This window comes from Heteronotia binoei, chromosome 8 (assembly GCF_032191835.1).
Source record: "Heteronotia binoei isolate CCM8104 ecotype False Entrance Well chromosome 8, APGP_CSIRO_Hbin_v1, whole genome shotgun sequence".
NCBI classification, from domain to species: Eukaryota; Metazoa; Chordata; class Lepidosauria; order Squamata; family Gekkonidae; genus Heteronotia; species Heteronotia binoei.
Genome location: NC_083230.1, coordinates 17,536,870 through 17,608,958, shown reverse-complemented (window position 1 = coordinate 17,608,958; position 72,089 = coordinate 17,536,870).

Sequence of the window (72,089 nt, the reverse complement as noted above, 5' to 3'; positions counted from 1 at the left end):
AACTAGACCTCCTGTGTGGCATACATCATGAGCCGATATCTGAGGCATCTGTAGTAATTCCAACAAATATATCATAAACTATTGGAGGGCAAAAACTAAGTGCAGTTGCGGCAAAATGGGATTGTTAGAACATCCATAACTATGTGAGGACTGATAAGTGGGATTTAAACTTGAGAATGTAATGAGAGTTGACACCTATTTGTGACATGACTGTATCACAGATTGCTTGGGGCATGATAGCATCATCGTTCCTACCAGGCAAAGATGTATTTGCTGAAGGTGAAAATGTCATTTAAACAGTTGATACCTTTCAAATAGATGTCATATACAGCTCATACCTTCCTGAAATAAATATACACTATTTAATACCCTGGCTAGGAATCGGCTTTATGATGGTTAAGTCAGGGTTGATTCCATATCTTCAGTTATATCCAGGCTAGAAGAATTTGAACTTTGACAGAATAAATCCTGCTGCATACAGCATGCCATATGCCCTTATTATAAATATTTAGTGCACATGAACGTACACATATTCATTTACAAGCCTGCATAAAACAATGACAAGGAAATGAAATGAAATGAAAGGCAAATTATTGTTTTAAAAATCCCTACTAGTCATTCATGTCAATGACATCTACCTCAATTGAATAAAATAAAAATTGCTATCTGTCCCTTTATGGAATCCACAGAATGATTAATTGACAGCTGTCAATAACAGATTTTTTCAGAGTGTGGATTAAAATGTAATAGATTTGGAAGGGTGGTCAAGGCTGATGGTCATCATTTTTAGAATAACCCGGAAGCTTCAACTAGTGCAGAACGCAGCAGCCAGGTTGTTAATGGGCCTTCCTTTACAGGAACACATTCAACCTGAGCTGAAAGCACTGCTCTGGTTGCCTGTTGCATACCGGGTGTGTTTCAAGGTATTGGTTCTCACCTTTAAGGCCCTATATGGCCAGGGGCCTACATACCTTAGGGACCACCTTTCCCCATATGTTCCCCAGAGAGTACTTCAGTCTGGACCACAAAATCTACTTACAATTCCCGGCACTAAGGAGGCCAGGCTCATGACAACTAGAGCCAGAGCCTTCTCTGTAGTGGCTCCACGCCGGTGGAACAAGTTGCCGGAAGAGGTCAGGGCCCTGCGAGAGCTCATATAGTTCTGCAGGGCCTGTAAATATCTCTTCCGCTCTTCCACCAGGCATTTGTAAACTAGACTGCTGGCCACTACAGTCCTAGGTAACATATGAACCATCCCTTGAAATCCGCTGTACAGCAGCTGCGGAGAAGACAATTTAAGATTGGTTTACAGAGAATCGAAAACGAAGATTATAGCGCCGAAATATTTTTATGTATTTTATGTTTTTATATTATTCTATGGTTTATGGTTTTAATGTATTATTGTATTTACTCATGCACATGCATGTCTCTGTGAGCCGCCCTGAGCCTGCTTTGGCAAGGAGGGCGGAATACAAATGGAATAAAATAAATAAATAAAATAAAAGCCCTTTTGTGGTGGCAAAATGGCGCATTCTGATTGATTGAGACTGTGCTGTATCAATCTTTGGCCCATCAAACCATCAATCAGAGTACTTGCATGTCATTGGTTGAGTCCACTCCTCTCTTCCACCCGAGTGCCTGCCAAGCTAATTCTGTCAGTAAGCAGAATGTTGCCTGCCTGCCAAGCTAATTCTATCAGAAAATGGCAACCAACCTTGGTTCTGGCAATTTCTGGCTCTCCCTACTCTCCTATTGGCTTTGCAGAGGACAGAAACAAAGCCTTCTCTCAATTGTCTGAAGGAGGGAGGAGGAGGGAAAAAGCAAGAGAAAGTCTTCTCTTGATTGACTTAGGGCTCTTCCCTTTCATCCTCTGGAAGGGAAACAGCCAGAGAAAGGGGGGGGGGGAATGGCATCCTGTAGCAGCAGACCAGATACAGAGAAGAGATAGGGAGGGGAAATGAGAGGCAGAGAGAGATTGAAGTCCTGTGCTTAAAACTGACAATGTTATCGGAGAGAGTGTTGGTCTGAAAGCTATCACTAAAGGCCTCTGAGGAAGAACTCATTGCGGTCAGTCCTGACTAGGGCTGCCAGGTCCAGGTTGGTAGAAAATCCCTGGGTATTTTATTGTAGGCTTTGAGGAGGGCATAGGAGTTAGGGCTTCAGCGCGAGATCTGCCAGACTCTTGCTGTGGACGTTGACTGGGTGATTTTGGACCAGTCACACACTTTCCTCCTAATCTATCTCACAAGGTTGTTGTGCAGATCAAAGGGTAGAGAGAGAAGGATGATGTAATCTGCTTTGGTTCCCCCCATACGCTGTGGAGAAAGACTGTTCTTTTCCTATGTAGAGGCTGCAGAGTGGGGGGCGGCAATGGAAAGCTGAAGTCAGAGGGGCAGATAAAGGGAAGGAGATAGGGTTGCCACCTCCTGGTTAGGAAATTCCTGGAGATTTAAGGGGTGGAGGCTGGAGAGGGTGGGGTTTGAGGAGCAGTGGGACCTCAGATAGGTACAATGCCATACATTGCACTCTCCAAACCTGCCATTTCCTCTTGGGGAACCACTGCTGCTAATCTCCACATGAGGACTGGATTTCACTCAGAATTACAACTGCTTTCTGGATCACTGAGATCAGCTCTTCTTGAGGTGGAGGGAGAGTGAATGTCTTCACTTGTGTGGGTGGGGAAACAACAAGGGGGGGGGCAGTCGTTCAGAGCCTCTTTCTAAAGCCCATTTTATTTTTCTTCACAATGTCCCTCATTCATAGTTTAAATATAAATGGCCTTGTAGACCAGATGAAATTTGGAGTCCTCACTTTACCAAACTAGTTCCAGAGGTTGAAAGTTATCTGCTATAAAGAATTATTTTGTATTTCGCGCCTTTCACAAATGTGGGCGTGTATAAATTAGTTACTGTTTGTTGTTCAGCCATATCAAGAGAAAGTACTAAAGGATAGTGAATTTCATCAGTCTAACTTTGTTTCCACCCAGAGACTCAACATGTTGCTTTCATTGTATCATAACAAATAGCAAAGTCTGTGGTTTGTTTTCAAACTAGTTTTATAAAAATTATATTAAAAGGGGGAGGGAAGGGGAAAATAAAAAGGGAAGGGGATAGAAATAATTATAGAGATAAAGAAAAGTTACATTCTGCATATCATAATACCAATAATTCCAAAAGATTCCATATACATTAAAATAAATGAAAAGTAAGTATTGCAAGTCTTAGTTTACATATATCTGGATCAGTCATAACACAAATAGAAAGAAGAAAATGGTAGTAATTTTCATTGGATAACTGTAGTCTGAGATTTAAGTAGAAGGGTCCAGCCAAGCATACAATGGTTCCCAATATTTTTTGGCATCCTCCATAGTCTTACCTCTCAATAAAGAAGACAAATAGTCCAGCTCAGCTGTCTCTAATATTTTTCCAATCATTTCTTGCTTAGTAGGCAATTCCTGGTGTTTGCATTTTTGCTCAATCAAGATTCTTGCTGCCGTATTAATATGTGCCATCAGATGCTTTGCCTCTTTTGGATAGTCATTAGGATAAATGTTCAATAAAAAAATAACTTTGGATTAAATTTGATTTGCATTTTCAATATTTTCTGCAATCACTCATGTACCATCTCCCAATAACTATTAACAACATTACAAGATTATCACATACGATTAAAAAGACCCAATGTGAGAAGTATATTTCCAGCATTTGTTCGCTACATTAACATACATTTTAGGCAGTTTTTCAGGCGTTGCATACCGTCTATAGAGCATTTTATATACATTCTATTTAAAAGCAACTGCTTTAGTCAATTTAATGTTATACTATCAAAGATTAAATAGCTTCTTGCCGTGAAAGTGGGATTGCCACCTCGGTGTGAATCGTTATCTAAAAGATGTTTAAATGGAAGTAACAAAGAATCCTCAAAAATTTTATAAATCTCTGCTGGGAGGCCATCTGGTCCCAGAGACTCTTGTCTTTTAAATTTCTCTATATTATCTTCATCAGAGCATTAATAGTCCTTTTAGCATTTTCTTTTTGAAGTCTATAGGCCAGCCATCTTTTTGCATCGTTATTGCTTCCCCCAGATCTTTCACAGTTATAGGATCATTTAAGACCTTCCATTGTTCTTCTGTAAAATTAAGTTTATATTGTTTGAGATAATCACTTTGAGCCTCATTAAACGTCTGTTTAGTTTGATAGAGCTTTTTATAAAACTATTTCACTATTTGTTATATCTTTTGTCTTTTAAATTTCTCTATATTATCTTCATCTCTAAGAGCATTAATAGTCCTTTTAGCATTTTCTTCTTGAAGTCTATAGGCCAACCATCTTCCTGGTTTATTAGCATATTCAAAACAATTCTATCTGGCAAACTTAAGTTTCTTCTCTACTTCCTCCACCAACAGCAAATTCAGTTGATGTTGCAGATTTTTTTATTCTGTTCTGAAAATCCACCTTTGAGGGCTGTAATTTAAGATTGGTTTCTACTATTTTTAATTGCATAGTAAGGTCTTGAAAGTTTTTCTTTCTTTATTGCTTCCCCCAGATCTTTCACAGTTATAGGATCATTTAAGACCTTCCATTGTTCTTCTGTAAAATTAAGTTTATATTGTTTGAGATAATCACTTTGAGCCTCATTAAACGTCTGTTTAGTTTGATAGAGCTTTTTATAAAACTATTCCACTATTTGTTATATCTTTTGTCTTTTAAATTTCTCTATATTATCTTGATCTCTAAGAGCATTAATAGTCCTTTTAGCATTTTCTTCTTGAAGTCTATAGGCCAACCATCTTCCTGGTTTATTAGCATATTCAAAATAATTCTATCTGGCAAACTTAAGTTTCTTCTCCACTTCCTCCACCAACAGCAAATTCAGTTGATGTTGCAGATTTTTTATTCTGTTCTGAAAATCCACCTTTGAGGGCTGTAATTTAAGATTAGTTTCTGCTATTTTTAATTGCATAGTAAGGTCTTGAAAGTTTTTCTTTCTTTTTTTTCTCTTTGCATTAAATCTGATTGCCAGTCTGAAAAATGCTTTAGCCACATGCCATACTGTTTGTATTTTCACATCTTGAGTTATATGTTGCTTATAAACAGTTCCAGTTCTTTTTTCAATTCTTGAATGAAGTCCTTGTCTCTCAGAATTTGAATATTCAAACACCATCTTTTTTTTTTTCTCAAGTTCCTTCAAATTTATGGTTAGAGTGCTATAGTCTGAAATAATTCCTGGGTGTATCTCAGTTTCTGACGAGTCTTTCATCAGACATCCAACACAGCTATTCTTGACCATGATTGGTGTCTGGATGAGTGAAACATAAAATTTCTTGAATTCAGGAATCTTATCTTCCAGGCATCCAATAAGTTTAATTCTTCAGCCAGTTTGAGAAAACTTATCCGTAGGAGTAAGCCTTTTGATTTGGTTTGTTTAGATGCCTTTCTATCCATTTGTTTATCAAAAATTGCATTGAAATCTCCTATTATACAATATTCAGAATAATCTAAGCTGGTTAGTTTATGACATAAATTTCTAAAAAAAATCGTCTTGATGTTCATTGGGAGCATAAATATTAGCCAATAAGATTTTCCTACCTTCAATGTTAATCTCAACCAATAGGATTCTTCCATCATCAGATGCAAACAAAAGTTGTGGTTAAATTTATCTTTCACATATGATGCCAGGCCTCTTTTCTTCTTATTCAAATTTGAAGCCAAAAATAAGTTACCAAATTTCTTATTTCTCAATAAATGTTGGTCTTTTGGTAACATATGCATTTCTTGCAAACAGATTATATCTGCCTTAAATTTAGATCAATGAGCAAAGGTCTTTCTCCGTTTTACAGGAGAGTTAAGCCATTAACATTAATTGAAAGAATGGAAGCCATCATGGATTTTTCTTATTGTTATCCTTTTTATCTTTTTTTTGTTATGAGATCGTGTTGGGTAGGTATTTGTTTCTTCAGCTTGGTCCTCTTCTGAAGATTCTTCACCCCTTCCATTATTTTTTTTCTTATTTTCTTTGTCCTCAAACGTCTTAAAAAAGTTCTCAGCCTTAAAAATCAAATTGATCCTATATATTTTGCCTTCATACCTGAATAATAACCCTTCTGGTGTTAGCCAAGTATAAGCAATCTCCTTTTCCCTCAGGAAAGATATTAATGCTTGATATTCTCTTCTCTTCTGTCTAACTGGCCAAGGCACCTCTTTCAAAATTCTCACATTTGATCCTGCTATTGTTACTGGTTAGTCTTTTGTTTGTTTAAGAATAGAATCCCTCACTTTTTTCCTTGTAAACTTGACATGTATCTCCCTTGGCAGTGCATTCGTACGGGCAAAAGTTGAGGAAACACAGTAGGTTTGATCAATATCTTCTTCTATTTTTGATGGCTCAACCTGAAGGGTTTCTGCAAGTCCCTCGCTTACTATTTTATACAAATCTTCAGATTTGTCTTCTAGTACATTTTGAAATCTTAGTATGTACTCCACTTTGTCCATCTCCAGTTGAAGAAATCTACTGTCATAAGATTTTTGGTTTCACTCAACCTTTTCCACTCTTTGAGTATTAGCCGACACTTTAGAGTCCAAGGCTTTCAAAGTTTTATTAGTCTCTGCAGCTTGTTGTCTGCTCTCCTGAAGCTCTTGTTTAACTTCAGACATTTGATTACTTAAATTTTCCACCTTATCAGTCAATTTCAAAATAGCAGTCATAAGAGCATTTTGCATTTCTTTTATATCCTCCTGCAAACCTGAGGAGCTGAGTTTAGCAGGGCCAGATAGTAAACTAGGTGATGGGGTAGTGGTCCATTTGTCCCTTTTCTTGTTCAGTTCTATAAATTTCTTATTAACCTCTATAAAGAATTTCCAATACTAGTATCCTGCTTTACACTTCCTTCACTTTTGATGCTTTAGGTATTCACCATAATATTTAGGAACAAGATGTTCTTACTTCTGTCAAGAAACCCAGCAAAATCAAAATAAAGACAGTGTATAAAGTAAACAGTATAAATTTACAAGGACATGAGTTTAAAATCAAATATAAATGATAACACTCTCATTCACAAAGACTCATATTACTGTTGCCAAAATAGCTCTTATCAAATTAAGAATTCAAATGTTCCAACAGCATGACCAGAAAAAGTTAGTGATAACTTGCATTAAAGCTGATCTTCTTCCAGAAGATACTTCAAACAGTCAAGTCACTTCCAAAGCCATAAGATCTTCTTTGTGCAGTACTCTGTAATCCAAAACCCATTGGAACAGGAGAGGACAAATAATCCACCAGATTTTAACACAGAACACTTGTAATCCACCACCCAAGGTTAGGTAAAACAATTCATAGACACTGACACTCTACTGAGATGCAGTTATAAGCCACAGATCAAAACAATCCAAATATAGGTAAAAGGAAAAAAGCCACCATGCTTTGTAATCCACCCCCTTGGATGGGTAGAAGAGCATCAACCAACAGGAATCAGATGAAGTCCAACAAAGTCTTCAAACACAAAGCCTTTTATAGTCCATTACCCTGATTTAAACAGGAAAAATCCAGAGCACATCTCACAACTTAAAGTTTATTTATTTTTATTATGTATTCAATTTATATCCCACCCTCCCCACCAATATCCAACCTTCACACATATGGCAAATCACTCACACTACTTATTTGGGTAGCTAGATGTAATCCACACAGTAAATTACTGTAACTCAATCCAGGTTCAATATTACAAGTCACAGTACTCAGCAGTAAACTCCAAAAAAAAACAAAAAACCAAGCCATAACAGCAAAAGAAAGAGGGGGGTGGGGGGTGGGATGAAGCTTATAGTGTGAAGTTCTGTTAAAGAAAATATTTAGCTTGGCTTTCCAGCTTCAACCAATTAAGATCAATAAAAAGGTGAAAGAAAAAAAAGATGAAAAAGCAGAGTCAAGAAGACTTTGCTTTTTCATCGTTTTTTTTTACCTTTTTATTGATCTTAATTGGTTGAAGCCGGAAAGCCAAGCTAAATATTTTATTTAACAGAACTTCACACTATAGTTTTAAAAGAAAATAGTTTTGAAAGAACCTTGCAAGCAGGAAATCTGGAAGAAGCCCTGAAAGTTAGGAATAGTGGGGGTCTGGTCAGTTTCACACTCTCTTCCTTTTATACTCCAGTCTGGTTTTGCCCAGGAAGTTCAGCCACAAACACCAAGTCCAGACCATTAATTTTTTAAAAAAGACTTATATCAGAAGTATTAAGAGGAGAATCCAGTTCAGTTGCAGCAGAAACGCTTGTATGGGGAAGATAAGTGCCAGCAGTCACCTCTTAAGTCATTTAAAAATGGTGATCGACACAGCTGGGCTCCACCGCAACAGGGGCTCGAAGACTTGACCACCGCCAAGCTCCTGTGACCCCCATCAGAGGCGTCACTAGGGTGGTTTGCACCCTGGGGTGTAACTGATTCAAGTCACCCCCCCGCATTGGGCATCACCCCTTTTGGAGGGCTGCGTCACCCCCTCCGCACACAACCCCGCCCACTTCACATGGCCCCTCCCTCATCCACCCTCTGGTCACATGACCAGCCCCCCGTAATCCAAGTTACCAGTTTTGCAGCATTTAAGTTTCCCCCACTCACCCACACGCTTTTAGCTGAGCCGGCGGCAGCGCGGCCCCGGTTTCAGAATCCCGGCCAGCCCACACACAGCAGCAGAGTTCTAGTCCCAGGGCCAGCCCCTTCCTGTTGGGGGGGATCATGGGTCAGTGCCTGGGGCCAATGAGAATGCTCTGGGGGAGGACTGATGGCCCCCTTGGCCCCGCCCTAGTGACGCCGCTGACCCCCATCAAGCCACTTGCTTCCCGAGACCCTTCTCGGGTCTTCAGTTCAAGTCTCCCCTTGTCAGTGCAGGGTTCATCGAAATTCCAGAATAATAGAACTCTTTCTTTATGAAATAAGTTTCTTTATTAGAAATACAATGTCTCTGCAGTTGAAGAGCTTTGAGAGTGATAACATACATTGAATAGCTTGGGGCATATATGGGAGTACATCAAAGGGGGCTTTAAATCATTCTCAAAACAAAGTTACTTTTCTCTCACTGAGGTACGAGCTTCACACGTCTGTTATCTATCTTCCTGAACCATTCGTACTCCTCCCTTTGGCCAGTGGCCTTGGGGGGCCTGGGAAACGGCATCGTTGTCTCTCTCTGTTCTGCCAGCCGTTTATTGCTCTTGGCGCCCAGGGCTCCCCTCCCTTCCTCCTTCGCCCCCCCCTCAACATGTCTAACATTCTACAGAGGTGCAGTGGGGTTAGTCTTTAAACAAACAAACACTATAGGCAGCATGGTTAGTATCAATAGCAGGCAATTGAACACAAGCTGACACCCCTCTGAGGAGACCCCCCCCCCTGCAGCTGAAAGATTTGAGGGCAGTCATCAGGACAATGTCCACGTCTGCTGCTCACCACAAGGCACCAAAACCAGAAGTCCCAGAGTGTGTGGTTTTATAGACAGAGTTCAAATAAGATTCGATACTTACTGGTAACCTTGCATCTCTCTCTCTCTCTCTCTCTCGCAGCCAATTTCACAATTTTTTTTGAAGCCCGAATAGGAAGAGAATCATGCATGCTACTTTAAACTCCTTGAAAGAAAGACAGGGCAAAAATGAGATCATAACATGCATATTTATAGACATTTTGAGTGCCTCCTAACGATACCAGACGCCTACAACTGGGCAATGGCCAGTCTTATTACTAAATATGGCCACCACATTTGCAGACAGGGCTTTAAAGAAATAAACGGAACGTCATTGATGTCCTCATAATTACAGAAACTCTGTAGTCTTGTCTCCAAGCCACAAATTATGTATAATTACTATTCATTAAATATTAGTGAAGGAACATATAAAAAGGATAAAACGGGTGTTTTCAGTTCAGAAGCATTACCTATTTGCAATAAATACTTTCCAGGGGTGGGGGAGAATTTCCTTAAGTTATCTCTTACAACCCTGAAACACCTTGCCATATTTACCATCACAAAGGGTCACAATCACTTAAACATGGTGATAGCAATTCTGAAAAATCCAGCTGAAGCTAGGGTAATCTTGGGTTGATATACCCAGAATGCATACTGGGAAGGGTTTTTAAAGAATGCTACCTCTTTGGAGAAAGGAACATCAACCACTTCTTAAGAATGTCATCATAAGGTGTTTTTTCTGTTTTAAAAACAAAGTTTCAGTCTTTTTATGTGTGATGGAGAGGCTAGAGTGCCAGTCTAACACTTGGGGGACGAATTCCAATCCTCACTGAAACTTATAGTGTGATGGGGGGGGGCAGTCACCTTCTCTCTCTTTCAGTACAACCTACCTCGCAGGGCTTTTCTTAAGGATACAATAAAGGAACAGAGAACTTTGTATGCTGCCATGAGCTCCTTGGAGGAAGAGTAAGACAGAAAATGCAGCAAAACAGAAATACAAGCTACCATGTCACAGGCAAAGCAAACTGTTGGGGTTTTAAAAAATCATTTCAGGGGAATTCACTGCTCTTGAGCAGTGTACCTACCAGTTCCACCAAGGTTTGGAATGAGAAACTGAATTATGAAGGTACAGATCTCTGGATAATAGACTTTTCAGATAAAGGAAATGTCTCTTTGCTGTAATTTATATCATCCTCAGTGTATTTATCAAGCATTATTTATGAGAACAAATACTTTGATGTCTTTCCCACAGACTTACTACTGAATTCTGAAACTTAAGGGAAAGTTCTTGAACCTTTGAGAACCAATTCATTATTTTTCTTCTCATTTTCCTTCATGATATCTAAAATTGGGGTTGTTTTCTTTACGAAACTCTTTGTAGACCAAGTCCATATGAGAAGTCCCACAGAAAGATGTTGCGGTTTTACACTGGAACCCCGTATTCAGAATGCTTTGTGGCTATAATCTGCAATTGATGAAAAGGGAGGGAAATTCAGAACATTCCTTCTTTTGTTACACTTGATCAGGGCTTTTTGTTGTTGTTGTTGTTGTGTGGTCAGTTCTTCCCTGCGTGATGCGAAGGCCCTGAATTCTGTGGCCTGTTTGCCCTCGGGCCATCCCCTTCCCACCCAGTCTAAGACACGGGCGAGGATGTGGTCTCTACCCATGGCCTTGAAGGTCACACCTCTGGATGCCAAGCCAGCTAGAACTGTGTTCCTGTGCATTCGTGCTCAAAAAAAGCCCTGCCCTTGGTGCATTTCAGGGCTGAGATGGATCCACATACAAATACTTCTGACGTGATGGTAGCATGCTGAATCTTATCAGAGTATCTCTTTTTGATATAGTGACCGGCTGTGTAAATGCTCTGATCTGTCAAGGTTTGCTATTCACCCTAATTTGACACTTTAATTAAAAGTGTATCCAGAACCCAACGAATGAAATTGTATGGGAACATTTAAAAAAAAAAAAGAAAGAAAGAAAGAAAGAAGAAGATCAGTCACCAAATCAAACTGGAAACTATTGGATTCACTATGCCGTCACATTAGAAAACTGCCCGTTTGAATCAGCTCTAACGTGAGCCAAAGAACCGTGAGGTTGTATGGTACATGAAAAAAAATAATCACAGAACACTTCGATATATATTTGCAAATGGAGCTGAGAAGGTGTCCTAAGGAAGATTCCATTTGGAAGGTTCCATTTTGAATAACTCACTGGTCATGGGATAACATTGTTTCTAAGTTAGGATAGCACCTAGGCCTGATTGTTTAAAAAAAATTAGTAAATCTATGTCTCGGCCATAGAATTTAAGAATGGAAGAACAGGTATACTGTATAACAACAACAACAACTTTTATTTGTATCCCGCCCTCCCCGCCGGAGGAGGCTCAGGGCGGCTAACAACATTTCATACATTAATTATACAATCATTAAAACTACTACATTAACAGTGTAATTAAAATTCTAGTTAAAATTCTAAAATTAATAAAAATTAATAACATATATACTGGTGCTATGATTTCATTTACGTTTATGATGGCGAGTTCTTAGCAGTTTCCCTCTTATTCGGTGAAGGCCAACCGGAAGAGGGTAGTCTTGCAGGCCCTGTGGAACTGTTCAAGGTCCCGCAGGGCCCGCATTTCCTCTGGAAGTTGGTTCCACAGGCGTGGAGCCATAGTAGAGAAAGCTCGGTTGCAGGTGCTTTGCAACTTCACCTCTTTCGGCCCGGGGATGTTCAGCAGGTTTTTCCCAGCTGACCTCAGTGCTCTCTGGGGTTCATACGGGGAGAGACAGTCCCTAAGGTAGGCAGGTCCTCGACCATATAGGGCTTTAAAGTATAGGGCTTTAAAGTATGTTAAACTAATGGTCCATCTAGTCCAGGGATGGCCAAACTTGCTTAAGGTCGGAGCTGCATAGAATAAATGCCAGATGCTTGAGAGCCGCAGGAAGGAAGGAAGGAAATAGATGGGGGAAGGGAGGGAGAGGTGGAAAGAAAACAATGTTAACTTTCAGTGCATTCTCCAAGCCACTGGCTGGCTTGGAGAAGTGATTTAAAGAGAGAAATGCCTTCTCCAAGCTGGCTGACAGGGCAGTGAGTGCTTCAAGAGCCACACAATATGTGTGAAAGAGTCACGTGAGGCTCCCGAGCCACCGTTTTACCACTCCTGCTCTAGTCCATCATCCTGTTTCTCAGAGTGGTCAGTAGGGATGGGCACAAACTTGTGTCAATTTGTGTCAATTCAAGCCACAAACCAAACCGGGAGGTTCATTCACAAACCTAACGGCTTCTTGGTTTATGGCCCCGCTGAACCTGTTGAAAAGGACTGCAATCCTTTTAAATGGGATTTGCAGAAAGCCCAACAAGCAGCTGAGTGACAGGGAGCTGTCTGCTCCCCACTGCTCAGCTGTTTCAGGCAGTCTTGTGCATTCCCTTTAAAACCCTGCTCTCCACTCTATCCACACGCTGCCACAAACTACTTTAAAAGTTTGTGGAAGTTCCTGATGGTAGACCCATCACAAACTTCAATTTGCAAACCATGGTTCAGTTCATGCCCCTTCCTAGTGGTCAGCCAGATGCCCCTGGAAAGCCTACAAGCATGGTATGGAGACCCCTTGTGGTTGCCCCAACACTACTGTTCAGAGGAGTATTGCCTTCGACTATTCGGCCCCTTCCCAGCCGAGCGGTCCATCGACCGCTGAGGCTGGGGGCCGCACATTGCCTCCCCGTGCGGATACGAGGCAAATGGTTTTTCCCTAAGTGTGAGGGGGCGTGGTGCTGCCTTAAGAGGCCGCTCCCGCCCCCCTTCTATGCAGTAAGAAATCCGTTCTCGGCCCGCCCACCCGCCCGCCCGTCAAGCAGTTCAGGCAGAGGCTGGTCGCCTGTTTCGGGGGCCGGGTAGGAATTTTTCGCCCTCGGAAGGATTGGCCAATTCCGGGGTGTTTTTGCCTACCCTGTACTGCTGATGTTTGGTGCTGGCAATTGGAATGGTGGTGCCGTTATATAGGTCCGTCACTGGCAGTTTGTGCTTGGGATTATGTTTTGGGGATCGGTGAGCTCCCGTAGCATCGCGCCATTTGGGCGCATGACTTCCCTGGGGGACCGTAAGCTGTACGGCCCAAGGTTGGCTCTAGGGAGTCTGTGGATCCCGGCACGCTGTGAGTGTCCGCATCCCAGGCTGCATGTCTGTGGGGATGGCGGAGCTCAGGTGAGCGGTGATCATGATGCCGGGCCGGCCGGGTCTGAGCCGTTTGATTGGCTCATACCCGGGGCTTTGGGGGCTCGCCCATTTTCCAGGTCAAGGAGGTGGTCGGGTTGACCCCTGGCTTGTCCTGTCCCCATGTTTCTGCCCTTGCCGTTAAGTTTAATAAAGTGGCCCTTTAATCCAATCCGGTGTTTGTCTCGTTATTCCGCCTGGGGGGGCAATCACAGCTAATCAGGCCTCAGATTCAGTGAGAGCTCACAGGAGTGCAGCTCCTGAACTTTTCTGAGAGTTCCTCCTTCTGAGGTTCCACCTCCTTGTCCAATGAATAGTATGTGCAGCTGCATAACAATCCCTGGATGAGCTCCACCACCTATTTTTCTACAAAATGACCTCTGCAGCTAATAGACATCGGTGGAGCTTTCCCCCATTAGCCTGGTCCCTTTCTAAAGCCATCCAAGTTGATAGTCAACATGACATCCTATAGCATCAAATTCTACCAGTTATTTAGCTATCAATTTTTCCATTCTGAGTTTACTGGCCAAGTTTAAACTAAAGGCGAAGGCTTGCATAATTTCACGCTTTCCCCTAAATACAAGAAGAGCCCTGTGGCGCAGAGTGGTAAAGCTGAAGTGCTGCGTCAGAGGCCTCTGCTCACAACCTGAGTTCAATCCTGGTGGAAGCTGGGTTCAGGTAGCTGGCTCCAGGTTGACTCAGCCTTCCATCCTCCCAAGGTTGGTAAAATGATTCCCCAGCTTTCTGGGGGAAAAGTGTAGATGACTGGGGAAGGCACTGGCAAACCACCCCGTAAAAAGTCTGCCCTGCAAACGTTGTGAAAGCAACGTCACCCCAGAGTCGAAAACAACCGGTGCTTGCACAGGGCACTACCTTTACCTTTTTTTACCTACATACAAATCAGAGAAAATAGAATATCACAGGCAAAGCTGAACATCTAATTTTCTGTGAGTAGGGGCAATGATCCTACAGTTGCTAACTTTAGGTTCAGAAATACCTGGAGATTTGAGGATAGAGCTTGGGAAAGCAGGATTTTGGGAGAGTAGAGATTTCGGTAGGGTATAATACCATGCAGTCTGCCTTTCAAAGCAGTCAATTTTTCTATGCGAGTGGAATAAATGTTTTAGACAATAAATAATTTATGTTGTCTGGAGATTAGTTGTAATTTCAGAAGTTCTGCAGCCTCCACCAGGATTGGCAACCCCAGATTATCCTGAAGTGTTATAGCCCAAAAATGCACTTTTAACTACAGTTAGAAGTTACTGGCTTTTCCAAAGGAGGTTTTGGGGAAGGCATTTGCTAGAAAGCAAGAAGACAAGAATAGAGAATGAGTTACAAATACACGATACGGAAATAAATGAGTACAATCTGGGAATTATATAAAGGCAGACAGATGTGCAGAGATCTAAACATGGAAGAGTTGCCAATCCCCAGGTGTGTGAATTATGACAGTGCAGATGAGAAACTCCTATGTGTAAGGTGATAAGAAACTAGTGTGCAGTGGTGAAAACTTGTTTTTAGATAGAATCTGAAAGGGTTGAGCTGAGAAAAAAGAAATCTGTCTAATAATTCAAGAAGGATGCAATTTTCACTTCTACATTGAACCAGAAGATGAAATTTGTTGCTAAGAGAACATGGCTGCAGAATCTCAAGGTCAGTACAGTGGCCTTAGAGGGTGTGGGAAAGGTGTAGAAACAGTGAACGTGCAATTCAGGGGACAGATGCAAATATTTTACCCTTTGGTTCAACTCAGAATCAGCTTGATATTTTACTAGTTTGTTGGTTTATTTTACTAAATTTCTACTCCACCTTTCTGTCCTCACAAGGGCCACCAAGGCAGTTAACACATTAAAACATACATGACAACATCACATTTTAAACCATGAAAACCTCCCCCCAAAAGTTTCCAAGTGTTAAAGAAACACAAGGCTAAACCCCATGGGTTCCCAGGGGAAGTACACACAAGAACCAGGCAGTTGTTTATAAAATGATATTAAGTTTATTCAAGAAATGTTAATATAGGAGAAATATTGCCAACATGTTACTAAAAAATCATACAAAATAGAAAACAACAAAGCTAACTTCAACTTCCTAACACTGTCCAGATTGGTATTAGGCAGCAACTTCAGTTTCAACAGGAAGACCTCAAATAGCATTTGCTTTGTTTCTAGCAATTGCAGATCATAGCCTCGGCCTACAATCCATAGAATTCTCAGCTAGCCTCCTCTCCAGGGCCACTGGTCAAATGATAACTTTTGGCAATTATGACATCCAATCAGAACATGTCTCTAAGAGAAATCTCTACAGGGGTGTCATACTCATTTGTTATGAGGGCTGGATCTGACGTAAGTGAGACCTTGGGCGTTTTCGCACAAGGCTTACCCCGGAGCGACGTCCCTCTTCACCGCGCAGCGTCTGTGCAGATTTCGCACCAACTGCTCTGCAGAACCCGGAAGAGCCGCAAAGTCCTGAGGCTTTTGCGTCACAAATATAAACTGGTTTTGGCGGTTTTCATTTGCGATGCAAAAGCTGCGGGACTTTGCGGCTCTTCCGGGTTCTGCAGAGCAGTTGGTGCGAAATCCGCGCAGACGCTGCGCGGTGAAGAGGGACGTCGCTCCAGGGTAAGCCCTGTGCGAAAACACCTCTTGTTTAATGAGTACCTGTTTAAGATTAGGTGGCAGAGATATAAACTTTATAAAGGACACCTGACAAACACAATTAATTTTTTAAAAAACCTTAAAATAAAACATACTTAAAACATTAGCACTTATTGCTCTTTAATGTGCTTTCTTTGTATTTCTCCCAAAGGATCCAGGGAACTGGGCAAAGGAAGCTCTGGCTCTTTCCTTCCTTCCCCATGGGACAAGGAAGGGGTGGAGCCTCAACCAATAGAAAGAAGACAGGCTTGACTCAGTAGCTCTGCTGTGCAATTGAGGGAGCCTGGCAAACAAGCTCTGCCTCCCCTTTTCCTCTTCAAGGGAGGAGCCTCAGCCAATGGAGAAAATAGAGGTTTTGCTCTGTAGCTCCTGTGTGATTGAGCAAGCCTCGCAAAGCAAGCTGTTATGCAGAAGGAAGCAAGAGAGAGGGAGAAGGAACCAGACAACAGCCAGTTGCTCAGGGGCCTGATAGGAACCCTCCGGGGGCCTGATTCGACCCCCAGGCTGCATGTTTGACACCCCTGCTCTAGAAGATCACATCACCTGTGTCAGTTTCCCCCTTCCCATCACAGACCACAGGTTTCCTTGAGGTTAATTAACTGACTTCCATCTTTGGCCTTGAAGATGATAAGAAGCTTGCCGGCTAGAAGACCAATTAACAACGACTGCAGATTAATTGAGGCCCATCACCATTCATGTTAACCCTCGGAAGGATGGTGGAGAAGGTGCTTAGCTTCACAAGGCATCATTAAAAGCTAGGGTTGCCAATCCCCAGGTGGGTGAATGAATAAGCACACAACCACAAATGATTATAGTGACCAACAATTACTAAGACTATATAGCAACACAATAATGTGATAATGGTGAGAATACACAAATACATAGAGACATAGACTAAACTCTCAAAGAGTGCATTCATGGAAGATAGTAGAGCCCCAAAGTACAGGGAGTCGACTTGTAGCTGCTGTTTTGACAAATCTTCAAGCAATGGAAAGCTCTACTCCATTTTCCTTCAAATAAACTGTGACAAAAATTACAACAATGCATAACAATGTTCCAATCATTTCAAAGTAAACTATTCATATTACAAAGGACTGACTACTCACATAATCTACGAAGGCATTACGGTAGTCTATTCTCGAGGTGACCATCGCATGGATCACTGTTGCCAGTTTGGTGTAGTGGTTAAGTGTGCGGACTCTTATCTGGGAGAACCGGGTTTGATTCCCCACTCCTCCACTTGCACCTGCTAGCATGGCCTTGGGTCAGCCATAGCTCTGGCAGAGGTTGTCCTTGAAAGGGCAGCTGCTGTGAGAGCCCTCTCCAGCCCCACCCACCTCACAGGGTGTCTGTTGTGGGGGAGGAAGGTAAAGGAGATTGTGAGCCGCTCTGAGACTCTGTCCTTGAAAGGGCAGCTGCTGTGAGAGCCCTCTCAGCCCCACCCACCTCACAGGGTGTCTGTTGTGGGGGAGGAAGGTAAAGGAGATTGTGAGCCGCTCTGAGACTCTTCGGAGTGGAGGGCGGGATATAAATCCAATATCTTCTTCTTCTCTTCTTCTTCTTCTTTTCTTCTTCTTCTTCTCCTCCTTCTTCTTCTTCTCCTTCTTCTTCTTCTCCTTCTTCTCCTTCTTCTCCTTCTCCTCCTTCTCCTCCTCCTTCTTCTCCTTCTTCTCCTTCTCCTCCTTCTTCTCCCTCTCCTCCTCCTCCTCCTTCTTCTTCTTCTCCTTCTCCTTCTCCTTCTTCTCCTTCTTCTCCTTCTTCTCCTTCTTGTCGCTACATTCCCAGTATGGAACCAACTGCCTTACCAGCCTAAGATGATAAAATGCAGATTTGGCAGTGGCTCCTACCTGGGCCTTCATAGACTCTTGACCCTAGAAGCTGGTATCTAAAGGCAATTCATCAAAGGTTGGTAAGGGGATCTCTTTTTTCAGACTGCCATAGTTTAGGCACAGAACCTCCTTCTTTGCTGAATTCAATTTCAGTTTGCTCTACCTGAGCCATTTCACTATGGCTTGCAATGCCAGATCCAGATTTTTTGGGGTGCAGCTGGACTGGCCTCCCATCAATAGATAGAGTTGGGTGTCATCCACATACTGATGACATCCCAGCCCATAGATCCAGACAATCTGGGCAAGGGAGTGCATATAGATGTTAAATAACATTGGGGAGAAAAGTGCTTCCTGAGGCACACCACATACAAGTAGGTGCCTCTGGGACGATTGCTCCCCTATAGCCACCCTTTGTTTCCAGCCTTGGAGAAAAGAGGTAAGCCATTGAAGGGCAGACCCCTGTATCCCCGGTTGGTGGGACAGTAGCTGGTGGTCGACTGTACCAAATGTAGTCAACATATCTAATAACAACAGCACTGCCGAACCGCCTCAATCCAAATGTCTCAAGAGATCATCCATGATGGTGACTAGTACCATCTCTGTCCCATGGCCCAGGCGGAAGCCAGATTGAAATGGGTCTAACACAGAAGTGTCATCCAAAAACCCCTTTAATTGTGCTGCCACAGCCCTCTCAATAACTTTGCCCCAAAAGGGCAAGTTCAACATCAGCCAATAGTTGTCCAATTTATCCGGGTCCAGAGATGATTTTTTTAAGAAGAGGCCAAACCACCACCTCCTTAAGGGGTGTGAGAAAGGTCCCTGATGATCTCCTGCAATGGGACCCACAATTCCATCCAGCAAGCTCGTATCAGCCAAGACGGACACAGGTCCGGGACATGGGAAACTTCAAGTCTCCCCCCCCCCCCTTAATCTGATGAGAAGGGGGTTTGATGAATTTCTCGTTGAATATGTTTGATAGTTGTGTGCCTCCATGATCACCTCAGACAGGCCATTTGATAAAGTGGGAGCTACAACAGAGAATGTAGTAAGAATACCTTATCACATTGCTCCTCAGGGGATTACACACATAACAATACAAAGTTACTTTGCAGCTTGGAGAACCTGCCACGTGCTGGGGCCAGGTCAGGCGAAGTCCAGGGGCAGTCCAAGGTCTGTAGCTGGTGAACAAAGATGGTCCAAAGTGCCAAAACCAAATCACAGTCCAGGTATCGCAGGTCAGAGGTTCAGAAGCCGAAGTCAGGGGGTCCAGAAGCCAGAGTCAGACGCCAAAGTGGATGCTAGAACGTCAGGTGAGTGACTAGTTGCTTCCACAAAGCCTTCTCCCAAAGCCCACAGCTATATAGCCCTCTGCTGTCTGTTGCCCATTTGGACTAATTGCTGGCTCAGAGGGCGGCCAGGATCCTGCTGAAACTCAAGCACCCTCACTCCTAGAAGGGCCAGAATCCTTTTAAAACTCAGGGCTCAGGGAGCATCTTGCTCGTGAGTGTGCCGCCCTCCTCTGATCCCTGAGGTCCTGACGAAGGCGGTCACGCACACGAGCCGCCCGAGAGGGTGAGGCAGGGGGGCTTGGATCTTCTCCAGCAGGAGGCAGGGGCACTGGTGCAGGTGGCAGGGGCACAGTTTCTTCTGCAGGCTCAGCTTCTTCTGCAGGGTCCCCAGCACTCATGGCAGAACCATTCGTGCAAGCTGCAAAGTAACATTGTATTGTAATGTGTGAGCAATTGCCTTTAGCACAGGTGACCAAAACACAGAACTGAACCTAGGACCTGTGTAGCAGCCGCACCTGTCAGACGTCGGTCTGCTACCCATAGGAGGAATCCTATACAAGCGTTGCACTGTCTACATCTTTCAAGCAAAGGAGAACTGAGACAGTGGACTGTAAAGTACTCCCTTACAAGAGTGATGTGAAATAACATTCTGATTTTGAAAGTACTACCTTAACAAGAGTGGTGTGAAATAACTTTTGGATTTTCCTATGGACATTTAATGAATTTTGGTTTGTGGTGATAATAATATAATTGCATCATCATGAAAGAAATTGCTTAAGCATTTCTTTGCAGCATAAAAAAAAGCAATGGTTTATTTCTAGCGTTTACCCCCTGGAGCTGGCAACCCTATTTTACAAGCAATTTCTTCAGAACAAGCATACTTTCCTCAGAACAAGAGACAGTTTGGGCTCTGGATCAACAATATCCTCAAGACCTCCCAGAAACACACAAAAAACCGTATTCGAAAATAAGTGAGAAGAGGCAACCATTTTTTGAGCTCCAATCTCCCCTCTATTAGCTGGCTAGCAAGGCATTGTGGGTACATTGTACTTTAAACTTCAAGTCCCCCTCCTCCATTAATCTGATGGGAAGGGGTTTGGAGTATTTCATGTTGAATATGTTTGACAGTTGGACTTACCTTATTGACCATGATGACCAGACATAAGGCAATCACCTGTTTGCATCACATGATTCAAATACCTGCTAAACAGATTTATTGCAGGGTTGTTGTTTTTCCCCAAAACACTGCTGATACAAACAGAAGCACGGCAAAGAGCTACTTAGACAAACATTGAACAGTAGGATTTTTTAAGCAGGGCATTTATGACTGATTTATAAAATTTATACATGATTTGATTGTCCATCCAAATAATTGCCTGCTGAGTGGGCCAGCAGTACAATTCTATGAAAAAAGCCCAAAGAAAAAGCCCCATGGACATAAATGTTCAGAGGGAAAAAAGCCCACATGGAACATTCCCACATGGAAAAAAGCCCATACTGAAAGAAGCCCACATGGAAAGAAGCCTACATGGAATAGGGTTGCCAAGTCCAATTCAAGAAATATCTGGAGACTTGGGGGGGGGGGGGTGGAGCCAGGAGACATTAGGGGTGGAGCCAGGAGCAAGGTTGTGACAAGCATAATTGAACTCCAAAGGGAGTTCTGGCCATCACATCTAAAGGGACCACACTCCTTTTAAATGCCTTCCCTCCATAAGAAATAATGAAGAATAGGGGCACCTTCTTTTGGGGCTCATAAAATTGGACTCCCTGGTCCAATCCTTTCGAAACTTGGAGGGTGTTTTGGTGAGAGGAGTGGATGATATGCTGCCACTGAAATGTAGCAGGTGACCATGTACAGTTCCATAAAATAGATGAATGCACATAGTCATTGCATTTTGAATGATGCAAAACTATAAGCATACTGTTGCAGAATTAGGGCTGATGCAGAATTAGGGATTGAGTCTCCGTTGTGTGCCTATGCTAGCCATATGCTATTTCAATTTCTATATTAATTAGACTTTATAGTTGAAACTTTGGTTCTGTTTCCCAGGAGGCTTTAGGACACTTCAGATAATGTGACCTTCCTGCTACAGATAACACTGTACATTTATTTTGCCTTACATGACTTTGCCTTTTGGAATGTTTGTATTCTTTCAAATTCTAAAATGAGTATCAGAGCCCAGCTTCCTAAGACTGTCTTCGTTACCCTTGACTCTCTGAGTCAACCTAGTTTAATCTAGCATTCCTGGATTCTTGTGACTCCGAGAGAGAAAGGGTTACCATATGTCAGATACTCATCACAGAGTAGATTGGATGGAAGAAGTTACTTAATGTGTTAATGTATTCTTGTTCCTTGTTGTTCTTGCCAACAAACCATTTTCTCCGGGTCTTGAAGAGATCATCCAAGTATATCCTTAGTAAAATCACTGGGCACAGTGTTTAAGTATTGAATTTTGATTAATGATGTATGATCCTTATATGTTTTAGTGAATTTACATTTGGGATTGAAGTTAAATAAATGAGAGAGTATTTATTTTTTTTACAACTATCTCCCTTTCTTAATGCAATTGGGAAGCCAGCTTCTCTTCCTCCCCCAATGAACACAATGGAAATAAGATTGTGTGAAAGGGTTCCTGCATCACTCATTTCCCCAACACATACAGCTTTCTTTTTTATGTCAGGAGGCAGAGTGCTTATTCACAGAGTCAAACTTGTAGAAAATTGGTGATTGCAGAGCACCATACAACCCACATGACTTTTTTTGCATCTGTCTAGCACAAAAAAAACATAAAATTGAATGCTCACATGTATCACTGATGTGTTGCCAGAAGAATCTGATTTATTCAAGTAACAGTACAGCTCTTTCTCACAATCATGCTGTTTCATAATTTATCTAAACCTCCCCACACACAGCTGGTCATGCATTATGAACAAGGCAAATGTGTTCATTCAGTTTTTCTTTGTATGACTCTCTTGAATCAATATCTCAGCAATTGATCCTTGAAAATTTAAGAACCACTGGACTGTAGAATTGAAATGGATAAAAGGGTGGAATGGAGATTGGATGAAATGTCATACTGAGATTTTATTGGTGAGTAGAAAATAAGAATGTCATCAGTTCTCCCTTATCAAGTCTGCTTACTTGATCATTGCTCATATCATTCTTTTTTGTTTGTTTAAATTTTTTTAAATTAAATATTAACAAAGATACAAATTAACAAACATCAACTATAACACTAACAAACATAGAATCTACCCACAAGCCATCATATTATGAAACATACCAAGCAGAGTATAGATCTAATATAAAGCAAAAGTTAAGTACTTGTCCGGTAAATTACACAGTGTATTTTGTTCAGATTGTACATAGTCAAAAAAGTAAAACCATTTCTCCACAAACAAGTTTTTTTCCAGACCTGTATCGGATGTTTCAGAATTTTTTATAGTAGTAGCTAATTTATCCATTACTACTAGGTCCCAAATTGTTAAAAACCAATTACGTTTAGAAGGTAAAACAGAGGCCTTCCAATGATGGGCTATTAATAATTTTGCTGCTAAAATAAGCAATGAAACCAGTTCACGCTTATGCTTAGGTATTTCCACATTTTTCCAGAGGTTAAGCAATATGGAATCTGGGGTGAAGGGAACTTTGTGGTCAATTATACGTTCAATAGTGGGTACAATTTTCCTCCAGAATTCCATCACAACAGGGCATTCCCACCAGCAATGGATAATTCTTGTGTCTTAAACAACAAGAGGCATTAGAGGACATACAAGTACTTAACTTTAGCTCTAGATAATGAATTATTCAATTGTCTTATTTATATAATGCCTTTACACCCTACCTGTCCTCCCCAATGGGGACCAAAAGCAGCATGCATTGTTCGGCCTTCTCCAATTTATCCTCACAACAACCGTGTGAGGTAGGTTAGACTGAGAATTTGTGACAAGCCCAAGGTCACCCAACAAACTTCCATGGCAGAGTAGGGTTTGAATTTGAGTTTCCTCAAACCAAGTCTGACTCTTCAGTCACTACAAAATGCTGTCTCCATACCCAGGAAGGATTAAACAGGGCTCATTAAATGGGTTACTCTAAGATTTGTTAACATTATCAGTTGAAGATTTGTTAACATTATCAGTTGAAATTGTTCACTCCTTGTAGTGTGGCTTCCGTAAAAGGCTATCTATGGGGCTGCTAGCATATGGAAATATATACCCTGCCTTCAGGCTTAGAATGATAATGCCATTATTTCTTGCCTGCTCACCAAAGCAAGTCAAGAGATGGTGTTTTTCAACATTATGCTGGTCAGCACAAGTGTTCAAATGATGAAGGCCTTCCTTCCTGGATCCCTAGGTCCAGTTAGCTTGAACGGTCTGTTCTGAATCCCTTTCATCATCTTTAGATGCCTGAGGTGCTGCTTGCTGCACCTCCCAGAAGTAAGCATAGTTTTCTCTTTGCTACAGGGAGTTGGGGCAGAGTGAGGTATGGATGTGGTAATGGGGGAGAAGATTCTAAAGGCACAGAATTGGGAAAAGGATGACAGAAGGATGTGCAGAAGCCAGCAGTGGTTACTTATGTAGCACTTGAGGAAAAGAAACAGGGGCGGTGCACTGTGGACGCAGTGGAGATAAAAGCACTGATGTAAGAGGAAGGCAATCTTTCATTAGTTTCTATGTGCAAAGGAAAACCCATCTTGAAAACCTGCAGGGTAACCAGAGGAAAGGGTACTTTGTTCTGTCTCTTGGCTGCCGAATTAAAAGGGGTATGTAAAAACCAAACCCAGCAAAGAAGAAGAAAGAAAGAACCAAAAACTTCCAAAAACTAATGACGCAAGCAGAAAAAGCAGAAAAGAATTTAAAAGCACAACCTACGAACAGGAGTTTTTTTTAAAAATACAAAATACAAAATCAACAATTTATTACTCATGGAAGAAGTGGAGAAAAAAAAATTAAAATTTGCCAGACAAAATTATTTTGAATATGCCAATAAACCAGGAAGATGACTGGTGTACAGACTGAGAAAGGAAAGTGCCAAAAGAGTAATAATGGCACTGAGGTATGAAAATAATAGAGAAATTTCAAAGGCAGGAGATACGTCAAATTGTGGAACAATTCTACAAAAGGTTATATGAAACTAAACAGATCCAAAAGGGAGATCTAGAGGAGTGTCTTAAACAGAATAACCTCAACAAATTTACAGATGAACAATGGAAAATTTTGAATGAACTGATAACAATAAGAGAAGTGGGAGAGGCAATAGCTTCCCAAAAGAATGGTAAATCGCCTGGCCCAGATGGTTTACCCGCAGAATTTTACAAAGCCTTCGAAGATTGTCTATTGATTCCATTTAAAAATCTTATATAGAAATGATTCAAAATGAAGCTGCAATACCAAGTTCATGGCAAGAAGCTACAATATCTTTAATCCCAAAAGAGGACACAGATTTGAAAGATATAAAAAAATTTAGTAGGCCATATTCCTTTTTGAATGTGGACTATAAAATCTTTGCCTCAATACTGACAGAACATCTGAAGAAAGTTCTGTTGGCCACTATACATCAAGACCAGGCAGGATTCCTTCCTAGGAGATATCTGAAAGACAATGTTAGAACAATATGTAATATAATGGAATATTACAAGAACCATCCCGAGAAACAATTGGCACTAATCTGTTTAGATGCAGAGAAGACCTTTGACAATGTGCGCTGGCAATTCATGCTACAACAACTGAATGGTATGGAGTGTGGCGAGAATTTCCTGAGGAAGATACAATCGATATACTCTTCTCAAACTGCAAAGGTGATGGTGAATGGCGAACTAGCAGAACCAATTACTATCCAGAAGGGCACAAGCCAAGGCTGTCCGTTATCACCACTCCTTTTTATCTTAGGCTTGGGGATACTGAATAATCAAATAAGAGAGGATTCAAACATTAAGGGGGCATTAAGGGTGAGCAACACAAATTGAGGGCTTTTGCGGACGATTTGGTTTTTATACTAGAATAACCACTGGACTCAATTGACTATTTGACAGATAAGATCAATCAATTTGGCTATTAGGCAGGACTGAAGATAAACTATGGCAAAACAAAAATTTTGGTCAAGAACATGACAACAGAACAAATTCATCTTTTCCAACAAAAATCAGGATTCTCTTATGAGAAGAAAGTGAAATATTTGGGCATCTGCATTTTAAATAAATGTAGTAATTTAAAGACAGACAATTATGATAAATTGCTTAAGGAGATTAAAAAGGATTAGGAAAAATGGCAAGATTTGAACATATTGTTAATGGGAAGAATAGCTTCAATAAAAATGAATATTTTGCCAAGATTGTTGTTTTTATTTCAAACTATTCAGGTGCTCTTAACTAATGCGTTTTTTCAAGAATTGAATAAAATGGTTTCTGTGTCTATTTGGCGAAAGAGAAAACCAAGAATTAAATTAAAAGCACTACAAGACTCCAAAATGAGAGCAGGCCTGGGTCTTCCAGATTGGCAACTGTATTATAAAGCTTTGATGCTGTCCTGGGTGAGAGACTGGGTATTATTGAAGGATAGGAGACAGTTGTCATTAGAGGGACATGAGCTTATCCTGGGCTGGCATGCGTATTTATAGTATCAAAGATTAGAAGGACACTCTTATTTTAAAAATCACTGGTTCCAGAAATCTCTGTATCATACATGGACATGGTTAAAACTGAGAATCTATCAAATAAATTCCAAGATGGGTGTCTCCTGTTGAAGCGTTCACACCATCAAATCTTATAAAACCAAATCAGAGCTATAAGTATGAAGAATTATTGAAACAGGACAATCACCTGAAGTCCAAGGAAGAACTAGAGGATATGGATATTAAAATGAGTTGGTGGCTGAGAATACAAATAGAGTCTAGATATGCCAAAGGAAAGATAATAGGTTTTAATACTGACCAATATCTGTTTGATAATTTTTTTCTGGGCCCTCAGGAGAAACTGATTTCAAAACTATGTTCATATCTATTACAGATGAAGATGCGAGATGAGATTGTAAAAGATTGTATGGTTCAGTGGGCTACAAATGTAGGCCGAAATATTATGTTAGACGAATGGGAGATGCTATGGAAATCTAATATTAAACTAACTAAGTCAATAGCTTTTAAGGAAAACTTGTACAAGATGTTTTATAGATGGTATGTAACTCCTCAGAAACTTTCTAAAATGTATTCTAACATGTCTAATAAGTGTTGGAAATGTACAAAACATGTTGGGTCGTTTTATCATATGTGGTGGACTTGTGAGGTGGTGAAAGATTATTGGAAGGTGGTGCATGAATTACTACAGAAAATGTTGAAGATACAGATTCAATTCAAACCAGAATTATTTTATTGATTATTTTATTTTATTGATTAATCCTAGTGATTATTCAAAAGAGACAAGACACTAGGTGGCACATATTAATACAGCAGCTAGGATTTTACTTGCATAGAAATGGAAGCTTCAGGAAATTCCTATGAGATTGGACCTGATGGGGAAAATACTGGAAATGGCAAAGATGGACTACTTATCCCAGTTGCTTGCTGGGAAATCCAAGGAAGAATCAAGAAGATATTGGGAGAAGTTATATGTGTGGTTAGATACTTAAGATTTACTGGTGTGAACTTTTATTTTTATTTTTGCTATATATATTAAAAATACAATTCAAAACAGATAGTTTAAATGAAGATTTATAATCTTTACAATATTTTATATAGATTATGGTGATACGTTAAACATGCAACAATATTCTAAAAACATTTCATTTTAATGACTTATCGACATACAGAATGGACTATATTCATTTTGGAATGTATATTATTACTTTTCTGTTTTCACTTTTCCTTCCCCTTTCTTCTTCTGGAAAGCTAATAAAACTTTTATAACAGTAAAAGCCAAACCCATACGACCCCTTTTACAAACACAAATGTTTTAATAATAAACAGTCTGCTCAGGCAATTCTTCCAGTTTAAGAACATAAGAGAAGCCATGTTGGTTCAGGCCAATGGCCCATCCAGGCCAGCACTCTGTGTCACACAGTGCCCCCCCCAAAAAAGTGCCATCAGGAGGTCCCTCAATGGGGCCAGGGCAGAAGCCCTCACCTGTTGCCCCTCCCAAGCACCAAGAATTGAGTTTCCCTATAATTAAACCCCTGATCCAATCATTTTGAAGCTTTGGGGGTCTGTGGGGAAGAGGCTTCTGAAGCTTCCCTGAACATTTGTAGCCTCTACCTCAACCCCGCTGCCCCCCAGCCATACTTCATTATACCCTATTTTGCCATTGACTTCAATGCTCCATAGGGTATAATAGGGCTGAATGGCTACTGAATTTTGTGTCTGCAGTATACGGATCCTGAATCAGATCAGAGAATCTGATTTGGCTCTATACTGAAAGAATACAGCCGAATCAGCTGTTTTTCAGAGGTGTATTTGGTTCGGCCGAACGGAATGCACACCGCTAGTTATGTCCAGGGCAGCTCGCCTACTAGGCAAACTAGATGGTTGCCTAGGGTGCCAGGAAGCGGAAGGTCAAATTGGGCTCCCCTCTCCTGGTGCCCAAGACAACCACCTAGTTTGCCTGCTAGCCTTCCTACTGCTGCCCCTTCCCTTCCGTCACTCTTCCCCACCCCGGATTGCCACGGCGACACTGGGCCCTACCAGTGAGGCAGCCATGCATTTTTTGAAGGCAGTGCTGCAGGATGCTTCTCCCCTCTTCCTTCCGGAACTGGAAGTGAGGGGGAAGAAAGCATCCTGCAGCGCTGCCTTTAAAAAATGTGTGACTGCCTCGCCAGTAGGGCCCACCATCAACTCGGTGAGCTGGGGTGGGGAAGAGTGGTGAAAGGGTGGTGGTGGGGTGGCTGCAATGATGGTGGGGAGGCAGGCAGGGAGGCAGGGTCCAGCATCATCACAGTGAGAGGGGAGGAGAAGGAGGGTGCACGTGCGAGACGGAGTATGGTAGGGGCACCCCAGGGCCTGCGCTGGTTACAGTGCAGCTGCAGTGGCATGATAATGCTATTTCCGTTATTTTGAATACCATAACTGTATTGAAAAAGATGATCAACACTGATTGTTTTTCATCACAATAATCATAATTAAAAACTCAACAGGGATGTTTGCAATCCTTCTAGGGAAACTTTTCAATAAAATAAAAAGAAGGAATTAGGGTTTGTAGAATCTTTCAGGCTCAAGTGCTGTGTTCTACTGGAGAAAGTTTTTCTTCCAGACGTTTTGTTCTCAGCTGGCCTCACTCAATGCACAGCAGCCAAGAAGGTCAGAGCGCCTGCTCCGGCTGCAACGCCACTGAGGATGTTCTCCGCAGCCGAGAACAAAACGTCTGGAAGAAAAACTTTCTCCAGTAGAACACAGCACTTGAGCCCGAAAGATTCTACAAACCCTAATGTTGTTACCAGCCGTGAAAACCTGAAATCTTTGATAAAAAGAAGGAAGTTGGTTGCAAAAAGGTACGTGGGTGAAACTAATTCAAACACTCAAAGCTCACACAGCATAAAGAAATGGCTTTTGTTTTCTAGACTCTAGAGTGCATTCGCATTATTTTATCTGGTTGGTGGAGGTCCTGAAATAACTGCTGAAAGTTTTTGTCTTTCATCAGTTGCTGGTGTGTGTCATGCAGTGAGTGAAACGAATGGACTGGGAGTCCAGGACCACTTCCTTGACATGGGAAGCATGGTGATAAGGCTTCGGCTTCCGGTTTATTACTCTAGAAGCAGAGCCGGTCCTGCCAGTAGGCAAAGTAGGCAATTGCCTAGAGCACCAGCCTTCTGGTGGTGCTGAATTTGGTGCCCCCATGTGACTCGGTGATATTATCAGTGTAGGAGGGGGCAGTGCCAGAAGTTAGTCTTGCTTAGGGTGCCGGACAGTCTAGGGCCAGCCCTGTCAAGAAGACCATTAAGAGATGGTCATAAATTGACATGACAAAACTGGTAAGATTATCAAAAGAACTCCCATTTAAAGTACATCACACACCACACAATCTCCCCTAAGTACATCCATTCCTGATAGAGAGTGAATAACTCCTTGGGCCTGCGTATTCCAGTATGAAGCTGTGAATCACCTCAAGTCCTCTTTTCTTTTCTTTTTTTGTATGACTGACGGGTTTTTTATTGATTTTCAGGAAAAAAAACTTACAAATTTACAGACTATAAAACTAATGTTAATAAATAACAGCACAAATTTGTTTATATTCTATATCAATATTACCTTATTAATACATAATAAAATCCAAGTATTTAGATAGTATAATACAATCCCTAGAAGTATTTCCATTTCTATATTAAAAAACAACAACGAACCATTTCTCGACAAAAATTGGCAATTTCTGGATTTGCTTGGTGTATTATTTGTCTTGAATTTGTCTTGAACAACCGTGTCCCAAACTTTGTCAAACCAGTTTCTTAAAGTTGGGGTTTTTTCTTTGTTCTTCCATGACTTGCCAACACTGTTTTACCTGCTAATAATAACAATCAGTTCTAACTTAAGTCCTCTTAGAGCGTTTTCGCACTTACCTTAAGCCGGAGCGACGTCCCTCTTCACCGCGCAGCGTCTGCACGGTTTTCGCACTAATTGCTCCGCAGCACCTGGAAGAGCCGCAAAGTCCCACGGCTTTTGTGTCGCAAATGTAAACCGCCAAAAACCAGTTTACATTTGCGACGCAAAAGCCGCGGGACTTTGCGGCTCTTCCAGGTGCTGCATTGCAATTAGTGCGAAAACCGCGCAGACGCTGCGCGTTGAAAAGGGATGTCGGCTTAAGGTAAGTGTGAAAACGCCCTTAATCTTTTCTCTCATTGGAGCTGCCTTAAAAAGCTGTTGATTTGGTCACCAATTCTTTTAAATAATAGTGTCGACTGTAACAAATGGTCAGAATAAGTGAAGTGAACTCTTATGCTGGTCCAGTGCCATGAACAATACAAGGGTATTTGATTTAATAATAATAATTTTTATTTATATCCCGCCCTCCCCGCCGAGGCAGGCTCAGGGCGGCTTACAGACATGAAAGAAGTTGTTAACAGCTGGGATGTTGCTGCTCCCTGACTGAAAGGCAGCGGGCTGTTGCTTAGTGGCAGAACATCTACTTGGCATGCAGAAGGTTCAATGCTAGGTATCTCAAGTTGGGATCAGTTAGTAGGTGATATGAAATGTTTTTACTTGAGACCATGGAGAGCCACTGCCAGTCTGAGTAGACAATGCTGACCTTGGTGGACTAAAGATCGGATTCAATAATTATGAGTTACCTACAACAGATGTGCCTAAAATGGACTTGTATGTGTATGTTAATAGATCCAAGAACGTCACTGAGAAGTTCTACCTGCCAAAATGGCAACCTGAAGACCACTTCCCACTCATTAATCCTAACCAAGCAATATTTACAGTAGGGCAACTATGCTGCTAGGTAAGTCACTGCAGTTGTAATCCAGTTTCCTTCCCAACACAATCAGCAATTTTTTTTTCTCTCCTTAGTAGCTTATAGACTTTTCAGGAAATGGATTTCTAATAGTGGCAGTTTTACCTTTTGTTGCAACCTGTAATTCTAACACAAGTAAGGTCAAGGGATGAAGCTGAATACCTGATCCCCTGTGGAGCTAAACGGAAAGGGCAAGAACCTTTGTGGACAGTTGTAAAAGGTCATTGACAATAAGTGCCAAGGTGGTCTGTCATGCCTTCTCTTTCTTTTGGTGCTGAAAAAAGAGAACAGCTGGGGGGACTTAGTGTAGATGAAATTAGAGTAGTCATGGATCAGGAGTCATGGATCAGGAGATATGTAACAGATTTTTAAATACCTAACTCCCATCTTCAGCCAGTATAATAGTGAGAGTTTTTTAATGGCTAAAAAAGAGTCAACCTACAAACACAGGAAGTGTGGTCATCTGGGGACCATTAAACACTATCCGTGTCTCCTATGAATCACAATTGCAGCAACACCTGCCGCAGAGGAATGTTGTGCTGATGCATGGTGAAAACAGGATGCTAATAGCCTCATGTGTCTTACACTGTTATTGGCCACTTGTGGCAGACATAGTTAATACCTGCTGAATGACAGCAACATTCTGCAAGTGGTCTTCAGGTTGCCATTTTGGCAGGATGTGGGTAGAGCTTCTCAGTGATGTTCTTGGCTCTATTAACATACACATACAAGTTAAGGATGCTTCATGTGAGCCTAGAGTCCTATACTTTTGAGTTAACCTGCAATACATTATACTGATATTAAACTAATTTAGAAATTGCAGCCAATAAGTGCCTCTTGCATGTGTGACTGCTATCAAAATTACAAGCCAGATAGATGGATTCTGGCCTCAATCAGGCTTTTTTTCTTTAAATACTCAATCAAACCTGTTCCACTTTTTTATGTAGCTTTTTTTTTTTTAAAAAAGTGCATTAATTTTGCTTTCTAACAGCAACCAGATTCAACTGACAAAAATTCATCAGATATACAGATATTTAAGTTAAGCTCTAGTTAAAATAAAAATAAAACTTTAGCTTCTCTAAATATATGGAGGCTTGGTTTCTTCCAGGCCATCACTTCCAAGAATTTCAAGGAGGGATGCAAAATACTGGCATGTATATGCCCTTCAAATTCTGGAACATTTATAAAAGATGGCTGTGATTACTAGGAGCTAGCATATGTTTCTCAAGAAATGTCAGACTAACCTGATCTTTTTTTTTGAGAAAGTTACCGCCTTGCTGAATCAGGAGAATGCTGTAGTCATAGTTTATCTTGATTTCAGTAAGACCTTTGATAAGGTTCCACATACTATCCTTGTTGACAAGCTGGTAAAAGGTGGTTTGGATCCTGTTACTGTTAGGTGGATCTGTAACTGGTTGACAGATTGCACCCAAAGATAGCTTGTGGATGGAGAGGAGTGACAAGTGGAGTGCCTCAAGGATCTGTCCTGGGACTAAACATGAGTCAGCAGTGTGATGCAGTGGCTAAAAAGGCAAATTCAATTTTGGGCTGTATCAACAGAAGTATAGTATTCAGATCACATGAACTGGTGGCATAGAGCCAGTTTGGTGTAGGGGTTAAGTGCACGGACTCTTATCTGGGCGAACCGGGTTGGATTCCCCACTCCTCCACTTGCAGCTGCAGGAATGACCTTGGGTCAGCCATAGCTATCGTAGAGCTGTCCTTGAAAGGGCAGCTTCTGGGAGAGCTTTCTCAGCCTCACCTACCTCACAGGGTGTCTGTTGTGTGTGTGTGTGTGGGGGGGAGTTCAAGAAGATTGTAAGCTGCTCTGAGACTCTTAAGATTCAGAGAATAGGGTGGGGTATAAATCCAATATCTTCTACTACTACTACTACTACCTTCCCTGTCTGGTTAAACCTCACCTACTCCTGTCTGGTTAAACCTCACCTAGAATATTATGTTAATTTTGGAGCACCACAATTTAAGGATACAGACAAGCTGGAACAGGTCCAGAGGAGGGCAACAAAGATGGTGAGGGGTCTGGAGATCAAGTGCTATGAGGAAAGGTTGAAGGAGATGGGTATGGTTAGCCTGGAGAGGAGGTGATTGAGAGATGACATGATCACCATCTTCAAGTATTTCAAGGGCAGTCATATAGAGGATGGTGCAGAATTGTTTTCTGTTGCTCCAGAAGGTTGAACCAGAAGCAATGGTTGAAATTAAATCAAAAGTTTCCAGCTAAACATTAGGATGAACTTCCTGACAGAGCAGTTCCTCAGTGGAACAGGCTTCCTTGGGATGTGGTGGGCACTCCTTCCTTGGAGATTTTTAAGCAGAGACTAGATGGTCATCTGACAGCAATGCTGATTCTGTGAATTAAGATCATGAGAAAGAGGGAAGGAAGGGTTGCATCAGCGATTAGTTCTTGTGACCCCTTCTTACATGCCCAGGGAAATGCTGATTGCCACTTTAGGGTCAGTCAGCAATTTTCTCCCTGCCAGTTTGGCCAGGGATCCTGGAGGTTTTTGCCATTTTGGGGGCATGGAGCAGGGATCACTGGGGATGGATGTGTGTGTGTGGGGGGGGGGAGGTACTTGTGAAATTTCTGCATTGCGGAGGGGGTTGGACTAGATGACCCTGGAGACCCCTGCCAACTCTATGATGCTATGATTCTAAGAACCAGTATACTGAGATTTCAAGTTCTGATAAGTTTGAGCTATTCCATGCCACCTTCCCTCCCAATCCATTATCATTAGGTTTAAAATTCTATGAGAGGGGTCACTGGGGATGAGTGTGTGTGGGGGGAGGTATTTGTGAAGAGCCTGCATTGTGCAGTGAGTTGAACTAGATGATCCTGGAGGTCCCTTCCAACTCTGATTCTATGAAATTCAAAGAGGATTTTTGAATTTTTCACATGGGTACCTTCAATTGCATTCAAAAGTGAGAATTAACTAGACATTGTGTCTTAGGGGTTAGCTCCATGTTATGTTTTCCTCTGAAAAAGAAGATAAGTGCAACCAAAATGTTTGTTCATGGTTCATTTGACTGCCTGAACTAGTGAGTTGTGTTGGTTCATGGTTCATTTGCTTCAAGAGGTATAGAAACAGCCCCCTCAAGAAACAGAGGCACCAAGCTCACCAGGAGTCTTCAGCAGGCTCTCTTCCATACACCCTCCAATTTGTGTGAAGATTGGATTTGGAATGGCTGAGTTATAGCCCCCAAATCAGATGCCTCTAGGAAAGCTCAGCTTCAACTCTCATGACAACTAACTCTTCTCTCTTCATGCTGCAAAATGAAAGCAGGATGTCTGCTCCCGTAGAGCAAAACTGGAGCTCTGCGGTTGGCTCCCAGATCTGCCAATCAAACTACAGACAATTGCCATGGGTGTTTCTAGGGCTCCCAGCGGTCTGCCGCCAGCATTGCCTAGGAATTGATTAAATCAGTGCCTGACAGTCTTGCAAACCAGCTGAAAAATATGAAACAAATGATACACTGCAAAAGAAACATGTTTCATTTTTGGATTGGGGAGGAGACAATCCCACGAATTGATTCTAAATGAAGCAAAAATTGGCCTAACTCATGCATGAATCATGATTCGTTTATTGGTTCGTGCCCATCATTAGGGGAGAAAAAACAGAACCGTACTTGAGAAAGGTAACAAAGAAGGTTGAGACAAAGAAAACTGAAATATAGCTACTCACAAAATATCATATATAATTTAATTATACATTCAAAAGTGCTGAAATATCATTTATAAACCACAATACTATGGTTCTGCCTATGAGTATTTAATACTAATATTAAAGGCAAATGTTCAATCATAAATTCAGGTTAAAAGGTACTAAATTATATCGACATATAACAGGGGTGACCAGCGGTAGCTCTCCAGATGTTTTTTGCCTACAACTCCCATCAGCCACAGTCAGCATAGCCAATGGCTGGGGCTGATGGGAGTTGTAGGCAAAAAACATCTGGAGAGCTACCATTGGCCACCCTTGCAATATATAGTTAGACCCTGGATACATAGACTAGGTACATATTTGGTGAAGAAACTGCACTCATCCTTCAAAGGCTGTTGAGAACAGTTCCTCTTAAAATATTTAGATTATCACAATCATTTCAAGGGTTTCTAGACTTTCCAAGCAGCTCTAGTAAGTCCAGCAAATTCACAGGTATATTCAACATGAAGCTGCCAGTCCATTAGATACACATTGTTCAGCTTTACAACCCACATGGATGACTTGCCACAAAGGCTGTTTTCAAAGCTATCCTGTCATGAAAAAGGCCATGAGTGAGGCCACAGTCATTTCCTCATGAACATTTTCAACACTGGAAGAATGTCTCAATTTTTGGCCATTTTTCTATACTCTATGACGATATGTTCATTTACTCATTTACACAGTATTTACTTGCCTTCAGTAACACTATTACATCAAATCAGATCAACAATTAATTTTGGTGGTTGTCAATTACCACTGCTGTTGATTATGTGTTTTGGAAAAGGGTCTCAATATAATGCAAAATTTGAAACTCTTCATTATAGCATGCTTTAGTTATTAGGTTCCAACAACCGAAAAGGTGACTCTACACATGGACATCACCTAATGGGCAACACAGAAATCAGATTGATTATATACTTTGCAGTCAAAGATGGAGAAGCTCCTTACAGTCAGCAAAAACAAGACCTGGAGCTGACTGCGGCTCAGATCATGAGCTACTCATTGCAAAATTCAGGCTTAACCTGAAGAAAACTGGGGAAGTCATTAGGCCATTCAGGTTTTACCTTGATCACATCCCTTATGAATATACAGTGGAGGTGAAGAATAGGTTTAAGGAACTAGAGTTGACACAGTGCTTGAACTATGGATGGAGGTTCATGACATTGTACAGAAGGCAGCAATCACCACCATCCCAAAGAAAAAGAAATGCAAGAAAACAACGTAGCTGTCTGATGGCTCTTTACAAATAGCTGAGGAAAGAAGGAAAGTGAAAGGCAAAGGTGAAAAGGGAAAATTCACCCAACTGAATGCAGATTTCCAGAGAACAGCAAGGAGTGATAAGGAAGCCTTCCTGAAGGAACAATGCAAAGCAATACAGGAAAATAATAGAATGGGAAGGACAAGAGATCTTTTCAAGAAAACTGGAGAAATCAAGGGTATGTTTCGTGCAAAGATGGCCATGATAAAGGACAAAAACAGTAGGGACCTAACAGAAGCAGAAGAGATCAGGAAGAGGTGTCAAGAATACACAGAAGAATTATACAAGAAGGATCTCAATGTCCTGGACAACCATAACAGTGAAATCGATGACCTTGAGTCAGACATCCTGGAGTGTGAAGCCAAATGGGCCTTAGAAAGCATTACTAACAACAAAGCAAGTGGAGATGACGGTATCCCAGTTGAGCTATTCAAAGTCCTAAAAGATTATTCTGTTAAAGTGATGCACACATTATGTCAACAAATTTGGAAAACGCAACAGTGGTCACAGGATTGGAAAAGATCAGTTTATATTCCAATCTCAAAGAAGGGTAATGCCAAAGAATGTTCAAACTATCGCAGCATTGCACTCATTTCACATGCCAGCAAGGTCATGTTAAAGATCCTACAAGCTAGGCTTCAGCAATATGCTGATCGGGAACTGCCAGAAGTTCAAGCTGGGTTTCGGAGGAGTAGAGGAACTGGAAATCAAATTGCCAACATTTGCTGGCTTATGGAGAAATCACAGGAGTATCAGAAAAATGTCTATTTCTGTTTCATTGACTATGCTAAAGCCTTGGATTGTGTGGATCACAACAAACTGTGGCAAGTTCTTAAAGAAATGGGAGTACCAGACCACCTCACATGTCTCCTGAGAAACCTGTATAAGGGTCAAGAAGCAATGGTCAGAATGGGATATGGAACAACTGATTGGTTTAGAATAGGAAAAGGAGTTCGACAAGGATGTATATTGTCACCCTGCTTATTTAATTTATATGCAGAGTACATCATGCAGAATACTGACCTGAACGAAGCAGAAGCCAGAATTAAGATTGCTGGGAAAAACATCAACAACTTCAGATATGCAGATGACACCACTTTAATGGCAGAAAGTGAGGAGGACCTAAAGAACCTCTTGTTAAGGGTGAAAGAGGAGAGCACAAAAGAAGGCTTGAAACTCGACATCAAAAAAACTAAGATCATGGCATCTGGCCCCATCACACCATGGCAAATAGAAGGGGAAGACATGGAAGTAGTGACAGACTTCACATTTCTGGGGTTCAAGAACACTGCAGATGGTGACTATAGCCATGGAATTAAAAGACATTTGCTGCTTTGGAGGACAGCTATGGCGAACCTGGGCAGTATAATAAAAAGTAGAGACATCACCCTGCCAACAAAAGTCTGTATAGTCAAAGCAATGGTATTCCCAGTAGTAATGTATGGCTGTGAGAGCTGGACCATAAAGAAGGCCGAGCGCAGAAGAATAGATGCTTTGAGATGTGGTGCTGGAGAAGAATCTTGAGAGTCCCTTGAACCGCAAGAAGATCAAATCAGTCAGTCCTAAGGGAAATCAACCCAGACTGTTCCCTGGAAGGCTAAATGCTGAAGCTCAAATACTTTGGCCACCAAATGAGAAGGGAGTACTCCCTGATGCTGGGAAAGACAGAAGGCCAAAGAAGAAGGGGACGGCAAAAGAGGAGATGGCTGGACAGCGTTACTAATGTAACAAACACCAATTTGAGCAGACTTCGGAGGATGTTGGAAGACAGGAGGGCCCGGTGTGACTTTGTCCATAGGGTCGCAAAGAGTCGGACTCGACTGTGCGACTGAACAACAAAGTACTGAATAATACTGCTAAACAATGTCCTTTTTGTGGAGAGACTTTGTTAGGAATTCGATGCTGAAGGCATGTGTAATGAGACAGGTTTAAATCACATATGTGGTTCTTTGTACTCCTTTTGTGTTTGTAATGCTTCACCTTTGTGTGGTACGATGTCTTCCCCTCCAGATTTATGCTGATGATATGCAAGTCTAAATGCATAAACGTCACACATTATTTATAGACGAATGCTTTAAAAATTAAAATGGAATCCTTGAGGAGCATTTTTTTAGGCATGTTTACTAATGAACTGTCTTTATGGTTTGACCAGAAGAGCAGAATAGTTTATTAATGCTGGGCAGGGATTTGTTCATCGGGAATAAGAGACCAAACAATAAGAAGTTAAATTAGTGTAAAGGGTGATTCGGCAGGATGATGTTCTAACCATCCCTGCATTGAGTAGAGCTACAGAAATTCAATTATTTTAGTAAGAAATAGTATCATTCAGTAGGAACCGATAACTTTTTCAGTTAAGCAAGTATGTTTATGGTCAGCATGATATATTCTCTATGTACAAGGCCACTAAGGAAACTGTATTGGTTAGTTGTTCCGGCTGTCACATATCCATAAAAGGGAAGGTGGTATGATCTCTTATGATAATTGCACATTTATTGCCTGCAAAATAATGGAGGAAGTTAAATAAACTCTTAAGTTTCTTATGACTGATACATGGAGGACAGGTCTATCAGAAGCTAAAAAGCATGGTTACTAAAGAGAACCTAAATGCTCAGAGGCAGGAAACTTTTGAAAACCAGTGCCAGAGGGCATCCTCAAAGGATGACCTCAGTCACTATGCCATATTGTTGACCCTCCAGAATAACTGGTTGATCACTGTGTGAGACAGGATACAGGACTAAATGGACCACCGGTCTGATCCAGCAGACCTCTTCCTATTTTCTTAATGTGCAACAAGTGTATGTTTTAAGTGCCATCGAGTCACTTCCAACTTATAGCAGCACTATGCATTAATGACTTCCATAATGTCCTAGCATTAATAGTTTTCCTCAGGTCTTGCAAACTTGGGGCCATGGATTCCTTGACTGAGTCAATCCATCCCATGCTGGGGCTCCCTCTTTTCCTAGAATTATTGTATTTTCTAGTGTCTTCTCATATTTTGACCAAAGTATTATAGCCTCTGTTTAGTCCTTTGGCTGCCCCATGGTACAGAGTGATAAAGCAGCAGTACTATGGTCTGAACTCTCTGCTCACAACCTGAGTTCGATTCCAGAGGAAGCTGGATTCAGGTAGCCAGCCCAAGGTTGACTCAGCCTTCCATCCTTTTGAGGTCAGTAAAATGCTTACCCAGCTTGATGGGGGGAAAGTGTAAAAGACTGGGGAAGGCAATGGCAAACCACCTCGTAAAAAAAGTCTGCCGTGAAAACGTTGTGAAAGCAACGTCGCCCCAGAGTCAGAAACAACTGGTGCTTGCACAGAGGACCTTTCCTTTCCTTAGTCTTTTGAGCTTCTCGGGAGAGTTCAAGCTTGATTTGATATCTGTTCACAGTATTTGTAAGATTCCCGAAATACCACTGTAACAGACTCAGGCAAGTTAGCCTGGGAGCTGGGAACAGCCTTGCAACGATTGGCTGGGCTGCAGCTATGGAAATGAGAATGTAGTGAATTGAAGGGGCTTGCGGAAGGGAAAAAACACCTCAGAGAGTTTGAGTCTGGGGTTGGAGCTTGAGTACTGAACAGTGTGAAGACTGGTATTTAAGCTGGTCAGTTGTGGTGTGAAGCAGCTGGACAAAGAGCTGAGAATAGCCAGTGGGGCTGAGTTCCTTGGTAGACAGAACTGGCCTAAGCTTCTGTCTGAGAAAGAGTTTTTTGTCAGAAGAGGGCCAAAACCAGGCTCCTTCTGTGAGGCAAAACTCTCTGTGAAGAGTTCTGTCAGCACAAGGCAGACTTCTAGTTAAACTGAGAACACTCAACCATTCTGAACGGAGGACTGGATTCTTGTAGCTAGAAAGGGATCCCAAGAGTCAGACTAGGAATCTAGCTGGGACTGAGACACACCAGGAGTTGAGGGGCTAGTTAGAGCGCTCAAAAGTGTGTGAGTCCAGTGAGCTAGTGTATATGGCTGTGAGGGAAAAGTTATCTAGCACGAGGCAGGAGCCCTCAGTGTGTGTGGGAAAGAGTGAATGTCAGTTTACTATTTTTATGATTTGAGAAGCCAGAGTATACGGTGATACTATCATCTTCAAAGCTTTTCTAGTGCCCAGTAGGCACTGCCTGCCTGTCCAAGGTTTTTATATAGTTCTAAAGCCTTCCTGTTTATATATTTTTAAACTCTCTCAGTCTGATAAATCTCTGGTGATCAGAGATTGTTTATATTGAATTGCCTGCCAACTGATTTGTTATTGATCAACTAATATTATTTTACCCCTCTCCCTTACCTTTCGTGAACCAATAAATATTCTTTCGTGAACCAATAAATATTCTTTGTGGCTTTGAAAACTGGTGCCTAGTTTACTTTAGTTCTGACAGGATTTCTGTATGTGTGCCTGAGGGACTGAGGGAAGGTGACTGGGGAAAAATTTATAAATTTTAAAGTTTTATTAAGAAGAAATAAAAGTTTTATTAAGAAGAAATAATACAAATAAAGGAAAAGACAAAGAAATAAAATAAAAATAGACAGAGAATACATAAACAAAGATGGCCGGGTGACGCGGAGGAGTTTCCGGACTGGGGAAAAATTTATAGTGGTCACCCTCCCAAGCTTACCCTGACCGGTTCCTCATAACCACATTTCAAATGAATCAACTTTCTTTTAGTTAGCTTTCTTCATAGTCCCACTGTCACACCCATACATAGCAATGGGAAATGCTATTGTATAAATTATCTTGATCACCAGTGACACAACCTTACACTTCAAGATCTTCTCTAGCTCATAAGAACATAAAAGCCTTGTTGAATCAGACCAGTGGTCCATCTAATCCAGCATCCTCTCTCACACAGAGCCAGTTTGGTGCAGTGTTTACAAATTTTTAATTTAAATATGATGTACTTAATGTGTTGAATTAAAGTGCTGAAATGTATTTTGATTTTATTGGTTGTGAGCCGCCCTGAGCCTGCTTTGGCGGGGAGGGTGGGATATATGTCTAATAAACCATAAACTCCTCCACAGGCAGCTGCTGAGTGACCTTGGGTCAGCCACAGTTCTCACAGTGCTATTCTCTGAAGAGCAGTTGTTGGAGAGCCCTCTCAGCTCCACCTACCTCACAGGGTGTCTGTTGTGGGAGAGGAAAGGAAGGAGCATGTAAACTGCTCTGAGACTCCTCCTGCTCCTCTTCCTCCTCTGGAGGGCCAGAAACTGAGGCCTTTTCCTGATGTTGCCTCTTGGCCCTGAGATTCAGAGGCTGACTTTCTCTGGACATGGATATTCCCTTTGGTCACCATGGCTAGTAGCCACAGATAGACCTGTCCTCCATGAATCTATCTAATCCCCCTTAAAAGCTGTATATTCCTGTGGTAATCACTACATCCTCTGGCATCAGATTTCACATTTTAATCAATATCCGTGTAAAGTATTTCTTTTGTCCATCCTGAATCTACTGCCCATTAGCTTCATTGGATGTCCTCAAGTGCTAGTATTTTGAGAAAGAGAGAAAAAGTTCTCTTTTTCAACTCTATCTTGTCCCCCCTTAGTTATCTCTTTTCTAAACTTTTCAGCCTTTTCTCATATGGAAGGTGCCCCAACTCCCTAATAATCTGTTCTGTACTTCTTCCAGCTCTGTGATGTCCTTTTTGAGCAAACAGAACTGTACACGGTATTCCAAATGATGCCACACCATAGATCTATAGGGGCATTATAATATTATCTGCATTATGCTCAGTCCCTTTCATAAGAACATAAGAGAAGCCATGTTGGATCAGGCCAATGGCCCATCCAGTCCAACACTCTGTATCACACTGTGGCCAATACACACACACACAGTGGCTAATAGCCGCTGATGGACTTCTGCTCCATATTTTTATCTAATCCCCTCTTGAAGCTGGCTATGCTTGTAGCCGCCACCGCCTCCTGGGGCAGTGAATTCCACATGTTAATCACCCTTTGGGTGAAGAAGTACTTCCTTTTACCCGTTTTAACCTGACTGCTCAGCAATTTCATTGAATGCCCACAAGTTCTTGTATTGTGAGAAAGGGAAAAAAAGGACTTCTTTCTCTACTTTCTCCATCCCATGCATAACCTTGTAAACCTCTATCATGTCACCCCACAGTTGACATTTCTCCAAGCTAAAAAGCCCCAAGCGCTTTAACCTTTCTTCATAGGGAAAGTGTTCCACACCTTTAATCATTCTAGTTGGCCCTTTTCTGCACTTTTTCCAATGATATAATATCCTTTTTAGTGCCAGCTGAAGTATCCATAAAGGTCTTTCATATGATCCACATAATTATGTTTGATTTGGAAATCTTCCTATCCCAGTTCCCAATAGGATCTTGACAGAGTCTGCCATCCTGAGGGCAACTGTGCTTTTAATGTAGATTCAGAGAGCTCTGGAATGTGTCCAAGCCCTGTTTTGCACAGTATCCACACCAAGTTTCTCAGTTCTCTACCTTTCCGTCTTGTCCCTCTTGCCATTGTCTATTCTCTGTGTGGGTTTTTACCTCTCTTGGTGTCTGCGTGTTCTGCTCAGGTGCTCCTCCTGATCAACATCTACTGTGTTCACTTCAAGGCTGTTGGGTAATTAGAACTGCTTTCGTGTCAGAATCACTGTTCAGGAAGAAGTGAGACACACTTTTAAGTACAAAAACCAGGACTAACATTTTAGCTGCATCCCTAAGTTCTAGGATATTGTCACCGGATTTGTATCATGACAGTAAAACTGGTTCCGCTTAAGCAATCCCTCTTCAGCCACAAAATGAATAAATCAATAACTGCAATCACCAGATCAGAATTTCTGTGCTGACAAATGAACGCAATACATTGTCAAGTGTAATGGGCAAGATATGCCTCTCTCACTCAAAGGGATTTTTTTGGAAGAGGAATTGCTTTTTCGGCATAATGATTTCAGGTAGCGGAGTCAATGAACAGGTACGCATATGCTTACCAGCAATAAGAAAGTTCTTAAGACTGGCCCATAAAGCTAAAATTGCACTTAATCTTTACACCTGGATATATTTTGAAAGCTAACTGAGGTCTGGAGTCACAAGGAGGAACATTTCTAATCTTCCTGATATGATAACAGAGCACCATTGCCATATCAATGTATCACTATTTTTGCCCCATAGTCCATGTTCTGTAAAGGGCATCGTGTAATGGCACACAATGTGACTAAACTTTACAGATATAAAATAATATATCACAAGACATTTTTGCATAGAGTACTCAACAAGCGAAACCAGACACCACTGTTGTGTAAGGCCGTTTTCCCACTGACCTTACTCCGGAGCGACGTCCCTCTTCACCGCGCAGCGTCTGCACGGATTTCCCACCAACTGCTGCGCACAACCAGGAAGTGCCGCGGCTTTTGCGTCGCAGATGTAAACCGCTAAAAACCAGTTTACATCTGCGACGCAAAAGCTGCGGCAATTCCTGGTTGTGCGCAGCAGTTGGTGGGAAATCCGCGCAGACACTGCGCGGTGAAGAGGGACGTCGCTCCGGAGTAAGGTCAGTGGGAAAACGGCCTAAGTCTTTTGAGAAGGACTAAACTGGCAGCCACTGATATTTCCATGTTCTTGTTTTGAAGCCAAACATTTATTTATTTGCTTCATTTATGCACTGCCTTTCTCCTCAGTGGAGACACAAAGCACAATTGCCTGGAGACTTCCTTGCACCAAATTCCTTCATTTGCTTTCCTACCAGGGACATTAGCATATGTATAGAACGTAGTCTAGTAGACTATTGAGCTAGTACTCTTCCACTTCTGGGGGAAGTGGGGGGAACCACACTTTTAAAATTCAGAGGGGGCGTGTGTTCTCCACATCATCTACCCTGTTTCCAGTTATTACAACCAAGAAGATTGTGTGGAGTTTACAAATACAGGCCTGTCCTGTTGTTTATCTGCAATAAATGATATTCAGAAGTTTAGCACCTGAACTTCTATGTCCCACTTTGCTCCCATGGCTAATTGCTATTGATACTGTGAAATTTCACACCACCACTGTTTCAGATTTTAAAGATCCTCTATTTGACCTCAGATCTCCCTTGTGTGAAATGATCCCATCAGTCCTTGCACCAATTTTTCCCTGTTAAATTTAATATCATGATGTGCAAATGGCGTATAAAAGGGAACAAACCATCAGAAACTCCAGCAATGAAAATGAACAAAACATAGTGACATCATATGAGATCAAAAATAAATGGAAAAGAGCATATTGGGAATCCCCGTTTTCTTAATTGTTGTTAGATGTATCCTACATATGTGTCTTATTCTCTTTGAAAACCATGTAAAGTGATGAGTACCACCATGTTGCTTAATGAAAGAGCCATATAGAATAAACATCAGATGTCTGAGAGATGTAAGACATGAACATCTGATGTAGGTAGAGAGGTAGGAAGGAAGGAAGGAAGGAAATTGATGGAAAAGAAGAAGAGGGAGAGGTGGAAAGAAAGCAGCTTTAAGTGCATTCTCCAAGACACTGGCTGAATTGGCTTGGAGAAGTGATTTAAAGAGAAGAATGCCTTCTCCAAGCCGGCCAATGGGGTGGTGAGAGCTTCAAGGACAGCACAATATGTGTGAAAGAGCCACATGTGGCTCCCGAGTCACTGCTTGGTCACCCCTGCAATATAAAGAAGAGACTAACATGGAGTTTTAGCATAATGAAGTAAACTCCTGTGGATTTGGATCATGTAACAATCAGGTTGTTTTCACACTTACCTTATTCCGGAGCGACGTCCCTCTTCACCGCACAGCGTCTGTGCGGATTTCGTACTACTTGCTCCGCAGAACCCGGAAGTCCCGCGGCTTTTGCGTCGCAAATGTAAACTGGTTTTTGGCGGTTTACATTTGCGACGCAAAAGCTGCGGGACTTCCGGGTTCTGCGGAGCAAGTAGTGCGAAATCCGCGCAGACACTGCGTGGTGAAGAGGGACGTCGCTCCGGAATAAGGTAAGTAGGAAAACAACCTCAGTCACAAATACTTTAATGATCTCTGTCAATCAGTTAATTGGACTTTGTTGGGCTGCTGTATGTAGCGTTGCCAATTCTGGCCTGAGACATTCCGGGACATGTGGGGGCAGTGCCTGTAGAAGTGGGAATTTGTGGAGAGATTTCATCTAGAATCTATGGTATACCATAGAGTTTGCTTCTGAAGGCAAACTCCAGGCGAACTAATCTCTGACCAAACTGACAGAGTGGATTCCCCCGATATGGCGGGGATTTGTGCTTTTAAAATGAAAATGTTCACAACACAAAAGTGGTATGGGAAAGTTCCCTAATGGCAGCTACTCTTCATTAAAAATGTATGTGAGGGCTAGACCTATCAGAAGCTTATGTTGATTTAAATGTACACGAGATCCAGAGAAACCAAAAACGAGAAAGTCACAGAATGCCTTTGTTTTCTTATTGTTCTGTAGTTTTGTTGTGTGAGAAATGGATGATTTATAATCCTTGGGGGCAACGAGGTTGCAGAAATTATGAGGTTGCAGAACAGTCTAGGATAGGCTTTCAGTTGTATGATAAATCCAAGTGATAGCAGTTACTAATGTGACAAATCATATGAACATATAAAGCTGCCTTATACTGAATCAGACCCTTGATCCATCAAAGTCAGTATTGTCTTCTCAGACTGGCAACGGCTCTCCAGGGTCTCAAGCTGAGGTTTTTCATGCCTATTTGCCTGGACCCTTTTTTGGAGATGCCGGGGATTGAACTGGGACCTTCTGCTTCCCAAGCAGATGCTCTACCACTGAGCCACATGAGTCATATTAGCTAAAGCTACCTATGTAGACACTCATTAAATGCTCATTTTCATCCCAAATTGAAATAAAAAGGTCAAAGCATCAGTATTCCCACACACAAAACAAAAGAATGCAGAAAAGGTTTCCTTTTGAAGCATAGTGTAGACTAATAGTGTAGTCTTTTCATTTTGAAAAGGTGAAGCTTATCTTTGCTTGAACAAATTCATAATTTTGCTGAAAATTATCCCCTCCTCCACTTGCAGCTGCTGGAATGGCCTTGAGTTAGCCATAGTTCTCACAGAGATTGTCCTTGAAAGCTCTCTCAGAAGATAAAGCAGATTGTAAGCCACTCTGAGACTGATTCAGAGAGAAGGGCGGGGTATAAATCTACGGCCGTCTTCTTCTTCTGACAAGTGAACGCTTCTGTATGTTAAAAATGTTCCTGTAAGTAAGTAAGGGGAGAAATGACTTTGCACAGCAAGGAGAGAGATTTTGGAAGAAGAGTAGGTTTTATACCCCCCCACACTTTTCTCTACCTTATAGGGTTGTCAACTCTGGGTTGGAAAATATCTGGAGATTTTGGTGGAGACTAAACAGGGTGGGGTTTCAGGAGTGACCTTATCAGGGTACAATGCCATAGAGTCCACTCTCCAAAGCAGCCATTTTCTCCAGGGGAATTGATCTCTATTGTCTAGAGGTTAGTTGTAATAGTGGAAGGTCTCCAGGCCCCACGTGGAGGCTGGCAAACCTACAAGTTACAATCTCCTTCCCTTTCTTTCTTCACAGCAGGCACTTTGTGAGGCAGGTGGGGCTGAGAGAGTTCTGAGAAAATGCTGACTGACCCAAGGTCACCTGGCAGCTTCATGCAGCAGAGTGGAGAATCAGATTAGAGTTTTCCAGATTAGCTCTCCGGATGAGAGTCTTCAGCTCTTAACCACTGCGCCGTGATGGTTGATTTTAGCCCAGCCGCCTGTAGTAGTTTTCTAAAAAGGAGTGTTGAAGATGTGATTTGTCCACCTGCAGGTCACCCTATGACTTCATTCTCACCTCCTGCTGAATATGTAGACCAAACCATACTCGCTTATTTAAAAGAGCAGAGTGCCATCTGTTTTGGTTTGAAGGAGGGTCAGCTACTGTGGCGGCATCTTCATCATCATAATCATTACAACAAATATCATAATAACAACAACAAATAATGTGCAGATATAGGGTTGCCAATCCCCAGCAGGGGGAGGGGAGGGAATATCTGCTGGGAACTCTTTTATTCCTTAGGGAGATTTATTCCCATAGAAAATAATGGAGAATGGATCTGCGGGTATCTGGGGCTCTGGGGGGGCTGTTTTTTGAGGTAGAGGCCCCAAATTTGCAGCGTAGCATTTGGTACCTCTCCCCTAAATACCCTTCAAGTTTCATAAAGATTGGACCAGGGGGTCCAATTCTATGTGCCCCCAAAGAAGGTGCCCCTATCCTTCATTATTTCCTATGGAAGGAAGGCATTTAAAGGGTGTTCAGTCCATTGAAATGTGATGGCCAGAACTCCCTTGTGCTTGTCACACCCTTGTTCCTGGCTCCACCCCCAAAGTCTCCTGGCTCCACCCCCAAAGTCCCCAGATATTTCTTGAATTGGACTTGGCAACCCTATGCAGATATGATGTGTAAGGACAAAAGGAGGAACACTAAAATTCATAGTTATAATGGATTATTCTCATGATGTTAAAATATGATCAGGAGTAGGACAGAATATATCTGAAGGACCAGTTACTAGGGTTGTCAATAAATGTCAGAATACTTTGATATGGTGCCTGAGAAGGGTGGCGGTTGTGAAAGATGTAATGTGGCAATTAATAGAACGATTTAAAACACCCAAGGAAGTTACTAGAGCGCCTCTATTAAGGCCATTTTCTGGCCTTTTCCCCCGCCTGCTCTCTAGAGTGGGGGATTGGGGCTTAGAGCCAGCATTTGCCCGCTGCAGTTGGGGAAATGGCAAGCTTATAAGAAACCATGAGGTACTGGTACAGAGGTTCTAGACAGTGGCAGCAGTAGGCAGAGTAAAGATGGATGAAGGCATGGGAACAAAACAACGAGCAGACACAGGTCCAGACATCAATAGAAGTACAAAAGAAAGGATTCATCTAAGGCAAAGGTCAGAATGTACAAAGAGCAAAGGAACACAGACAAAATCAGAAAAAATATAGAGGCAAATACCTTGACTTTTATTCAGGTGCTCAGATATTCTTTTCCTCTCCCCCAAAACAGCAAAATACACCTCATCTTTGTCAAATATTTTCTCAAGCACAGAATATTTGACATTGACATTTGCAAAAAACAAAAAAGACAACTTATGTGAAGGGGAGGTATTTCAACTTTACACAAAACCTCATTTTTTTTGGGGGGGGGGATACAAGCTTCTTCTATGTGCAAAATGTGTTCTAGATTTTGTTCTTTTTGTCAAGTTCATAAAGACCTACTAGGCTTGTTCCACAAACTGTTTTTCAGAGGATCATGCTTGCTGAGGGAAAGAGGCGGGACAAGTTGCTGCAGTGTGGCAACTTGTGTGAAATCAGATGGAAGCATCTGGGAGTGCAGGAAAGAGCTCCGATGTGGGAGCAAGCCTAATGGGGAATCGGTCAAAATGCCATACGTATAAATGCATGCTAATTTTCACCTGTTAGACCTTGAAAGTACAAAAATGTACAAAAGTACTTTAGACTTTGAAAGTACAAAAATGTTTTTCTTAGATATGAGAATAAATACATTATAGGCACATGGTTTGTACAATTTGAAAACTGACATTTATCATAGTTAAATATTTTAATCAAACCTCTAAAAACATTTTTCAGTAAGTACCAAGTAACAGAAATTCACAGTACTTTAACTCTTCGAAATCGTTTGTAATCAGTTTCATATTGTGCAAACAGTAAGCTATATTTAATATTGTATTATATATTCACAAGGAAATACAATTTGTCTTCTGAACCTCATTTCCCAAATCACACAAGAATTCCTGAAGAAGGTATATTATAGCTTTCTTAACAGCTGTTGCTCAGTGCAGTAGTATTCTTAAGAAATCTTTCAGTTATATACAGTATATATAAATAAAATCACAGTGGTGCTACTACATCTATTATAGGCAGGATCATATGGTGTCATCCTCTCTCCAAGGCCATCGAATCCTAGGTAGTTGGTATTAATACAGGATAAGTCCAGGTGGGGTGGCAGCCCTCTCCCATTTATATGTCAGAATCCATCTGGAACAATTCAGCCTTACTGGCCCTGTGGAACTGTGATAAATCCCACAGGGCCCTGATGGTTTCTGGGAGGTTGTTCCAGATTACTGGGGCTGCCACAGAGAAGGCTCTGGCTCTGGTGAAATTTAGCCTAGCTTCTTTTAGCCCAGGGACAACCAGAAGATTTTGAGAACTTGATCAAAGTGCTCTTAGGGGAACATGTGGGGCAAGGCGGTCTCACAGATAGGTAGGTCCTAGGCCATATACAAGGCCGGTGCTTCAGAGTTGACCAAGTAGACGGCAGCCTGAGGCACCACCTGGTCTAGAGGCACCAAGAGGTGCCCCCTCTCCTCACACACTGCCCGTGCTCACTGTGTTCCCAACCTCGCCAAGGCTGGCCAAGCCTCGGCGATGTAGGGGGGACATGGCAGCGAGTGAGCTCAGAGCCTGGCTCTGAGTGCTTCCGCTGCCATTCAGGCACGGCTCAGTCTACCCCATGCTCAGCCTTCTCCCACTTCAGAGGGAGCTGGGAAGAGATCTTTCCAGCTCCCTTTGAAACAGGAGAGGGTCGGGCACAGGGCTTCACGCCCCGATGACATCTCTTCCAGAATAGACACTTTGCGGGGCCGGAGGCATGGGGGAGTATCAGGTGCTAGAAACTCTAGTGCCAGGCCTGGCCATATAGGGCTTTGAAGGTTAATACCAGTACCTTGGAACGGATTCGGCATGCAACAGGCAGCCAGGGCAGTGCCCTCAGCACAGGCTGAATGTGCTCCTGCCGAAGGAGCCCCGTTAGTAGCCTGGCTGCAGCAGTTCAGTTACCTTTATTGGCATTAAATAAATAAATAAAAGAGAGGGGAAAAGAACAGATGTACACACATATGCATGCAAATAGATAAAACATGCTAACATGAGTCAAGACAAAAGGGTCTGAAATCTGTACAAAAATAAGTCAAAAGTCAATCTGTCTAATACAAATTTAAATTACAACACATTACTGCTTATAAGAAGAGCAGCCTGCAAAAACTTTGCCACAGCATCAGTTGTGTTCCCATCTTTGTTGTTTAATAGATACAACAGTTTAGATGAATCCAGAAGCTCTAAGATACTATCAAGAATTAATTATAAAATGCTGCGCCAAATATTAACACAATAACAGCATTCTAATAACACATGAGACACAGTTTCAATGGACCCACTTGCACAAGGGCATAGTCTGTTAGCAAAAGGAGTACTGTTAAATCTCCCAGTTAAAATTGCTGAAGGGAGGGCATTGGACCTAGCAAGAGAAAAGATTCTGGTGTCTGAAGTTGGTAAAAGTAGCTAGCAGGAAGGGCCTACAGGGGCAAGATCCCATGACTAAGAGGGGAGCATGTCTTATTAGCTGCATTGTACAGTTCAGATAGCTCTACCTCAAATAATCTGTCCCTTATTGTTCGCATTGCCTCTAATTCTGAAAGGGAGAGAAGAGAGTCAAAGGAAATATTCAGTGTTCTTAGTTGTTTCTAATATTGACCAGCCATGGGGAAATATTAGTTTCGTCAAGAATTGGGCACAGTAGCTAGAGGGTTCAGATCTATGGTGCAACTGCAAACAAAATTTAAAGATCATAGACCACCCCCATGTGGTCATAAAATTTTGGCCATGTTCCAGGTATAAGGCTGCATACAGTACACAAGATGGAACACCCAAAATCTTCCGTAGAAAGCTTGAGTGTACTTGTTCAACCGCTTTATTGAATTGATTCAGATAGGGGCTCCATAGAGTAATTGAGAGCTTATTTTCAAATTAAAAACTTTTAGCACAACTGGAACATATTAGTTCCCTCTTTCAAAGAAATAGAAGCGCAGAAATGCATTAACGTTTGCTTTAGCATCATTAATTGTTATTTTCCATTGTTGGGTCCATGATGTAGTAGCCTGGAAATGCAAACCTAAGTACTTAAAGTGTTTTACTTGTTCGAGCTCGTGGTCGCCCACCCTCCAAATATATTGCCTTCTAGATTTGGAGAAGACTAACACATTCAATTTCTCATAGTTTAATTCTAATTGATTGATTTTACAGTACTCTTGGCAGCGATTTAATAGCTGAAATAAACCTACTTGGGTGCAGGACAATAGGACCGCGTCATCTGCATAAAGCAAAATTGGGACATTGGTGGTATCCAATTTAGGGCTGTGGCTGTCCACTTGGGTCAAAAAGGGAGCAAGATCAGATAGAAAAAAATAAAAAAGAAGGAGAGCAAGAGCACAGCCCTGTTTGACTCCTTTGTTAGTCGGGATTTTTTTTTTTAGTTAGTCTCCCTGAGACAGAGTATCTAATTTGGCATGAAGTGGTCATATGGAGTCTACTAATTAGAAAAATGAGTCTCTTGTCTAGGGATGTGTCAGCCATCTTCTCCCAAAGACGACTTCTGGGGATAGAATCAAAAGCTCCTTTGAGGTCCAGAAATGCCACATACAATTTGGATCTTCTGTGCCCTATATACTTATTGACAAGGTGAGAGAGAACCAGATAATGGTCCAGAGTCAATTTCCCCTGGCTAAAGCCTATTTGCTCTGGGCCAATGTATTTCTGAATTGTTAGTCAAGTGTGGAATTTATTTTGTAATAATTTTGCATATAGTTTGCTGATAACAGATAAAAGGCTAATGGGCCTAAAATTTGCAGAATTTGAGTGGTCACCCTTCTTGAAAATCAGAACTACAATTGCATTGGTCCATGCTTTAGGCATGTGCCCTGTAGAATTTACAATGATAAAAAAGGCAGCAAGCGGAGGTGCCCACCATTCAGGGTCCGCTTTTAAAATTTCTGCAAGTATCACGTCAGGGCCAGGAGCTTTACCTGATTTTAATTGGTCAACAAGAGGGACAACGTCTTCTGGAGTTACGGCGGGCCATTCAGGCATATTGTCAGGAACAAGGGAATTATTAGGAAGGGAATTGAAAACAAATCAGCCAGTATCATAATGCCCCTGTATAAATCGATGGTGCGGTCTCATTTGGAGTACTGTGTGCAGTTCTGGTCGCCGCACCTCAAAAAGGATATTATAGCATTGGAGAAAGTCCAGAGAAGGGCAACTAGAATGATTAAAGGGCTGGAGCACTTTCCCTATGAAGAAAGGTTGAAACGCTTGGGACTCTTTAGCTTGGAGAAACGTCGACTGCGGGGTGACATGATAGAGGTTTACAAGATTATGCATGGGATGGAGAAAGTAGAGAAAGAAGTACTTTTTTCCCTTTCTCACAATACAAGAACTCGTGGACATTTCATGAAATTGCTGAGCAGACAGGTTAAAACGGATAAAAGGAAGTACTTCTTCACCCAAAGGGTGATTAACATGTGGAATTCACTGCCACAGGAGGTGGTGGCGGCCACAAGTATAGCCACCTTCAAGAGGGGTTTAGATAAAAATATGGAGCACAGGTCCATCAGTGGCTATTAGCCACAGTGTGTGTGTATATATAAATTTTTTTGCCACTGTGTGACACAGAGTGTTGGACTGGATGGGCCGTTGGCCTGATCCAACATGGCTTCTCTTATGTTCTTATGTTCTTAAGGTTTGTCATATAGAAAGCACCTGGAGCCTCCTCTTGGAATAGATCAAGAAAATATTGATACCAAGGCTGATTCCACACTCAGCTTGCTCTGGGGCAGGCTTCCATTTCTGTGCAGAACAAGCTGTCAATTTCGCACCAGTTGCTTTATGCCACCATTTTGCATGGGGCAAACCCGCGATTTGCCGCAACGCAGTGTAAATCTGTTTTTTTCAGGTTTACACTGCGGTGCGGCAAATTGCAGGTCTGCCTCATGCAAAATGGCGGTGTGGAGCAACTGGTGCGAAATCGCCAGCTTGCTCCGCACAGAAATAGAAGCCTGCCCCGGAGCAAGGTGAGTGCGGAATCAGCCCAAGTAGAAGGAGCAATGACAGAAGAGCTGGAAATTCCTTTTCTAAGTGCTCTGTTAACTAATGTCCAAAATTGTTTCGAGTCATTGCAGGATATAGCAGTTAAAAGTTGTTCTCATTCTTTTTGGACAAAGACATTCCTCTTGATCTTAATAAGGCTATTTAAGTAATTTTTGCATATTTGATATTCTTCTGGAAGATGAGGGGAGGTAGCATTGCAAAATTTGCGATAAATGGAACGTAGATGTGCCTTTAATTCTGCACCAGCTGCAGCTTCCAAATCTGAGTCAAGGGTAGTCCCATGTAGAGAACTACAGTAATCTATTCTCGAGGTGACTGAGGCTAAGTCACTGCACTCAGCCACTGTGCTTAAGGCAGAAGACCAACTGCCATATTCGCCGAAGATGGTAAGAGGCGGATCTGGCAGTGGCTGCTACCTGGGCCTCCATAGTTAAGGAGGGCTCCAGGAGCACTCTCAAACTCTTAACCCTTGATGCTGGCATCAATGGTGCTCCATCAAAGGCTGGTAAAGGGATTACCCTTCCCGGGCTGCTGTGACTTAGATAGCGAACCTCTGTCTGTCAGCTTCAGCTTCAGTCGACTCAGTCTGAGCCATGATAGCATGGCTTGCAGTACCAGGTCCAAATTCTCTGGGGCACAGCCAGACTGGCCACTCATCAATAGATAGAGCTGGGTGTCATCAGCATACTGATGACAACCCAGTCCATACCTCCTGACTATCTGAGCAAGGGGGTGCGTGTAGATGTTGAACAGCACTGGGGAAAGAACCACCTCCTAGGGCACCCCACAGATAAGTGGGTGTGTCTGGGACAATTCCCCAATCGCCACCCTTTGTCCCCAATCTTGCAGGAGGGTGCTCACCTGGAACTTTACCAGGAGGTTGTCCACAGGCTTCCTTTCATGGTAGCTGAGAATCCTGCGGTGCTAGGGATGCTCAAGTACCTGGCACCCTGGTACAATTTTCCTGCTTGAACCATCTGTTTATAGGGCAACCAAGTCCATGGTGAAGGAGTCTTTGTCCTGTGCTGGTGAGGGGACTGTTCACTTCACCTTGGATCTCAGGAGCTCCCAACATGCACATGAAGGGTATCATTCCCTAACTGTACATTGGCGGCAGCCCAGTGAGCTTCAGGGTGGGGGTGGTGCTAGTAGTAGCCAGGGCCACTGGGCTGGCTATCGCTGGGCTTTGCTGCACTGCAAACCAGTTGATGTGCTGCACACATTGGACAATCTTGGAGCCATCATCTCATGGCAGTTTGAGGAGTGGGTAGGCAAGGAAATCACCATGGGCTTCATGGTGACAGATGGTGGCTCAAACATCAAGGCAGCAGCTGAGTGACAGGGCCTAAAATGCCTTCTTTGCCTGGTCCACCTTCTCCTCCTCATGGTAAGGGATGCATTGGGCCAGGTGACCAGTACAGAGTGCCAGTAAGTTGGCACAACCCATGAATACTGGATTCTGCTCCAGAAATGCCAGCACATCACAGGTAACTTCTCATACAGCAATAAAGACACATCTGCTGTGTGAGAAACAGACACTGATGTCAGCACGTGCTGAAACTCCACCTGTGCCATGCTGGAGCACTTGGTGGAGCAGAGAGTAGCCCTGGAAGTCTCTGAGATCAGAATCTTTTGGGGAGAGAACGGGCTCACCCAGCAGGAGTGGGTGATCATTTCTCAGACTGTGCAGGTTCTTGGGCCCTTCAAAACCTACACAGAGATGCTCCCATCTGACACGGCAAGTGTGGCTCTGGTTGTCCTCATGGTCCACATGGCCTGTGAGGATCTGGCCTCATTTCTAGAGCCAGCTCAAGGTTATGAAGACTTGCTTCCAGTGGTGCATGCCCTGGTTGTTAGGCTGCAGGAAGGTCTCGAGGACCACTTTCAGCCTCTCACACAGGAGAAGTCATACATGTTGGTGACCATGTGTGACCCACACACAGGGCTTTTTTTGAGCAGGAATGTACAGGAATGCAGTTCTGGCTGGCTTGGCATCAATATGAAAAATACGCATTCGCTCTGCACGCTCATTGGCGGGCATGAGAGGATCGCCTGGGCTATGGTGGAGAGGGCTGGCCAGACAGCCTCCTTTGTGGCTCAGTAGTTCAAAGGGCACATGTCCTGCAACTCATAGGGCTCCAAAAAGTATTCCCTCACCATCGTAGCACCTGTCTCCGGTCTTAGGACCCAACAAGTCATCATATCTATAACTCTGATTTGGTTTGGATGAGTAAATACTTGCACTGGGGAGACGCATCTTGGAATTTTTTGATAAATTCTCATTTTTAACCATGACCACGTATGATACAAGGATTTCCAAAGCTAATGATTCTTAAAATAGGAATGGCCTTCAAGTCTTTGATACCATAGATACGCATGCCACCCCATAGTGAGATGTCTCTCGTCATTCAGTAATATCCAGTCTCTTACCCACAAAAACACAGAAGCTTTGTAATGCAATTGCCAGTCTAGAAGGCCCATACCTGCTCTTAAATTGGAGTCTTGCAGTGTCTTTAGTTTGATTCTAGGTTTTTTGCCTTGCCAAACATATTTGGAGACCATCTTATTCAATTCTTGAAACAATCCACTATTTAAAAATACTGGAATAGTTTGAAACAAAAATAATAGCCTTGGGAGGATACTCATCTTTATTAAGGCTATTCTTCCCATTAAGGATAAGTTCAAGTCATGCCATTTTTCCAAATCTTTTTTAATTTCTTTAAATAGTTTATCATAATTGTCTGCTTTTAAATTACTGCACTTATTTGAAATAAGCACACCTAGATATTTGAATCTTTTTTTCATACAAAACCCCTGATTGGAATTGTTCCATCGTCAAATTCTTGGTCAAAAATTTTGTTTTGTGGTAATTGATCTTCAATCCTGCCCAGTAAGCAAATTGTGTGATCTTGTTGATAAGGCAGTCTATTGAATCTATTGGTTGCTCTAGTATAAAAACTAGGTCATCTGCAAAAGCTCTCAGTTTGTATTGTTCACTGCTCGCTTCTTATCTGTGTCTTCTCTTATCTGATTGTTCAGTATCTCTAGAGATAGAATAAAAAGTAGTGGTGACAGTGGACAGCCTTGTCTTGTACCTTTTTGAATATTAATTGCATCTGTTAGTTCACCGTTCACAGTCACCCTTGCTCTTTAAAAAGAGTATATTGCTTCTACGGCTCTCAAGAAATTTTCACCACATTCCATATTTTTCAGTTGCTGTAACATAAATTGCCAACAAACATTATCAAAGGCCTTCTCAGCATCCAAGCAAATTAGAGCCACTTGTTTTTGTGGATGAGTTTCATAATATTCCAAAATATTACAAGCTGTTCTAGCATTATCTTTCAGGTATCTTCTAGGAAGGAACCCTGCCTGATCATGATGTATTGTAGACTGTAGAACTTTCTTCAAATGTTGTGCCAATATTGTAGCAAAAATTTTATAATCCACATTTAAAAGAGATTGGACGATAGTTTTAAATATTTTTCAAATCAGCATCTTCTTTTGGAATCAAGGATATTGTAGCTTCTTGCCATGAAGCTGGTATTTGGCCTTCATCTTGAATCTTTTCAATGAGACACTTAAATGGTAATAATAAAGACTCCTCATAGGCTTTATAGAATTCAGCAGGCAGTGCATCTGGACCATTCTTTTGCCATTCTTTTGGGATGCCATTACATCTCCAAGTTCTCTTATTGTTATTGATTCATTTATGATTTTTTGCTGTTCCTCTGTAAATTTGCTAAGATTGTTTTGATTAATGTAATCTTCTAGATCTATTTTGTGAACTTGCTCATCTTCATATAATTTTTTATAGAACTGTTCTACAATTTGAAATAGCTCTTGTTTTTGAGCTTTCTCTTTGTTATTCTCATATTTCAGGATCGAAATTATTCTTTTGGCCTTTTCTTTTCTCATCCTATAGGCCAACCACCTTCCAGGCTTATTGGCATGCTCAAAATTTTTTTGTCTAGCATATCTCAGCTTTATCTCCATCTCCTCCATATGTAACAAGTTCAATTGATATTGTATTTCTTTATTTTGGAATTCATGTTTTGTCGGTTGTTTTTTTTAGATTCTTTTCAGCTTCTCCAGCTTGTGACATTAATTTTTGAAAAATTTTAGTTCTTTCTTTCTTTTTCTTGATACTATATCTAATTGCAAGGCCCCTGAAATAAGCTTTAGCAGTATCCCAAACTACTTGCATCTTTACATCTTGCATTGTGTTCTGTTTAAAAAAGGATTCCATTTCAGCCTTAGATTCTTTAAGAAAATCTTTTATCTTTCAAAATTGAGCTTTTTAACCTCCATGATCTTCTCATTCATGTACCTTTGAACTTTATCATTACAGGACTATGGTCTGAAATAACTCATTTGAATTTCTGTCTCAACTAGATCTTTGATCAGATTTGTAGAAAGCCAACACATATCAATTCTTGACCATGTTTGGTGGCTAGAAGAATAGTAGGTGAAATCTTTAGAATTTGGATATCTTGTTCTCCATACATCAATCAAATCCAATTCTTCTGCTAATTTCCAAAAACTTATTGGCAATTGGAGACTTTTACTTTTAGTCTGTTTGTGCATTTTTTTTGTCCAGTTGTCTGTCAGAAATTGCATTAAAATCTCCTATTAGGCAATATTCTACATATTTCAAATTTGATAGTTTAAGATGTAAGTCTTGGAAGAATTTCTCTTGTTGGTCATTTGGGGCATAAATATTTGCCAATAAATTTTTTTATTGTCCACTGTAATTTCCAGTAATAGAATTCTTCCATCTTCAGAGGCATACTGCAATTGTGGGTTGAATTTGTCTGTAATATATATTGCCACTCCCCTTTTCTTTTTGTTCATAACTGTTGCTGTAAATAAACTACCAAGTTTTTTGTTTTTCAGAAGATGTTGGTCTTTAGTGAGCCATGCAAGGAAGGTGTTTTAGGCCCCGAGGCTGGACAGCCAGCTTGATGTTGAAGCCACCATCCATCACCATGAAGCCCGGGTAGACATCCCTGCCTAACCAGCCCTCTAACTGCTGTGAGAGGATGGCTCCAAGATTGTCTGCCACGTGCAGCTTCGGACAGCTTTGATGTGAAGCAAAGCCCAGCAATAGCTAGCCCAGAGGCCCTGCCCCTGCCTACCACTAGTGCCACCCCCACCCTCAAGCTCACTGGGTTGCTACCAATGTGCAGTCAGGGAGAGATACCCTTCAAATGCCTTTGAGGAGCTCCAGAGATCCAAGGTGAAGTGAACAGTCTCCCCAGTAGCACGGGACAAATGCTCCATCACCGCAGATCTGGTTGCCCTGAAAACGGATGGCACAATGGTCCTGCTAATGGTGGTTTTAGGAGGAACCTTGTACCTTGGCACCAGGTACTTGAGCAACTGTAGCATCCCAGGATTCTCAGTCACTGAAAAGGGAAGCCCATAGGCGACCATCCTGGCTAAGTTCCAGGTGATCACCCTCCTTCTGTACTTGATTCCCCCTTTTGGCACAACAGTGCCACCCATACCAAACATCTCAGGCAGAGATGCTTAATATCTCTGCCCTGTTGCAGAACTCTCCTGGAGAGCTCTGGAGGTAGTCACAGTGGAACTCACCTCCTGGCTGGGTGGTGGTGGTGGCTGCATGGGCACCCCAGCACCAGCCTGCTTCTCCCCCTGAAGAAGCATCGCCTGGTGGTGCTTCCACAGGTGGTTCTGGATCCCTCCCAGAGTGGCCAGAGTCCTGCCCACAACTGATCTGGGACTTGCATAGGTGGCAATGCGCATAGCATGGATCCTCAATCAGTCAGAAGTGCTTTCAGACTTCGGAAGTATATGGATGCCCAAGCTGACCAGCAGCTTTGGTATCCACTGAGCCACCTCCTTTGAGGTGCTTCGGATAGACACATCGTGTCTTGGGGTGGCAGGAGCAGCTGGCCACTGGGGGGAAGTGGGTGGAGATGGAGGCACCTCGTGTGTCTCCATCTCTTCCCCCGAAGGCCTGCTGATGCTCAATGAACCAAAGAAGGGGGCTGGTCCTCCTCAACCAGCTTCTTCTCCAGTTCCTACACAACACTCTGCATCCTACTTGGGGGTGATCGTTTTGGACAGAAAACTGTCCCCAAAGCTCAGCTCCAAGGAGGAATGCTTTTGCTGCCCTTCCTCTGGCTGCTTAGGCCAAGCAACATCAGCTGGAGGAGAGACTGCCTGAGCAGCAGGCCCCTACTCAGTGCCAGCACCTAATGGAACCTCTGCTGGGGATGCCCCAGCAGCAGCCTCATTGAAGGGCCCAAGGCAGGCCTTCATCACACTATGGCCAGAGGTCAGAGTGCTGGAAGACAGCTGTGGAGTGACCCTACGCACAGGTGTGGGGGGAACCGAGGTCCTCCCCCTCCTCTCCACCCCTCTAGTCTTCTCCCTGGCCTTGCCCCCAGAGCCCCTCTTCTGCTGCCTGTCACTCATGTCACCCTTTGCCAGTCTCAAAACCTGAACTGAGAGTGGTTTTTTTTTTATAAACCGAACTCACTACACTGTACCCTGAACAAACAGGTGGCCTGACTTCTTTTTAAAAACCCTCCCACCAAAACTTTTTTTTTGGTCCCTAACCGGTCCTTTTTTGGGTGGGTGGTAGTAGTCTGGTAAGGTTTGGAAAACTATGTAATCTTGCCTCTACCTGGCTGCAGTTTTTAAAGGCTACCTTGAGATTAAGGCAATCATTGTTATATGCTCTTAGTTAAACTTCTCCTAATTAGAAACTGGAACAAACTAGATTTTCTTGAAACTAGAAATCAGGTGACTAGAAACAAGCTGTGGTTTACCCTATGGAAATCAAAGGATGCACTGGCTTTCAGTGGCTGAAAGCAAGATGCACCTCAATCCTAGTCTCTTTAAAAGGGAGCCTGATCTGGCCTAGACATGCTGCCTTTTTGAAGAAACCTGCAATCTTTTTAAATTGCCCCTGTCTGGCCTAGTTGAGTTTGAAAAATGCTAAAGCCCTAAAATGGATTAACTTTTTTAAAATTTGAAAACACGCAATCCTTAAAAACACCCTTATTAGTGGGGCAAACTATTTACTGGCCCTAGTCAAACCAAAAACACCCTCAGATGCCAAAAACCCTCAAATGCCAGGCTAACCCACCCACCCCACACTGCTCACCCACCAACTCCCTCACAGCAAACAAGCAACCAGAGGGAATTAAGAAAGCCCAAAACTTCACTCAACAACAGAAAGAACTCAAAGAACCAACAGCCCAAAGACACAAACCAAAAAGAATCTCAAACAGCAACAGTGACCGGAAACTCCGACCCCCTGCAAACCTCTCCCCCTTGCAGGAAAAAGGGACAACAGGAAGCACCCAACAGCAGCAAAAATCCAAAAGAGAATTCTCTTTAAGCAGCAAAAAACTTAACTTTTAACAAACAAACAAAAAAATTAGGCGAAACCACCACCACCCTCAAGAACCAGAACAAGGAAAAAAGGACAACAGGACTGGAAGCAACAGCAGCAACAAATCCAGCTGAGAAATCCAACCAAATTCATCTGAGAAATCCAACAAATCCAACTTTTCAAAACTTAACTTTTAACAATAAAACTTAGACCAAACCAACACCCTCCCCCAAGAAACAGAAACAGAAGGAAAAAGGAACAACAGCAACCCAACAGCAGCAACAAATCCAACAGAAAATCCTCTTAAAACAGTAAAAAACTTGACTTTTAACAAAAAAATTAACCACCCCCCAAAAAAAACAACCCTCACCCTAACACCAAGAAATCCAAACCACCCACAGAAATCAGGAAAAGTAAAAGGACACTGTACTTTTAAAAGTTCTTTTACTAAAGTAAGATATGAGGCAACCCCCCGCCCCCATCCCAGGCCACCACCCCCAACAGAACCCTCTAACCCCAAATAAGCTGCCCACCCAAATCTGGATAAGTAAAGGGACTCTGAGTTTTAAAAAGTCCTTTTACTTATATCCTAAGTAAAATAAAACCAAGAACCCCCCCCAAGACTTACCTTTAGATGTCTTCCAGTCCAGGCAGGCCAGGCAAGAAGGCTGAGACAGAGAGCAGTAGCAGCTAAAGCCAAGGGCCAGTGCAGCACAGTCTCTCTCTTTCAGTCCAATCACAGTCCAGCAGCAGCAATGCAGTCCAGCCAGGAAAACTCCTTAAAAAGGTTCTCTGGCCCTACACAGAGCAGTTTCAAAAAATACCATTGCTCTGTGATTGGCCAGAGAACAGTGTTTGCTTGGATACCCAAGTAAACAAAATAACAACAATGTTGCTGACGGCTGGGATTATCCCATCCACCAGCAACACAACAGCCCTGCAAAGATGCATGCATTTGTAATGCATTTTGCAAATGCATGCTTTTGATTGGCTGCTGGGACTCCTCTCCCTCCCTCCCTGATCTCAGGGAGGCTTTTGGAGAGGCGGGAAAAGGCTTCTAAGGACGGGAAAGGAGGCAAGCAGCTTCCCTGATGATGTAAAACCTCCTTTCCTGCCTTTTCCATTGAATTCTGAATACTGCCAAATACTGATTTGGTGGTATTCGGGGCAGCCGTATTTGGCAACCGTATAATGGGGGGGGGGGATGGATTCAGAAGTATTCGGATCCAAATACTTCTGAATCAGGGGGTATTTGGGGTTTTATTCGGTTTGGCCAAACCAAATGCACATCCCTATTAGGTAGCGTTCGCCACAAAGCCCCCACCATGAAGAGTGCTGAGATGACACTAATCGGGCGGCTCATTGGCCCCTCTGAGAGTGATAGGCCCCTGAGAGCAGAAATGGTGCTGCTATGGTTAGGAAGTACCTTTCAGAGACCTTCAAGTCACAGCACACGTCCTCTGAGTTACTGGGTTACAAAGGAGGCGGTCTGGCCAGACCTCTCTGCCGTGGCCCAGGCATTCTTCTCATGCCCACTGACGAGTGTGCAGAGTGAGCGTGTCTTTTCACATATAGGCAACATTGTCTGCCCACATCGCTCTCACACCTGGACAGTTGAGCAGTTGGTCTTCCTGAAGGTCAGTTTACCTCTGTTCAGTTCACCAAACATGAACTTTGAGGGTGAATGAAGTGAGCGCACCTATTTGTGCCTGCATCCTCTCTTAGTCCATGCTGGGAGGTTGGACTGAAAACGCTCTCCCAAAAAGTAAACCTAGAGCTCAAAGATAGATCCACAGCCCATTAACCGCTCCAATGATTGGCAAACCTCCCACTCCTCATTCACTCCATCCCCAAACCAAAATTGAATGCTGATTTCAAAAATCAGCAAAAATGCAAAGTATTCATATCCAAACATAGAATGAAAGGGGCATGGTTGGACCCCAACTGAAGGGAGCACCCCCAGAGTAGAGAGTGAGTGACGTCACTGCAGGTAATGTCCCTGGCATGATAACATCACATGGAAGTGACATCATCACACTGAGGATGTTGTGTGGTGGTGACACTCAGTTATTATGGGCAAAACTCATCCCCAGAATGATGATATTTCCTCATGACATCATCACATTGGGGACAACACACTGGGTTGTTGCTGTTGGGGATGGTGCTTCCCCACCAGTCAGCTGGAGCCACACTGGACCCAGTGATGAAATGTGGGGGGGAGGATGAGATCTCCCCATGTCTAATGGGCCTCACTTGCATTTACTATTTATAACAGTCCCTTAAAAATGTAGGAGGCGTAGAGAAAAAATACTCACACTAGTGATTTATACAGAATATCGAATAGAATTTATAACGGTAGGAAAGACATTCATTCCATATAAAGAAATTATTACTTTTAAGGCCTCTGGACTTGAAATACATTGGTACTTTTTTGCAATATATATTCTACCATGTCTTCTGAATATTGTGCTCAGATAGCTGCTGCTTCCTTCCTGCTTTGCTGATTTTCTATTTGTGTTAAATTTAATCTTGCCCATTACCACTTTAAAACTGAGATTATTCTGGAAAAAAAATGTTGTATGCATGCAAAAAGGTTACAGAGATCAATGCTTCTTTTTTGAGAAGTAAGGTTTAAGTTTGGGAAGGAGAAATGTTAATAATAATTACTAAAGAATGGCCATTTTGACACGTCTTTCTGAACTAGGGCTTTATTTATTTGTGCTTGGTTTACTGTTTCCAAGCTGTTATAAAAATGATGTTAATAAAGATGTATACTTAACTAAAGCCTAATGAAGCTTGAGGTAATCAGGGTAGCTGGAGAAGAGGTTAGGTGTCTATTCCGTGCCTGTTAAATTCCTAAATAATAAAAGCAGTTCATCTGAATGGGCTTGCCAGGAAGTTATTGTAACAGCTCAAAGCCTATGTGAAGAATGCAGCTTATTTTTTATGTAAATTGGATGATGTTCTGCCAAAAAAAGAGGGAAGGTTATGTCTTGTGTCTTTATCTTTGTTCCACAACATCTGCTGTTTCCAAGCAACTTGAAAATAAATGAGTGAAAGGATCATACCAACAGAGCCATAATCTTGAGAGGGAAGTATTTAAAAAATTGCTTTTGTGCATGATTCTCTCTTAAACTTTACCCCTCCACAACAAGTCTATTGTTTGTGGATCCAGAATGCTTTAGAAGGTTAAAGAACTGGTGCCAATCAAGAAGGGGTTTGCTAAGAAGTTTTGGACACAGAGATGTGGGTTGGTGGCAATATGAACTTTGGGTAAAAACTAACGGGAACAATATTCCAAGGCAATTTGCTTGAGAAAAAACATCTGAACAGAACTGATGTGTGCTCAGTACATTCAATTCTAATTTCAAAGGGCTTGGGAAATACCAAGCACAAGTCTGTGATGGTTTTTAAGAAGACAGGAAAACACTATTTTACGGTTCTCCAAAGACCGTTTTAAAGGTAATTAGGACCTGAAAACAGACATTGGAGATGTTGGGAGGGGGAGATTGAAATATTCAAAGTTATTGGAGAAACAATAGCATGCATTTCATAAAAATGAAATTTGTTCTTGTACTTCATGGTTCAGACAGCAATTTGAAGCAGCAAGGGAACACTTGGAGGTCACCTCTGCCAAGACTTGTATGTACAAGGTAACTGATCCCGAATAATGTTCACCGTCATGAAGAAACAATCATGTGCAAGATAGATACGAACAGTCCTAAAGTTATGAATGCTGAAAATAGTACGTAGAACTCTATATATTGACAATGCCGGAGAATCATTGTATGTCTAATGTCTATGCCCCTGCACTGCACATCAATTTCAAAAGCATATCAGTTTTACTGGTGTTGCATGTCTTTGAAACATGTTATGCATAAGGTGAGTTTTCCCTTCCTCCATTTCTTATCTATATAACTCTAAACAGGTCTCAGATTCAGTGGGAGCTCACAGGAGCACAGCTCCTGAACCTTTCGGAGAGTTCCACCTCCTCCTTCTGAGAGTTCCACCTCCTTGTCCATTGAATAGTATTGCAACTGCATAACAATCCCTGGATGAGCTCCACCACCTATCACCCCAGCTTTTTGTTCTCTGATTAGAACATTTGGCAATTGCCATAACGACTAATAAACATATTAGAAGTCTCTCTCTCTCTCGGCTTGGCTTCGCGAACGAAGATTTAAGAAGGGTGCAATAGTCCACGTTTGCTGCAGGCTCTCTGGTGGCTGACAAGACCAATGTGGGACAGGCAGGTCCGGCCACAGCGGCTGCAGGGAAAAGTCTGATTTAGGGTTGGTCCTGTAGCAGTGCGATTCTTCCTCAATCTCCTTTTGTCCTCAAGACCAGCTATGCGTGCGTTCTCAAAGGAAGAGACAGCCTGGTGGATGGTGTGCCTCCATGCTTTGCGATCTGAGGCTAGGTCAGACCACTGGTGATGGTTGATGTGACAGGTGCTAAGGGATTTCTTCAAGGAGTCCTTGTACCTCTTCTTTGGTGCCCCTCTATTTCGATGGCCGGTGGAGAGTTCGCCATACAGGGCAATCTTGGGAAGGCAGTGGTTTTCCATCCTAGAAATATGCCCTGCCCAGCGCAGCTGCGTCTTCAACAGCAGTGCCTCGATGCTGGTAACCTCCGCCCGCTTGAGGACTTCATATTAGAAGTAAACAGTCAAGTACACACAATTAATAGGTTTGTATGATGTGGCAGTATTAACTGTAAGTCCTAAAGAAGCTCTACCAGAATTAATGAGAGAGATCAATGAATATGGACTAACCACAGAATTACCTATTAATTATAAAAAATCTGGAATATTATATATAAATATATAACAATTAAACCAAAAATACAATATGTGATCCTGTGACAGGTGTTAAGAGATATATAAAAAGTATGGGCCATTGATTGGCTATTAGTAGATAGAAGAGTGGGATCAGAACTGTTTAGGCAGAAGGAAAGCAGGAACTTGCTTATAGAGCAGCATAAAGACGCTTCAAGTAAATGTGATATATGTCTGTGGTATTGCAAAAGGCTGTCCTTGCTTGGAAAGTCCCAAAGGGCCTAGGAAGTGGGACTGTGGTTAGCTAGCTAGCACACTGATGTTACAACATGCAGCTCGAAGAAACGGATATATGTACTGCAACTCAGGAAGGTGAATTCTTGGAGGCATCCCAAAAAGAGTTGTTTACTAAACCGGAAGGCTGCAGTTTGGCTTATATTATGACTGCAAACAATGCTCCCACATTATGCCATGTATGGAAAGTACTGAAGAGTCCCGTTTGATGTGTTTCCAGTTTGTGATGCGTTTCCAGTTTGCTTGATTTTTGCTGATGTATAACTTTTAAACAGTATAAAACCAAATGTCCTGCTTGTGATTGAGATGACCCACAGCTTTTGGCGTGAGCCACATGGGCCTGATCCATCGCATGTTACTTCAATAAAGAGAAAGCTGTTTTCCCGATCCTGCCTCAGGCCTCATCTGTCACTGAACCAACCCTCAATTGCCTATTGCAGGGGATTCCTGCTACAATCAAAAATTATCTATGTTCCCCAATATTCCATAAATCATTTAAATATCTGGGAGTAACTATCTCAAAGAATTTATATAAACTTCAGCAGCTAAATTTTCATTCAGTGATTAAATAAATTAAAAAATATATATACTATATTAAAAGGTAGTCCCAGATACACTTGACAATTATGGATACATCAAAAGGCTTGGAATGTTTGGCAAAAGGTGGCAAAATATTTACTAACTTTATATATCAAGGTAAGAGACCAAGACTTATGTAGGTTATGAAACTAAAGAGTTGGAACAAAAGGGATGGGGATAGTGTAAGTAAATATTATGAAGCAAATCAGCTGAGAGTGTTGGTGTCATACCTGGATGGAACTTCTGGTAAGCCATGTGTGAGTATGGAAGCAAATGGTAAACGACTGGATTTAACTAAGGAAATTGGGGGGGGGGGGGTTGGGGGGGGGAGTAAGAGACATAAAATAGTTTGATAATCCTTTTATATACACTACATTAAATTTGGGTTAAATGGAAAAACAAACTGATTCCAGGGCTATCCCCATTGCTTCCCTTTATGTTACACCCCAATTTATCTGTTTTTAGCTAAAACAGAAAAATACGTTAAATGGAAAGAAAAGGCAATTTGCAGAATGAGAGACTTTTATGTATATGGAACCCCACACCCTTACTGTAATACAACTAGAAGAAAAGTCGCATGGAGCATTAATAAATTGGATTCTTCATCAATTACACTATTTAATTGTAAATTCTACAGTAAGGATAACTGTGACCTGAAGGGTAATGAAATTTAAACAAATCAAAATACAGCATGTGAACAATGCAAAAGAAATAATTTCTAAATTATATTCTCATTTAATTGAAATAGACACAAATATGTCAAATGCTCTAAAAATAATATTGACATTGGGGAAAAAATAGAACAAAATGTATGGAATAAGTTATGGATTACTCAAACAAGGAAAACTGTATTGATAATCCTTAAGGAGAATTCATTGAAACTACTACATTGGTGATATATTACTTTGGTATATCTTGCAAGAATAAGTAATACAAATAATAAAAATGCTAGAGGAACTGTAATCAGCAAGGCAATTATATTCACATATAATTCATGCCCCATAGTTTCACAATTTTGAGAGGAAATATTTTCAGGAGTGGGAAATATCACACATCAAATTATTTATGCCACACCAGCATTGATTCTGTTTACAGTTTTGGGCGGGGCGGGGGGACAAAATGAAAAAGTGACATCTAAAGGAACAATAGTGTTTATGTTGATGGCAACCTATAGGATAATAGGAAAAAGTTGGAAAACTGCAGAATTTTTAACAGTATATTTTTGGTACTGAACTATGGCAAATAGCTATATTAACTTAGAGTAATCAAAGGTAAAGTCAAAACATCAGACTTTTTCCAAACATGGCATGATTTTACCTTATATACAAATCAAAGAGCCCTTCCTCAAATTATGGGGAAAAATTAAGTACTAAGCAGGGGTGGAATTCTAGCAGGAGCTCCTTTGCATATTAGGCCACACTCCCCTGATGTAGCCAATCCTCCAAGAGCTTTCAAAAAAGATCCTTGCAAGCTCTTGGAGGACTGGCTACATCAGGGGTGTGTGGCCTAATATGCAAAGGAGCTCCTGCTAGAATTCCATCCCTGGTACTAAATATTTAAATAAACATTCTTAGGAAAAGAACAATCCTTAATGCCATCAATATTTTTTTTCCCTTTCTCTCTTAGCTACACCTGTAAGATAAATTTTCAAAATGTGCTAAATATTAAGAGCGCAATCCTAAGGGGTGGTGGTGGTGGAAAGTGTTTTGGAGGCAGACTTACCGCTGCGCTGGTGCAAGAGAGAGCCATGCCAGCGCATCCCGCTCCACACCAGCGGAAATAGCATGGGCGCCGCACCAGCATGCGGCCACCAAGGATTGTTGGCGGAGCAGCACTCCACCGAGCTTGCAGAGCCACTATGGTGCAGGCCACCACGTTGGCAGAGGAGGGTGCAGTCCTGGAGGCGTGGCCATGGTTGGTCAGGTCCCAAAGACCTTCCAGCATGGGAATGCCCCCCCAGAGAGGCACAACTTTGTGCCACAGCAAATGCCACAGCATCTCGCAAACTCCTTAGGGAGCCATGTTAATGCCCCACCAATCCTCTGGCGCTGCAGTCTCACCAAGCCCCCCTCCCCATGCCCAATCGACGCTCCCCGTGTCCTATATAGATTCTTACTCCTGCCCCACAGAACCTCCTAGGTGGGGTAGGGGCACGGCATGGCACTCTGCTCCGGAGTCCCGTGCTGTGTGGACTTAGTGTGAAGTTGGATGCACTTGGTGGAGGGAAATGCATGGAGAAGGAAGGTAGCTGGCTTAGTGTGTACTGTCTGGCTGGGGAGGGGGAGAGCAAAGTCCTGACTCTATGGTTCACTACTCTTGTTTCCAAGTCCCCACAGGTCCTTACCCTTGGAGTGGCTGCACATGGACAGGTAAGTGTTTATAGGCATCGTTGAGGCACCCTCCCACCCACCCTCTGCTCAAGGGTGCACAGAGTGGCTGTGACCCTGCCCTTGGACTGTGGCAACACAGCCATGCATGCCGCGGGAAGCCCCCCCCCTTGACCCCTTGCCTCGCTCTCCTCTTGTTGGGGTGAGGAGGGTCCAGCAGGTGCTCCAGTTTCCAGGGGACCAAGCAGCAATTCACTTGATAAGAAAGTCACTGACGTTGCCCAAGCTCCATGCACTGGCTGCCGCGGGTGTGGGAATGCATGCGAGCCAGGAGTGCTGCAATCCTGGAAAGCTGGGCTCATGCAGGCTGGCCCACCATGTGTAGCTGGTGTGTGTGCCCAACCCCTGCTGGCTGGAGCAGGAGGGGACCCCTTGGGATATCAGTGGCCAGTCCCCACCAATGGCTCTATCCTTTGTTTCACAGGTGCAGCTGCAGCCGAGCGAACTCAGCTCATGACACCACACATCTGGCTGCCCCCCAGACCTTTGCAGCTGCTTGTGCTTCCACCTCCGGTGGCATCCTGGCCTGTGGGATCCAACCAACTCCACATGGAATCATGTCCTCACCGCTTGCTGAACAATAAAACTTAGTGTGCGCAGCCACTCTGTCTTCCCTATCTGTTTTTCACGCAACCTCACCCCTGCCCCTTGGCTCTCCCAGTCACTCTGTAACTGGGCACCCTAAGGGGGTAGCTTTGTGGGATGGGGGACTGCAGAGGCTGCCACCTGAGGAAGGCAAGCAGGGCATGCAGAGGGCTCTCGGCCTGGTCTGAATGCAGGAGTGGCTAGGGACTCCAGCCCTGCCCAATGTGAATATGTCTGCCCATCACACAGGGTCATAAACCCCATGGCCTGTTGGGCCAGCCGAAAGGGGGGGGGCAGCAGCAGGTGGCCACTTGGAAGAAGGGTGGGCTAATGCTGGAGGCTTGCTGTTGGGCAGCAAAAACCAGGCGGGGCCTCACAGCCATAAGCAGCCTGTCTGCCAACGCCTGGGCTCGAACCCTTAGACTCACCATAACAAAGAAGAGGACTAGGCTGGCAAGCCACACTGCCTCTCCTGCCCCGTGAGACGGCCAACATTCAATACATGCAGGGAGCAGGGTGTGAGCCACTTACATATGCTGGATCCGTGGCGTCACCCGGAGGCCCTCGGTGGGGTCAGGCAGGGGCCAGGAGGCCGATGCCTAGGGGGGAGTTGCATGGCCTTGTGGGTATGCAAATCAGGCAAACCTGTGGACTTCAAGGTACGGCCGCTTGGCCCCCGAGGCATGTCAGGAGGTGTGGACAGTGGCCCTTGTTCCCATAGGCTGGCACCTCCCCCTGGCCATCTCCAGGCCAGGGATGCTGGTCCCAGATGTAAGCTCGCGCCCACTCCTGGTGCAAGTGCCCCCCTAAGGATCTGCTGGGGGGGGGTGGCCATTCCCCTGCGTCATCCCCTGCCCCAATGGTGATCCGGGGTCAACAAGCGGGAGGTCCTGGGGGGTGGCAGGCATTGACCGGTGGCAATGTTGTGCACACCGCGGCCAGCTTGGTGACAGGGAGGGGCTGCATGCTGCGCCAGTCACTGGTGTGGTGCAGACAACAAAACCTCATCTTCAGCTGCCCAAAGGTACGCTTGATGACCATGCGAGTTGCCCGGTGTGCCTGGTTATATGCAGCGTGGTCCTCGAGTGCATCCTCTGGGTATGGCATCAGAAGGTAGGGCAGCAGTGGGTACCCCTGGTTACCTGTGGGATAGGGGATGGTGAGAGCACCGGACATGAGGCGAGCCCCACCCCGCCACCTAGTGGCCTTACTTAGCAACCATTCCTTGTCGTCTGGCCAGGCAGCTAGGAGGCAGTTGAGCCCCGAGGATGTGAAGATCTGGGCATCATGCACACTCCCCGGGAACTTCACCATGAGATCTGTGAAGGGTCTCTGGTGGTCACAGGACATCTGGACGTTGAGGCTGTAGAAGTGATGTCTGTTTCGGTACACCAAGGGATCCTCCTGTGGAGCCACCAGGGTGACATGGGTGCAGTCCACGGCCCCCACAACACTGGGGAATCCAACAAATGCCGCAAAGCCAGCTCTGTCACCTCACAACTCCTCCATGCTACTGGGGATCCACACATCCTTCTGGAGCCACTGCAGCATGGTGTCAAGGAAGGCATGCAGACAGCAGCTGGCCGATGACTGGGATACCTCCAGGACCCCAACCAACACACCTTGGAAAGAGCAGGGTCCTGGCGGGATAATGAGGGGACACCATCCACCATGACCCCTCATCACTCACGTGGTGGGGCACAACATGCAGCGAGCACATAGGGTTCCCAGGGTGGTGACCCACACCTCCCTGGAACCAGGGGGGCTCACCTCCCCTTCAATGGGCGACAACATGAGCTTGTGGCCAGGGGAGTGCCCAGTTCTCCTGACGGGTGGGAAAGCTGGGCGGGGCAGTGTGAAAGCAGGCCCCAGCTGCCAGGCGCATCCACCAGCCCCCGCACTCCATTGCCTGTGGAAGGAATGGCGGTGGCAAGGTTGTCCTCAGCAGATGGCCACCACCAGTCAAACTGGTCTGAGGCAGAAAAAGCACTTCTGTTTGGATTGATGGCCAAGAACGCCGCAGTGGCGCTTGCTGCCGTGAGAGCTGGTGGGGTAACCTCCCGTCTGGCTCTTCCAGGTGTGTGGGTGACCGTGTGGCCTGGTGTGCATGACTGGGTAGTTGGGGCGGCAGCTGACACCTGTCTCCCTCTGCAGATAGCCGCAATGTGACACTGGGTGGCGATGTGGTGGAGGAGCTTCGGAGAGCATCCCCGCGCAGGCGATCAGCTATGGCGGCCTCAATTATGCTGCAGACATCCCCTCCCCATGACCAGGGAGCCGAGCATGCAGGAGGGGCAGCCAAGCAAGTTGTGTGTGCCAAGTGGGCAGCAGCAGCCCCCCCCTCACCCCCAAGCCCTAGCTGGGGAGAAAATATAAGGGAACTGGTGGCTGGGAGTGAGACAGAAGGCTGTGCGGATGGGTGGGTCCTGAGCTCGGGGACCATGGCCAGCTCAGTGAATCCCTGCCACCTTGTCCTCCATGTGGGTGGCCATCGAGAGGGAGCGGCTGGAGGGGCGCTGGGAGTTGTGAAAGGTGTTGGCCGCCAGCCAGCATTGGATGGTGGGGATGGAGGGGGCAGTTCCCATGGCCACTGCCCACCTGTCCAGACTCCTGGCCATGGTGAGGCAGTCACAGGAGTGGGGGGTGAGGATTGAGTGCCTCCGTGCCAATATTGACCAATCCCTGCGGGCTGGCCGAGGGGCTGCTCCTCCCATTCCCGATGCAGCCCCCCCTGGTGAGGTGGCCATGCAGGACCCGCATGTGGACACCATCAGGGAGGAGGTGTCAGGGAGGAGGCGCCATGGCCACCCTTGAGGGGGCGAGTGCTGAACATATGTGTCCCTTGTAGCTGTACCCTCTGCTGCTCAACCCGTATGTTGATGAGGGCGGAGGCCGGTAGCCCCTCCCCAGAATGATGCCTTAATAAATCTTTGAAATGCAAGGTGCACAGTGTCCTCATTCCAGGAGGGCTCGCTAGGGGAGTGCTGTCCTGCTGGGGTGGGGAGCTGATGAGCGCTGATGTATCACAGTGGCCACGTGCCCCTGGGGGGTTGCCATGCACGGCGGGTGGGGACAGGCGACGGCCACCCCTGCGATACACAGCAGCACCTGTGCTGCATGGGTGCCTGGAGCAGGTGGCCTGCTGTGTCCAACTGGGGGACCTCCGTGGCATGGAGGAAACACCGTCCTGCCATACAGCCCGGGGAAGGGAAACTGCCAGAGGCTAGCTGCCCCTCTTTTTGCAGGGAAGCTGTTACACAAGGCTAGCTGTAAGTGCTGCCCGGGTGCTTCCCCATGGACTGCAGAGGCATGCTATTGGGCTGGGTCAGCGTACGAGGGGGGTGGGGTGTGTGGGCAGCCTATCTGCGGGGTCCAATCTCTCTGCCCCTAG